This window comes from Carassius auratus, chromosome 45, assembly GCF_003368295.1.
Source record: "Carassius auratus strain Wakin chromosome 45, ASM336829v1, whole genome shotgun sequence".
In the NCBI taxonomy this organism is placed as follows: domain Eukaryota; kingdom Metazoa; phylum Chordata; class Actinopteri; order Cypriniformes; family Cyprinidae; genus Carassius; species Carassius auratus.
The window spans coordinates 2,890,623-2,962,711 of NC_039287.1; the positions used below are offsets into that span (position 1 = coordinate 2,890,623).

Genomic DNA, 72,089 nt, shown 5'->3' on the forward strand with positions numbered 1-72,089 from the left:
CAGCTTCATACACATGCTGACATGGTATGTCTGGTGCATATAAAGAATTTTTGGTAGTTTGGAGTTAAAAATGATGTGTGTAACTTTGTCAATGCTAAAACAGTTTTCAAATATCAAATCTAACTATGATGAATTGCAAATGGGTGTTTGGAAAACCTGCCGTTCTTTTTCCAATTCCATTCAAGTGGTGCATAAATGACACACTCTACCTTTGTATTTTTGTTAATACATTGCAAAGACAGAACTAAATAATTGTATTTCTCTGCTTCACACACACTCCAGAAGGAAATGTCTTTCCTAACTAATGGGCATCTAAATAAAGAAGTTACATAAGCTGAGTTGGATGGGGTTTTGAATGGTCAGACAGCTATTTGTTCATGTAAACTCGCCAGTCAGTAGAGGTTTTGAGAAAGGCCGAATGTTTCTGTGAAGAAATTGCCGTGCCTCGCACAGCACAGTGTACCAAGGAAATGACTGTGCTGACTGAACTTGTCACAGACAGCTGAAAGCTCTTTTAATAAACACACACACAAACCTTTATGCAGGTCTCACCTCCAATGAGTCATCCTGCAGCAATGTGATTAGCTCTTTGTGTATGTAATGCACATTTGGGCCCAGCAATTTGACCACCTAATGCAGAGGGATTAGAACAGATGGTATTGTACATTCTAAACTATGGCACTGCTACCTGTCAAAATGTGAGTCACTTTGTGTACTATGACAAAAAAATAAATGTTTAAATGAGTTTCTGAGTTTGTACCTCATGGAAACCACCAGCTGCTGTCCTCCGAACTGAAATCTCAGGATCATGACAAAGACTTGAGAAGGTACGATATAATTCAGACAGAAAGTGGTTTGGATCGGCAAATAACACTATGGCCTGCAAATTAATACAGAGAAGAAAATCTACAGACAAGACTCCAGACACACATCAATATGCTCATAAATAATTCAGGAAAGTCACTTTAAAAATACTGTTTATACTACTGAATATTTCAAATAAAAGCTGTTCTTTTGAACTTTCTATTCATCAAAGAATCCTGAAAACAATATCACCAAAAATATAAGGCAACACAACCGTTTTCATCACAAATTATAAGAAGAAATGTTTCTTAATCAAAATCAGTATATAAGAATGATTTCTGAAGGATCATGTGACACTGAAGACTGGAATAATGACTGCTTTGTCATCACAGGAATAAAATACATTTTAAAATATATTAAAATAGAAAACAATTGTAATTAATTGTTTAAATTGTAATAATATTTTACAGTACCACTGTTTTTACTGTATTTTTATTAAATCAATGCAGCCTTGATAATTATTATTATTTTAATCTTACAAACTTTGGTAGAATAAAATTAATTTTGTAATTTAAAAAAATATTGATATTAAAAAAGTTACTAAAAGAAAAGCCCACTGGAAGGACACATTATCAGTCAATAACCACTTATATATAACCTACAAGTAGTGAAGACTTTTATTGCTTTTATGATACTTTCATCATGCTTTTGTGTCCCTCTTAAAAAGCGACTGGTTTCTTAGACATAACTTTAAGCCACCTACATCTCAGACTGTTCACTAGACTGTAGCTATATATAATCACACTAAATACAAAGGACCACTTCAGACAGTGATGATGGACAAGTCAGAGTCAAAATATTGATTGGCCAAAAGGCCTTCAAATCATAAAAAATTAAGACTTAAAAAAAAAAAAAAAGTATCTTTAGAGCTTTTAACAAGCAATGCTTAAACAAAAAATATTTATTAAGACTTACAATAAACTGCATCCTGGATTGAATATTTGAAAAATGTAAACCACATTGCATGTCTCCTTGGTCTTTCGGAGCAAGTGCAAAACACCAAGTGAAACTGCATTCTGATTCATGTTTACATGCTGACTGAAGACCAAGCTATGGCTGTATTATCTACAGTAGGTCTACTAGTCAGTCTTTGCGAAAATCTGACTGGTATGATTGGATCACCTGCTGTACATTACATTTTTTATGTACATTACATGTAGTGTAATGTTTTAGTACCACTGAGCAACAGTGTTTACACTCTTGAAATGGCTCTGTATATTAAACTGGAATAAAACAAAGTGCCTTAACACTGCAAAATACACATTTAAACTTTATAGACAACAGAATGAAACAGTTATGGATGTAAGGCAAGAAAACTCACAGGAAAGTTGTAGGCACAGTTCCTGCGCACTAGGGCATATTTGTTCTCCAGCTCTAGTGGATAGGGCTGGCTCTCGCAATGCCCATTTTCATGCTGCAAACCCAGACAGCACAACTTCTTATAAAACTCCAGAAACCAGAGGTGCTGCTCGTCAGTAAAAGACTCTGCTCAAATAAAAGATACAAAAATCCATGTCATGATTGTAATCTTAAAACATTGCAGAAAGCCATAAAAAGGAAGCGGACAGTCACCTGAGAGCCCGTGACAAAGCCTTCCATACTGGAAGGACAAGGAGGCCAGCACTGCCTCATCCCCTTTGAAGCATTTTTCACAGAATGCCTTCACCAAGGGAAATATGACACAAGTTCTGTCATCTATGAAAAATGGTGACAGAAAAGAAGGGAGGGTGAGAGGATGACAGAGAAAGAGTGTGAGACAATTTCAACATCTTTTTCACAAAGGAGCCACATGCCACTATCCGAATCTGATGTCCCAGCATGCAAAAAAAAAAAAAGAAACTGTGTATGATGATATGAGCAGGTACGCAGCGTGTTTCAAAAAGTACTCTGTGAAATAATAGGTAGTTCTAATGTTTTTACACCACACTGCTTCTCTGTTATTTAACTACATTCCAAATTGTCTGATTTCCACAGCAGAATGGCTGATATTAACAATGGTAATATCCCTTAAAGCAAGACACTACAGGTAAAAAAGGTAAACATTTTAACTTTAACAATTTATATATACACCATGCGTCCCAAGTTGTTTTGTATTATGAGTTTTCTGAAATATTATGTTTAAATATGAAAAAAGGCATTATCTAATGAAAAACACACTAATTTGCATACAATATCAGAGCAGAAATATGAACATGGGACAAAACCAGGTTTAAAGGGGTCATATGATGTTTCTGAAAAGAACATTATTTGATGTAATGAAATGTGTTTATGCGGTTTAAGGTTTAAGATACACATTACTTTCCACATACTGTACATCATTGTTTCTCTTCTATGCCCGACCTTCTGAAACGTATCGATTTTTACAGAGCTCATCGCTCTGAAAAGCGAGGTGTGCTCTGATTGGCCAGCTATCCAGTGCGTTGAGATTGGGCCGAACACATCAAGCGCATGACAGAAATGTTACATCTCTTGTGATCCCCTGTCTGGCCGGAACGACGAGACATAGGGGGAGTGGACGAGTCTTAACTTTTATAAAGAATATCTCTTTGGATTTCAGACTTTAGTCTTTTGCAACTTTGCAGATCTTCTTCATGCACCAAGAGCTTGTAACACTCCAAAGAGAAAGGAAACATTGAAATCGCATCATATGACCCCTTTAAAATTGATGTTTCATGTTGTCATTCATTAAATTTGTCTTATTATCACACCATATATCAGAAAATCTGAAAAAAAATCTGAAAATACGGTCAGTAGCCTGCCTTTAAAATATATGTATTGTAATTAAAATCTACTGACATATAGATAAAGTTAAATAAAATAAACACTTAAATGTCTTTATTGGATGTTTCCTTTCCATTAGTCTTAAAGAAGAAAAGCTAAATTTACCAGTGCATTAAAAGAAAAAGAAAATTGTTTTACAATTTTCTTGCATTAAAATGAGCATTGTTTTTGTTAAAGATACTCAAAGAAAGAATATGAACTACATATTTATCCACATATGAAAAATATTTTTATTATATTTATAATACATGGTTGTCTTTTCAGTAAAAAAAAATAAATTAAAAAAACTAGCGTGACAAATGATTTCAATGAACACTGTGAGTGGCTTACCACTGTCAAACATTTCCAACAGGTTGATGATGGTGTCGAAAGCTGCCAGTCTCACAGTACTGGCTTCATCTTGGGCCAGCTCAACCAGTTCAGGGAGCACTTCAACCTTAGTGTGGTCCAGCCTGGGACAGAGCAAATATAGACAAACTAGTCTTATGATCCATGTTGATGCTGTACACAAAAATGTTCACCACAGACATTATTGCTAACAGAATGTCCCAAAGCGCTTAAGTTTAAGCATCAGTCTGTCACATTGTGGAAAAACTCGCATCCCTTGGTTTAAATATGTGAGAAAATGTCTCGCATTCAAAAGAAGAGACAAAAACACTGAAAACTGAAAAACACTGATATATACTGTATATAAAAAATTATATACACTATACCTGTTATTTAAAATTTAAATTATACAATATACTTTGTTTTCCTATCGAATTCCTATTATTCCATATAGAAATAACAGGAATTAGATTTGGCAGCGTTAGATATTCTAATAACAAAATGTTCTTTTTAATGTCTTTCTGCTTCATATCTTTTACCCAATTCCCCTGGTGATGTTCTCCAGCTGGCGGCACATGCAGGCGCGCACTTCGTACTCTACATCCTGGCATAACGACCTGATCAGTGGCAAAAGGTCTTTCTTCACTCTGCAGAGAAAAACCACGGTAGACATTTTAAGTCAGCAAATAACCAACAAAAGGTGTATTTTAACTTAAGCTTTTCAACTGTAACATCAATAAAAAGAAAATTACTTTATATTAAAAATATCATAAGCTGTTCTTGTCCTCTTATTTGATTGGTCATTATTGGTCTTATTTGAACTCACATTGATGACTCAAATTTGCCAACAACCTTTCCTAAGATGCGACAGCTGGCCAGACGTGCCGGAACAGACTGGGAGAGCTGATGTTTCGATAATAGAGGACTCAGAATCTGTGCAATCAAGCAATCAAAGCAAACTGGAATTTAATTCACACTGATAGCTGATTTCTCTGGCATATCCCATGGGTATAGAAATGACAGACAAGAGAAACACCGCAGCTGTCATTACCTCTTGCCTGATAGTTTCCTTTGGTAAAGCATCAATTGCTGACAGCAACGTCTCCAACCAAGCATTGCTGACCACTATTAAAAATAAAGATATAGTAGCTTATTGTGTCCTTGACATGCCGAAATTCATATTTCATCCTGGCATACACTACAGTTCAATAGATTGGGGTCTGCAAAATAAAACAAAATTTATTTGATCAAAAGTAAAACAATAGTATTGTAAAATGTTATTACAATTTAAATTTTTTTAGTTAAAAATTACAATTTCCTTACATTTTTTAAGGATTCTTTAATAAACAGAAATAAAAGAATAACATTTAAGATAGAAATCTTATGTAACATTATTAATGTTTTTACTGTCACATTTAATCGATTTAATGCATCCTTGCGGAATAAAAACAAATGAAAAAGTGACCATACTGACCCCATATTTTTGAATGGTAGTGTTTGTTAAACAAGACTACAAATAATAAGGACTCGTGCATTCAATCAGTCATTTCAAAGAGGATGTAAAAAAGTTCATCACATTTATTGTATATCCTTTATAGTTTATACAGTACAGGTACTTTTCAAGCATTCTCAAATAAAAGGCAACCTGTGTCCCTGTGGTCGAGATTCAGGAGAACTATCTGCAAGATTGAGTGGGTGTGTGTCTGGATGAGGACAATGTCATCTTGGAGGACGGTCAGGAAAGATCCTGCAGCGGCAAGCTGCATATCTGCCCCAGCTACATGGAGCACTTCCTGTTGGGGTAAAAGAAGGAGCTCTGTATGATCATTCACAAACATCACAGAAGGATCGTAACAACAAAAAGCAATAAATTCAATACTGTTAGGCCTACCCTGACTTTTGGCACCACCCTGCGAAAGGTCTCTGCTGGGTTCTGGCGCACCAGGTTTGACAGGTTGATGATCACGCTGGCCCTTTGGACATCCTCGCCAGAACTGAACAACACAGAAATGTGGCTGGTGATATAAATAACATGGCTGTAGTTCTGCTGTGTTTCAGAAGTTACTGTCTAAACCTTTTGGAAAGTTTATGTTTTCAAAAAATTGTCAAATCTATAAGATATTTTCCCCATTAGAACATCAGGTAACTATGGTAACCGCAAACTGTTTTTCTTCACAGGTGAGTGAAGACTCCTTGCTGACTGTATGAAAGGTGAAATTAGAGAACATTAATTAGATATAAAGGACAATGCCAATCTTCAGATGCAGGGTCAAGACTCACCTCTTTCAACAATACTTGGATTAATTAACAAAACATCTTGGTGTTGTACTTTATATTTCAGTAGATTTCTTTGTACTAGTTCATACTTTTTTTGCATTTGTTCAGGAAGCACTTCTTTCCTACTGTAGCAGATGATGCTTGATAGCAAGTTGCTAAGTTGCATGCTAGCCATCTGTTGATCACAATGGTCTCTTATGTGAAGCCAAAGCACGTTTTGTAAGAGGCTCTCTGAATAGGAGAATCAAATAAATGTAATCCATGTAAATTGTTTAAATGACAGTGAACTACTGCTGTGCCCAAATTGAATTTTTCAAATTCCACTAATAAACAAAACTTTTGCGCCCACACGTCAGTCTGAAGTCCAAGTCCAAGAACATGAAAAGAGAGCAGAAGTCAATTGTGTTCTTTAATTACTCCCTTTAATTTTTGTTTTTAAACATTTTAGTGCAAGTAGCCATAAAAGTGAAGGAAACGCCTACATGTTCAGATTATTTATAGAACCATTGTGCTGTAGTTGTTTTTACCATTCAAGCAGAACCCTCTGAAACTTGGTGCAGCTAAACCTCCTAGTCGTTCTCTCCGAGAACACTCTCATGTCTATCAGTCTCTCATGTGTGCTGTTGCTCTAAATAATGGACTATAAACAGGTATTCATTACTTTTTCAGGGATAGGCTGTGCTTTTTAACATAAACGTCCTTTGTTGGCAGACAGTTATTTAATAACTAAGAAACAGCCTGACCTGCTGCCAAGTTTGTCTAAGAAGAGAGTAATGCGGTCATGCTTTGTGCATTTCTTGAAAAAGGTCAATAATGTGCAGCACCTTAGCAAAGCCTGTGTTTATACTCTAAATGACAGAGGTACCATGCAAAGAGAAGAACAGCTGACATCTATACGAAGACGAAAGACATAATCAGCTAAAGACCAGGTACTGAATGGTTTGGAAACACAATCCCACAGTTGTGAGACTTGAGTCTCTTGTTTGCTCCGGCCAGGTCTTTGTTGGAAAGTGGTCAGAAAGTAAAAAGAGCTATGGTCGCATTTGTAATTAGATTTCCCTGGTGAGTGAATGATACACAATGGCCTCAGTCTAGTAGAACATTTTGTTGCATTTTGAAATTGTTGTTTCATATAGCAGCTCAAGAGAATTCATGTTGTGGAGACACTGTGTTTTGTCTTGAAAGCGTAGCTACTTTGTTTAGCCTTCCAAAAAAGGACACAACTAGAAATCAGTGGTTAAGTTGTATTTACAACGCTGTTCCAAAACAGTCCCAAATATTCATATGTGCAAATGTGCAGCACATTTTGCGGAGGACAAGGACGGTTTCCTGTGAGAGTAGCCTACAGTGCCACTGTCTGTTTCTATAAAGTGGGGCAATTCCAACTTTGCAAGGAGAGTCTGTAAGTACATTTTCATATTTAAAGGATTTGCCACTGATGATTCAAATGCGAGTTTTGAGCAGTGTACTGCTGTTAGAGCTTGTTGTTTGTCCAATCAAAAATGCAGACATGGTTTTATGTTTATGCAGCGCAATATGCAACGCGTACAAAGACAGTATAAATTAGAGATGTTCCGATACCCTTTTTCTCTTCCCGATACCGATTCCGATACCTGGGCTCAGGGTATCGGCCGATACCGAGTACTGATCCGATACCTGGGTGTATATCTGTATATACAGCTGTATATACTACTAGCCCTGTGTAAATTGCTAGAATTTTTTTATGGTGTGCTTCAGACAGATCCCTCAATAAAACATGAACAAATACATGGTGAACTACTGTATTTATTACAGTATTTTTATTATCTAACATGAATTTGACAGTATTATTTATTTTCTTATGCAAAAAAGAACTTCAAATGCAGCCAAAAATCTAACACCGCAAACTAAAAAAGGTATTTAAGTTTTACAATATAACTGTATAAAAAAACTGCAACAAATAAGTCTAGGAATATAAAAAAAGATCTATTAATCAGATAATCTCTAACAAGTAAAAAACAAGTAAAAAACAAGCAACCATCTAGGCATAATTATTATTATTATAGAGATGTATTATTATTACTGTAGGCTACAACAGTAGCTTTATATATTGTCAATTTACTCATGTAAACCAAACATTTATTTTAATGGGCTGCCATGAAGATCTTTGAGTGTCTGTGTTTATGATATGACAGTATTCTCAAATGAAACGGTAAATTCTCATGAAGTGACGGTTTATGCGTTCGTGTCCTCATGACACACAGCAGAGACTACAAAACAGCGAGCTCTCGCGCATCTGTGCCAGTCACCCACAGAGATGTAGATTTTGCGGGAGTAATATTTAAATAGTATTTTGCAGTTTAATATTCACAGACACTAGTATATATTCGGCTACTGTCTGGAGCCCTGCGCTTTGACTAACACGGAAGCGACTGAACGCAGTTGCCGGTACTGAATATACTCGAGAGTCTGTAACTACCGGTACTACAGAGACATACTGCTAACCACTGATCTATAATATAGTAGCGGCTTCACTGTCTTTTGGCAGTTTAGAATGTGATGAGTGATCCAGTCATATATATAGATAAGGGCTGCTAACGCGTTTTCATTTCTTCTTCGCTGCTCTAAACAGGGGTTGCTTGTGGCAACACAGCACAACTTCCTGTGTTTTCAATGCATTTTGAGCAGCGAAGAAGAACCGTGCAGCGGTTAGGCAAAGCTTGCGGTCATAACTAGGTCTTTTTTAAGAAAATGGTATCGGATCGGTATATGGGTTCATGTACTCGCCGATGCCGATGCCAGAATTTGTTGTGGTATCGGAGATATTTCCGATACTAGTATCGGAATCGGAACAATTCTAGTATAAATCATTATAATAAGTAATTATGACCCCTCTGGATGCAACAAATGCCTCATTTGTAATGGGTTTTATTGGTTTTGTCTGATCGCGCTGGTGTCCTGACATTTTATCCTACCCGTCAGGCACACACAGGATCAAAGTGTTGAGGGGCGTAACATTTCCGTCACACGCTAGAGGCATTCAGCCAATCACAACACACTGGATATCTAGCCAATCAGAGCACACCTCGCTTTTCAGAATGATGAGCTTTGTAAAAATTTACTCGTTTTAGAAAGGCGGGGCATAGAGGAGAAACCATGATATACATTATGTGGAAAATAATGTTGTTGTTTTTTACTTTAAACCACATAAACACATTGCTTTACACGAAATACACAAAATAATGTTATTTTAAGCAACATACTAAATGGAGCTATAAAATTAAATGAATAGAGCAAAAACATGAAAGTGGGTTACACTGGTTTAGATCATTTGATTTAGGAAGAATCTGATGAAGAATGTTCAAATTCTTATTGAAATCTCTGACTTCTGATTGCAGACTTTGTCAAATCTGAATAAAGAGCGAAGTAATGTGGTTTATTAGTTGGTCTACACTGGTCTATTTCTCAGAAATAATCTGAAAAAAAAAATGGAAAGCAAAAGTCTCTGTTTATCTCATTGCTGTCTGAGGAAAAACATTAGCTTCCTTTATATGTCAAATGTTTAGATGTTTAGAAAGACCCACTTTGGAAAGATGTTACTGTACCTTGTGTTCAGAATCTTTGAAAAGGGACCAGTAAAACAATTCACATCGAACCCTATCTGAGCTCAAGAGCTCAACACAAAGTTGAGAAGAGAGAGTGGAAGAAGGCAACACGGAGTGGCAAAAAATTGACACAGATAACAACTGTTTGAATTCTCCCCCTCCAGAAGAAATGAGTCAGCAATTGATTGTTGAGCCAGCAGAACTGTAATGAAACCTAAACAATGCCCACTTAGTAATTAGTTTTATACATTTGGCAGCGTCTCTAATCCTTCCAACCCCAACAGGGCCAATGATGATGCTGGGAAGAAAGTGAAGAGCACAGGCTGTTTGGAGTCTGTCCGTGAACAAATATTTCATACCCTGAATTTCACATCCCCACAAATGATACTTTCTTATTGTGCACATCCCTCATTCCATAATGCTCTTAAAGGAAGACCAGTGTTTTGTAAGATTGACAAATTAATGTAAATGGTATGTGAAAAGTGTTGTTTGCCAAAAAAACATCCAGATAATATATGGCTATGTTTTAATAAACCATGCTTTTTTTAGAACCAGATTATGTTGTTAGACATCTACCAGCAAGGGCTACTGAGGCCATGCTAACCAAACACCTGAAGTGTATAGTCATTCCAACAAACAAGTCCTGACACAAACAACAAAAAGCATGTCTTAAAATCCTGCAGCCTCATCAGTATGACTCTCAGCAAAAGCAGTGACGCACTCAGTCCTGTTCCTGACATCAGCACACCAGAATGGAAAAATCTCTCACTGAGCCGCATCTAAACTCACAGTACCTAAAAGCTAGTCAGCAACAACTTCTCTGGCTAAGTCTTACTACTGTATATCAGAGGCAGTGGGGGTTTACCTGCTACTCAAACTGTAACTGAAACATACTGTTCTAGAGTTACAGTATATATAATCTTTATGTAGCATAGTGTAGCATATTTATGAATTAAGCCCAGTGCCACATGCAAACTTCAACTACATAGAATCTCAGGGTAATCGCTGAAATAAAATTTTGCAAATGTGTCTCTTATAAATGAAAATTACCTCAAAATTCAATTACATTTTTGGAATTAATCAGCCTAAACCTGAACTCAATAGGAATCTGCATGTTTAAGAGTTTTGCTGAAATATCACTTATGTTGCAAGTCATACAAAAAGCATTTGAAATGTAAAAAGCATTGTGTATGACAATGAGATAACTAAATCATGACATTAGGCCTCATACAACCTTATGCAAGTCTGAGAATTGGGCATTCTAAACGGTTACTTGATATCAATGCAGATTATTTAGGTTTTATAATTGAGAAGAATTACAAAGTTGTCACAGATGACAAACAACTAGATACACTGAAATATGATATTGGTTTATACAATACAAAATGAACAGATGTGCAAAATGCTAAAAATATCTCACTAAGATGGCATCACCATAATCTATGATGTGACCACACATCAGAAACCCCTCCTCTTTTTTAACCATTCATCCATTTCTTAACAAGCACTCTCTTTCCTGTCATTTTACAGATGCTCTGGCAGCTTGCTTTTACATGCAAAATGACATCGAACGGGGGCAATTAAATTGTTCTCAGAACTAGTTTGCCACCCGAGGGAGTCAGGCTGTGGACCGACTCTGGCACTAAATTAGTACAAGCAAGGAGCAATATAGTGTTTTATAGGTTAAAAAGGGACAAAATCAGACCTTCAAAAAAATTGTTTTGGGTCAAAAAGTATAAAAAGAAATAGTTTTGGATATCTGGTCCAAGCATTTTCATCTCTGCGTAGCATGGAAGCATAAATCATGTAACCAGATAACAGATCAGCTGCTAGTATGCTTTTCTAGAACCAAGAAACCTTGACGCTGACTCCATAAATCCACGTTAAAAACAATGGTGCTCCAACTACACTGTTAATAGGAAAATATGTCTATATACCAACTGACTATTCATGCAGCACAAACAGTGGAGTATCACGGTAACAACAGCAAGGTTGTGGGTTTAATTCTCAGAGAATGCAAGGACTGAAAGAACATTCGCTTTGGATAAAAATGTCTGCAAATGCACAAATGAAAATCAACAAAAATATCAATATCAAGATTACAATATGCACTCAAAAAGTACTTAATGTATAATTTACGTATTTTAACAGCATTTTAAATTTCCATTCATTTAGATTGCACTGTTTTAATATAAACAAACTAATACACTTAATCTTATGCATACTTGTCAGTCATATACAATATACAGGTGCATATCAATAAATCAAAATGTCGTGGGAAAGTTCATTTATTTCAGTAATTCAACTCAAATTGTGAAACTTGTGTATTAAATAAATTCAGTGCACACAAACTGAAGTAGTTCAAGTCTTTGTTTCTTTTAATTGTGAATATTTTGGCTCACATTTAACAAAAACCCATCGATTCACTATCTCAACAAATTAGAATACAGTACTTCATAAGATCAATAACAATAACATTTTTAGTGAATTGTTGACCTTCTGGAAAGTATATTCATCTACTTTACATGTACTCAATACTTGGTAGGGGCTCCTTTTGCTTTAATTACTGCCTCAATTCGGCGTGGCATGGAGGTGTTCAGTTTGTGGCACTGCTGAGGTGTTATGAAAGCCCAGGTTTCTTTGACAGTGGCCTTCAGCTCATCTGCATTTTTTGGTCTCTTGTTTCCCATTTTCCTCTTGACAGTACAGAGAATCTATGGGGTTCAGGTCTGATGAGTTTGCTGGCCATTCAAGCACAACAACACCATGGTCATTTAACCAACTTTTGGTGCTCTTGGCAGTGTGGGCAGGTGCCAAATCCTGCTGGAAAATGAAATCAGCATCTTCATAAAGCTGGTCAGCAGTAGGAATCATGAAGTGCTCCAAAGTTTCTTGGTAAATGGGTGCAGTTACTTTGGTTCTCAAAAAACACAATGGACCACCACCAGCAGATGACACTGCAACCCAAATCATCACAGACTGTGGAAACTTAACACTGGACTTCAAGCAACTTGGGCTATGAACTTCTCCACCCTTCGTCCAGACTCTACAACCTTGGTTTCCAAATGAAAAACAAAACTTGCTCTCATCTGAAGCTACAGTCCAGTTCTTCTTCTCCTTAGCCCAGGTAAGACGCCTCTGACATTGTCTATGGTTCAGAAGTGGCTTAACAAGAGGAATATGACATCTGTAGCCAAATTCCTTGACACATCTGTATGCCTTGACCCCAGCCTCAATACATGACTGCAATTTATTTTGCTTTACAATCCTCATAAGGCTGCGGTTCTCTCGGTTGGTTGTGCATCTTTTTCTTCCACACTTTTTCCTTCTACTCAACTTTCTGTTAACATGCTTGGATACAGCACTCTGTGAACAGTCAGCTTCTTTGGCAATGAATGTTTGTGGCTTACTCTCCTTGTGAAGGGTGTCAGTGATTGTCTTCTGGACAACAGTCAGATCAGCAGTCTTCCCCATGATTGTGTAGCCTAGTGAACCAAATTGAGAAACCATTTTGAAGGCTCAGGAAACCTTTGCAGGTGTTTTGAGTTGATTAGCTTATTGTCATTTCACCATATTCTAATTTGTTTAGATTTGGATGAATTTGGATAAATTTGTTGGATTTCTGTTAAATGTGAGCCAAAATCATCACAATTAAAAGAACCAAAGACTTAAACTACTTCAGTCTGTGTGCATTTAATTTATTTAATAGACAAGTTTCACAATTTGAGTTGAATTATTGAATTTAATAAAGTTTTCCATGACACTCAAATTTATTGAGATGCACCTGTAAATGAAACAGGTAAGTAATAGTACTATTAAACTGAATGTGTTTTAAATTCACAACAACCAGGTTAATATATTTTTCTTAAATAAATCCAATTTGTTTCAATCTTTCTTGTTTCAAACTATGCTTTTTGTTTTGGTGCAGAATTATTTTATTTTTTTTGTATATTTTATTTATATATGACTGACAAACATGCATCACATTAAGTTTTTTAGTTGGTTTATGTTAAAACGGCATAATCAAAAAGGATGGTAATCATTAATTAATCATTAATTTAAGTCAAAATATTGGATCTCTAAACATGATATTTTACTTTTTAAAGATGTGCCTGAAGTATCCTTTTGTATTGGTTTATGTTCTCTTAACACTATAAGACCAATATAAACTATACAATTTAAATTAAATCATTAAAATTTGTCCCTTTTAATATAACATTTCTAAACAGCTTGGAATGTTCTTAATCTTGTCTAAAACAAGACTAAAACATAGTTTAACTAAGAATATAATGTGCATTTGCTAACTATAAATTCATAATATGGCAGATGTGCAGATTCTAGGGAAATCTGATCAAATGTTAACTCTGTCTCCCCAGTAATCAGCACCATATCCATTCAAGTTTAATGATCAGATAACACTATATCACTGCTAAACCTGCATCTGAGCGACAGTAACATTGAAACTTAAGAGTGAAATCCTTCGAGATGAGCATGCAATCAGCTCTCTACCTAGCTATCAATGAGAGACCATTCAAGAGATCCATTATTCATAAGAATAGTACAGCAGCGATGACACCACCTGCCCTGACCCACTGAGCTGGATGTTCTGTGCCAGTTAGCAAGCATTGAGAAGTTGTTGTGCGGTCAGCTTACTCCGGATACACATTTGGCTGAACAGCTGCAGCCAACAATTGCTGGCATGGGTAAACAGTTTCCAGAGTGTCAAGTGGAAAGAAAAAACAATGAACATTACTGATTTCAACAATCTGGAACCCATAAAATTTATGAAAAACATGGCACAGTTTTAAACAGAAACAAAGCTGTCAACCCTAAAGGCCTCAGCCTCCTACCTGAGAATGAGTTGATGTGGCTTGAGAGGTTTATTTTCAGATCTTGCTCAAATGATAACCTTTTTAACATAAATAAAAATGGTAACTAAATGTATATTTCAAATAATATAAAATAATATATGTTTTTATAATCCATCCACAAATCAACAAATGATAGATGGAACCAAGTCCCTGCTGTGCATATATATATATATATATATTTTTTTTTTTTTTTTTTTTTTTTTTTTTTTTATATATATATAATCTTTTAACTCTGATGTCTGTCAAGTCAAATTATGGAAGAAATGATATGATTTCCATCACATCACAGTTTTAAAGATTTTTTTTCAAGCTGATGTACAATAAACATATTGTCAGCCAATCCGAATCCACTCAACCTTAAAGAACTCGAGCATTTAAAAAGACAGAAGACAAAACAGCAGCTCGAGCTTATAATAAACAGTTGTTTGCTGATATGGATGCTAATATAGTTACTATTAGTTATCCTAATTGTTTGTCTCTTGATTTAAACCAGCCTTTAATCTAGCAAACTTGGACCTAACAATTTAAAAACTAACAATCCTAGCCCTAAAAGCATTATAGAAAAGATCAGTTATAGTGGCAGTGCCACAAATGGGTCCTATTTTACCTCAGAAGGTAGACTGCTCGCTCTATGTCATTCAGATCTTCATCCACAGTGAGCTTGTCAATCTCTTCTGCAGTCTGCAAATGGTGGAAACAAGATGAACAGCTATGAAGCCTGGCCTTGCTATAGGCACTATACAAAACACTAAGTGCTAAAATAAAGGAAGCAAAAATCATTATCATAAAATGTTGAGCGTCTCCATAGAAAACACAAAAATCTGCAAAAGTAGAGCATCTTAAAAAAAGAATGGCCAGTAATTGGGCAAGATTCCATTACAGATGACTCAGCCAAATATGTGAGGAGGCTGCAGGGAGGCAGGATGCGAGGCAAGAGGGACTGCGTGGGAAGAGATAGTGTGGGGGACGTAAGCCATGTGTGGGTGCCTAGCCTATTACCTTAGGACTCTGAGAGCCACGATGTTTTTCTTTGGAACCTCCCCATTAAAAAATAATAGATAAGATAAGATAAGATAAGATAAGATAAGATAAGATAAGATAAGATAAGATAAGATAAGAGGAAGAAAACACCCGCCCCCTCTGTAGGAGTTGCATTATTCCCGCATACGCGATGCTGAGAGATGAGCGAGTATCCCTGCCTAACTTCACTGCTGCCAGGTACATGATTACAGAGACGCCCAAAACGACGTTCACACAACTACAAGTGACCACAACCGATTTATGTGAAGCAATTAGCGGTAGTGATAGGAATAACGTAATGGTTTGAAGTGGAAATCCTCTATTCCGCAGTGGTGAGGCGCCAAAACGAGGAGGCGAAGCAGTGATGCGGACAGCTGACAGAAACTGCGTCACTCAGCAGGCTGAAGTGGGCAACCCCCTTCCTTCCCTAAGGATGCTAGTACAGTTACTACTTCAAATAATGATAATAGAGTTTACGACGCGATAATGTATTAGAATAAATGGTCGTGGCGCGCCTAACAAAATAAGCGGAAGCGTCAAAACGCGTGAATGTTTTGTGTTTTAGTCTCTCCCTAAAGAAATCACCTGCAGCGTCCAAAAAATTCCTCCACTCTTAAGATATATTAAGTATTGAATCATTACATGTCTCGTTACAATATTGTTTGGTAAGCAGCTAACGAATACTATACGAAACAAAGAGTTTGACATTTATAGGGGAGGTTATATTATACATACCTTCAGACACCTGCGTATGGGTCTCTCGATGAAAGTAAGATCCTGCAGGTCATCTATCTCTCCAAACAAACTGGACTGGCTCGGCGTCATTTTCCTGACAAACATCTGTCCTAAGTGTGATAGTCAATGTGTCAGACGCGGGTGTCAGAGTCCTGCCATTATTGTGGCTTCTTGACAGTGAATGACGGATGTGATGTTTTTGATGAAGAGAGGATGGTGCTCCCACGATAAACGCGTCCCACTGGTTGCAAAGCTTGATCTTCCACTAATTTATTTGCGTGGTTTCAATTGTTTGTGCAGTTTCTACACGCGCTTTCAGCTGACGCGCGTGCGCTGACGAACATAGTAAGGGATTCCTGTGATAAATGTTGCTTACTTTCTGAGAAAAAGATGGAGTTGGTTCGCGTTTTCCCAATGGAGCAGGTCGAGATGTCGAGTGCTTGTGATCAGCGCGTGCTGGTGATCAAAAATGAAATCATTGCCCAGCTTATGATAAAACCATCCAGATATGGCTGTTGACAAATGAAGAAAAGATCCGTAATATTCCTGATGAGTGCTGAATGTCAGATTGCGGCTGGCGTAAACTACATTTGCAGTTTAACATGGTCACACATACCTGTTCACCTGCTTCGGTTGAGGTTAGCTTGCTAATTATACGACAACAAAGTTGAAAAAAATGGCCTGTCGAAAAAACTCCTCTCGAGAACACCGTGCATTTCGTCTAGTTAATGCTCACCTCAAGCAATCCTCTGTAAATCTAGCTCAAATGGCAACATGGATCGCTTCATAAAAGCTACGTCTTTTATATTGTGGATGTGCTAGCAAACAGGAATATTCAAACCACGCAAACGCACTGCACCAACTAAGCTGGTTTCCATGGAGACAGCATGCCATAGCAGCTCTGAACGGCTGGAACGTCAGAGCGTTCAGTCGACGTTCGTCATAGAAATGGACTTCAGAACACAGAACAACTACTGAATGGTTCTGACTGTCCTGTTGTAATTGATTACGTTTACTTACGGCATAAAATTCTAAATATGGCTAAAACCGCGGTAAACATTCGACAGTTTGCTCGTTGTGCAAACCTGTAAACCAGTGCCTAAGGTAATTCAGGCTAACACATTTACACAATTCAGAATAATAAAAGTAACTTAAAGGGGTCATGAACTGCCGTTTTTGGTTATTATTTTGTACTGTTCTTTGAGGGCCCCTTATAATGTTATCAAGATTTCCACATAAAAAAAGAACAATAACTTAGAATGAATAGGCTATTTTATGCTCTGTTTTGACCTCATCAAAACACTCCCTTTGAATGTGCTGTGGAGGATCAACTCGGAAGCATAGACAGTAAATGAAATGGACACAGTGACCCCATTGGATTCAACAGAGACAAGTGAAGTCAGTTAGAAGCATAGACAGTAAAAGAAATAGACACAGCGGATTCAATGGAGAAAAATGAAGTCGATTAGAAACATGCACTTCCTGGGGGTCAAGCATACTTTTTTTATTGCAGAACTTAGACATAATTACAAGCTCAGGGAAGTGAAGCAAGGTTGTATCTCTTACAATGAATAAGCAAAGAAACATATATATACAGTATATATATATATATATATATATATATATACACACACATATATATATATATATATATATATATATATATATATATATATATTGGATTTGCATACAGCACATTATGTAATTATACATACAAAAAAGAAAAGAAAAGCATAACAACGTTAAGTCATATCTTTGAATAAATCATCATAATGCATAAAAAAACTTGCACTTTTTTGTTATTTATAAGTCTAAGGGATGAAATAAAAAATGAAGGTCAGCAAGAAAAAAAGAGGGAAACTCAAAGGAGACTTAAGCCATTTTTGCTTGTGAATGAAGAATTTTGCATACAAGATAAAGAAGTTAACAACATGTTCAAGGGACATCAGCTTTGATGATTCAAATGCAAGTTTTGAGCAGTGTAGAGTAGAGCTTGTTTTTTGTAGTTTCTCCGACCACAAATGCAGATATGTTTTTATATTTACGTGCGATATTCAATGCAACATGTAATAAGACAATGTAAGTCATTATAATCAGTATTTATGTCCCCACTGGATGCAACAAATGCCTGGTTTGTAATGAGTTTTACAATCAGAGCGCACCTCGCTTTTCACCTCAGGGCATAGAGGATGAACAATAATGTACAGTATGTGGAAAATAATGTTTTTTGAACCTTAAACCACATAAACACATTTAATTACACCAAATTCACAAAATAATGTTCTTGTAAGCAACATCATATGACCTTTAAAAACATGATGCTTGTAGCTTCTTATTCACACTTAACTTAGGGACCATGTGGTTTTTCTGATTTTTGCAGTTTTTCACATTAAATATATATAGGCATATACAATATAATTAAAGTATTATTTAATTACAGAACATGTCATCAGCTCATCTTAGGGACCATGTGTTTTTCTCTTACTCATCCTTTTTAGGCACCCTTTTACTATTGTGTCTGTTTTACGTAAAAAAAAAAAATATTATTAAGGCAAAAATTGTAATGTAAATAATTGCATCATTCTTCAATTAGTGCATGTCATCCTTTGAGTAATGAATCAACCACATTAATGAATCAACTGAATTATTGTTTAAAAGATGACACCTACCCCTACAAGAACTACAGAACAAGCGCAAGGTTGTGGGTTTGAGTCCCCAGGAACACATGATATGTAAAAATTGATAGCCCGAATGCACTGTAAGTTGCTTTGGATAAAAGCGTCTGCTAAATGCATAAATTTAATTTAATTTTAATTTAAAACTATAGACATTTTCACTGTAGCATCCACTGATGCCTCATTCCTACGGTTCTTGATTGTTACCATGAACATTTTCAGACATTTTTACTGTAGCATTTTTAAGTTATGGACCCATCACTTTTTACAGATATGAGAATACAGTAACAGGCAAAATTGCATTATTGGCCCAACTGGAGGCAATATATCTCAGCTGCCATTCAGGGTTTGTTAAATTTTCCAATAGGGTCTTATTCCCAAGCCATTTGACTGTTGCCGTGCAAACTGTAAGACACTTTTACTGAAGCATTTGTAAATTATGGACCCATGAATTGACAGATATGACAATACAGTAACAGGAGAAATTGCATCATTGGCCCAATTGGAGGCGCTATATCTCAGCTGCCTTTGAGGGTTTGTTAAAAGTTCCACTGGAACCTAATTTCCAAGACACGTGGTTGCCACCATGCAAAATTTCAGACATTTTTACCGTAGCATTTTAATGTTATGGACCCCTAAATCTGGCAGATATGGCAATACAATGAGACAAAATCACATTATTTGCCCAATTGAAGGTGCTATATATCAGCTTACTGTGATTGTGCAATAAAAGTTCCACTGGGACTTTTTTCCCAAGACACGTGGCTGTCACCATGCAAACTGTCAGACATATTTGCTGTAGCATTTTTAAGTTAAGGACCCATCAATTTTAAAGATATGAGAATACAGTAACAGCCGAAATTGCATTATTGGCCCAATTGAAGGCACTATATCTCACCTGCCTTTGAGGGTTTTTTAAAAGTTCCACTGGAATCTAATTCCCAAGGCATGTGGCTGTCAACATGCAAAAGTTCAGACATTTTTACTGTAGCATTTTTAAGTTATGGACCCATCAATTTGACAGATATGAGAATACAGTAACAGGCGAAATTGCATTATTGGCCCAATTGGAGGCACTATATATCAGCTGCCTTTGAGTGTGCATAAAAAGTTCCACTGGGACCTTATTCCCAAGACACTTGACTGTCGCCTTCCAAACTATCAGACACTTTTACTGAAGCATTTTTAATTTATGGACCCATGAATTGGACAGACATGACAATACAATAAAAGGAGAAATCAGATTTTTTGCCCAACTGGAGGCACTATATTTCAGCTGACTTGAGGGTGCAATAAAAGTTCCACTGGGACCTTATTCCCAAGGAATTTTACTGTCACCATGTAAACTGTCAGACATTTTTCCTGAAGCTTTTTGAGTTATGGACCCATAAATTTGGCAGATAGGACAACAATCATAAGATACATTGCATTATTGGCCCAACTGGAGGCACTATATCTCAGCTGACTTTGAGGATGCATTAAAAGTTCCACTGGGGTCTTATTCCCAGGGCACTTCACTGCTACTATGAATATTTTCAGATATTTGTAATATAGCATTTTGAAGTTATGGACCCATGAATTTGATTAGAACAGTAATGAGAGAAATTGCATTATTGGCCCAATTACAGACACTATATCTCAACTGCCTTTGAGGGTGCATTAAAAAGCATAATAGAGCCTTCTTGCCAAGGCATTTGTCAGTCACAATGCAAAATTTCAGACATTTTTACATTAGTATTTTGAAGTTATGGACTCATAAATTTGACAGATATGACAATACAGTACTGAGAAATTGCATTATTGGCCCACACGGAGACGCTATAGCTCAGCTGCCCTTAAAGGTTTCATTAAAAGTCTGACTGGAGCCTAATTTCCAGGGCACTTGAGAGATGGCAATATCTCCATTGGAGGCGCTATCTCAACTGCCTTTGAGGGTGTGTTAAAAGTTTCACTGGGGCCTTGGAAATAAGACACCAATGGAACTTTTAATGTGTCATCGAAATCAGCTGAGATACAGCGCCTCCAATTGGAATGTTCTTCTGTTCTTCTGTCGCCATCTCTCAAATTTGTGGGTCCATATATTAAAAATAATACAGTAAAAATGTCTGAAAATGTGCATGGTAACAGCCAAGTAACCTAGCAATAAGTCTCCAGTGGGACTTTTAATGCACCTTCAAAAGCAGCTGAGATATAGCGCCTCCATGTGAACCAATAATGCAATTTCTCAGTACTGCTTTGTCATATCTGTCAAATTTATGACTTCATAACTTCAAAATGCTACAGTAAAAATGTCTGAAACTTTGCATTGTGACAGTCAAATGCATTGGCAACAAGCCTCTCATATAATTTTTTAAAGTACCCTCAAAGGCTGCTGAGATACAATGCCTCTAATTAGGCCAATAATGCAATTTCTTCTATTACCGTTGTCATATTTGTCAAATTCATGGGTCCACAACTTCAAAATGCTTGAGTAAAAATGTCTGAAGTTTTGCATGGTGACAGCCACATGCCTTTGGAATAGGGTTCCAGTGGAACTTTTTATACAGCCTCAAGGTAGCTGAGATATAGTGCCTCCAATAGGGCAAATAATGCAATTTCCCATTACTGTAGTGTCATATCCGTCAAATTTATGGGTCCATAACTTAAAAATGCTACAGTACAAATGTCTTAAAATTTCCATGGTGGCAGTCAAATACCTTGGAAATAAGACCCCAGTAGAAATTTTAACACATCTTAAAAGGCAGCTGAGTTATACTGCCTTCAATTGGGCCAATAATGCAATTCATGTCACTGTATTGTCATATCTCTCATATTTATGGGTTCATAACTTAAAAATCCTACAGTAAATGTTTCTTTAAAATTGCATAGTAACAATCAAGTGCCCTGGGAATAAGGCCCCAGTGGAACTTTTAACGTATCCTCAAAGGCAGCTGAGATATAGTGCCTGCGATCGGGCCAATAATGCAATTTCACCTGTTACAGATATAAATGGTGTCAAAGCAACTATACAGCATTATTTAGGAAAACATTGTGTCAATAATGCAAAATGACAATATGAAACACTACATTTTCAGTTAAAAGCAGTTCATCTTTGAATTTCGTGACGTCATCATCGTGCTCAGTTCGGTTTAAATAGTATCTGTCCAATCAAGTCGATAATATCATTGGAAATTAAGTGTTCCCAACTAAGCAAGCCATAAGCAACTGCGGCAAGAAACCAAAACTCCAACAGTGATAGAACAGAGAAAAAAACTTGGAAGAAACCAGTTCAGTTGGGGAACCAGTTCTCCTCAAACCAGATGAAGCCAGCAGCTCAATTCCAAGCTGCAGTAAAGTCACATTGTCTGTTTATGGGTCCATAACTTACAAAATGCCTATAATTTTGCTTGGTGACAGTCAAGTGCCTATGGGAATAAGGCCACAGTGAAACTTTTAAGGCACCCTCAAAAGCAGCTGAGATAGAGTGCCTCCAATAGTGCCAATAATGGAAACTCTTCTGTTATTGTATTACCATATCTCTCAAATGTATGGGTCCATAACTTAAAAATGCTACAGGAAAAATGTTTATAATTTTACATGGTAAAAGTAAAGGGCCTTGGGATTAAGACCCACTATGACCTTTAACACACTCTGAGTGTCACCTGAGATATAACACCTCAAATTGGGCCAATACTGCAGTGGCTCTTCTAACTGTATTTTCAGTGTCCATGACTTCAAAACAGTACAATAACCAACAATGCAATGGCTCTTTCAATTCAGTTCAGTTCACATTTATTAACATAATGCATTACACGTTGTTTCAAAGCAGCTTTAAAGAAAATGCATGTTTCAATGCAAAACACCACAATAGTCTTTTATGAGATGATTTCAGATATGACGTGGAAAATACTATAAGTTAAAGTATTTACAAATATCATATATGCATTTAAGCAAAATAAATGTGCATTTTAAAGCAATGACAACTTGATCATTTTGTATAATCATCCAGAGTTGATGTTCTGGAGTCTTTGGAGGGTAGGTGTCATCTATTTAAAGGTGTTGGGTCATGTGAAGTCTTCTAAAGACGATCCAAGCTGGAACTAGCATTATCTCTAATTCAGTTGATTCAATAATACAGTTGATTCATTACTCTAAGGATGACATATGCAATAATTAAAGAATTATGATATTTTATGTGCCTTAATATTCCTACAGTCAATATCACTGATATATTGGTGTTATTTACATTTTAAAATAGTTTATTATTCTTTTCTAAAAACAGACACAATAGTAACAGGATGCCTAAAAGCGTGAAAAAAAAAAAAACTGTGGTCCCTAAGTTGTGCGGATGGCACGTTCTGTAATTAAGTAATACTGTAATGTGCCTTAACATCTTTAATGTCCAATTTTGCTGATTTATCCATGTTATTTGCATTTTAAAATAATGTTTTATTCTTTTATTCCAAAAACAGCCACAAAAGCAACACAGTGTCAGGATCTGGGTCTCGTTCTCTCTCGCTCTCGCTCTCTCACTTCAGTGCGCGCACACCTGTTTGCGCTCTGTCTTCACCTGTTGCTCATCGCAATCAGCGCTCTCGCTGCTTTGCGCTTTCACCTGTGTCTTGTCTTGTCTAATTACTCCAGTCTATTTCTGGCGTTTGTTCTCTCTGTTCTGGGTCGGATTATTGTGTGAGCTATGCCGTTGTGTGATTGTCTACCATAACCTTGTCTTGTCCTGTCTTGTGTAGCAGCATTCGCCTTAGTGTGCCCTGTCTCCTGTCCCCAGCCGGGAAGAGCCATCTGGAGTTTCTCTCCCCTCGAGTAGTCCTTCTCCTTTTCGAGTCCTGTTAGAGAGTTTTTGTTCTGCGCTGCCCCGCCTGGCAGAGGCTCTTCAGTCGAGTTTAAGGAGAGTGTTTTTTGTTCTATTTTTATGCCATCTACCTTCGGCTGTTTTTGTTATAATAAAGGACTGTAATTATTGAAGGCTTCCTTTTGCGTTTGGATCTTCTGTACTTGCACCTGACAAAATAATCAGACCATAATGGATCCAGTGAAGGGGGAGTCTTTTTTCTGCTGTCGAGATCCAGGGAGTTACGCTGGGTCGTCACGAAGAGGAATTATCTGCTGCCAGGGGCGCAGTGGAGAGTTTGGCTGCACAGGTTAATGATCTGTCGTCTCGCCTTCTTCATACTCACCCAGTATCACCAGCCGCTCCGAGTCGCTCATCTCTTCCTGAACCCCGTGTGAACAATCCCCCATGTTATGCCGGTGAGCCGACCGAATGTAGAGCCTTTCTAACACAGTGCGAGGTTGCTTTGTCCCTGCAGCCTCAGACTTATGCGGAGGACCGTGCCCGCATCGCCTATGTAATTTCCCTGCTGACAGGGCGCGCTCGGGAGTGGGGGACCTCCGTCTGGGAGGCTGGGTCTCCTTGTTGCCACCGCTTCGAACTATTTAAGGAGGAGATGATTAAGGTCTTCGACCAGTCAGTTTTCGGACGCGAAGCTTCACGCCTTCTCACCACTATCCGCCAGGGGAGGAGAACGGTGGCCGACTTCGCCATAGAGTTTCGCACCCTTTCCACCACATGAAGGTGGAACGAGCCTGCCTTGGTCGCACGTTTTCTGGGAGGGTTTGAATGTGGATCTGAGGGAGGAAATTTACGCCCGCGGCGCACCGATTCAACTCGACCAACTGATTGAGCTGGCGATTCGTCTGGATAGATGCTTTGAGTAACGGCGACGGGCTCGTGCAGCTCCTGCCCCTTTTCGTGAGCCGCCTGCTGTTATGACTAGACCTGAGCCAGAACCCATGCAGCTGGGTAGCATTCGTCTCCTGCCAGATGAGAGACAATGTCGCATTTCCAACAGACTGTGCCTTTACTGTGGGGCGGCGGGTCACTTCGCAGCATCGTGTCCAGTAAAAGCCAGAGCTCGCCAGTAGACAGGGGAGTACTGGCGAGCGCTGCTGTAACATCCTCTCCACCCAAGTTCCGGACCACTCTGCCAGCGGTTCTTCGTTGGAAGGGCTCCTCTGTGGAGTGTTCCGCGTTGATTGACTCGGGGTCTGAGGGGAACTTTATTGATGAGAGATTGGCACAGGAACACAACATCCCCCTAGCGGACCTGAGGGGTAACACCACCGTCTTTGCCCTGGATGGTAGTGTACTGTCTAGAGTTCATCGTGTCACCGGTCCGGTGAGTCTCACTATCTCAGGAAACCATCAAGAGACTATTTCTTTTTTAATTTTCAGTCCCCCTATACCCCCATTATGTTAGGACATCCCTGGTTAGTCCAGCATAATCCTCATATTGACTGGGTCAAGGGAACAGTCTTGTCTTGGAGTCTTTCTTGTCATGTTAATTGTTTAATGTCTGCCATCCCTGTCCCCTCCTCTGTTTCTGTTTTTCAGGAGGAGTCAGGTGATCTGACTGGAGTCCCGGAGGAGTACCATGATCTGCGGGCAGTTTTCAGTCGCTCCCGGGCCGTTTCCCTCCCGCCTCACCAGCCTTATGACTGTAGCATAGACCTCCTTCCCAGTACTACGCCTCCTCGCGGTAGATTGTATTCCCTCTCGGCACCCGAACGAGAAGCTTTAGAGCGATACCTCTCCGAATCTCTCGACTCTGGGATTATTGTTCCCTCCTCCTCTCCTGCTGGTGCAGGTTTTTTCTTTGTGTAAAAGAGGGTCGGGTCCTTGCGCCCTTGTATTGATTATCGAGGGTTGATCTTGTCCGCATTAAGCAGGGGGACGAATGGAAGACCGCGTTTAACACCCCCCTTGGTCACTTTGAATACCGTGTTCTCCCGTTCGGGCTGGTCAACGCTCCCGCTGTATTTCAGGCTTTGGTCAATGACGTCCTGCGGGACATGTTAAATATCTTTGTATTCAGGTATCTGGATGATATCCTCATTTTCTCACCCTCACTCGAGGTTCATGTTCAACGCGTTCGCTGGGTTTTACAACGATTACTAGAGAACCGTCTTTTTGTCAAGTCTGAAAAATGCGTGTACCACTCTCGATCGGTCACTTTCCTGGGATCGGTGGTCTCGGCTGAGGGCATCAGCATGGATCCCGAGAAGGTTTGGGCAGTTCTCGATTGGCCCATTCCAGAGTCCCGAGTTGCGCTCCAGCGTTTTTTAGGTTTCGCTAATTTTTACAGACGGTTCATATGCAACTTTAGTCAAGTAGCCGCTCCGCTATCAGCCCTCACCTCGACTAAATCTCAGTTTGTTTGGTCTGAGGTGGCGCAAGTGGCTTATGATCGACTCAAAAGATTATTCACCTCCGCGCCTATTTTAGTCACCCCGGACCCTGAAAGACAATTTATAGTCGAGGTTGACGCTTCCGACGTGGGAGTTGGGGCTATTCTTTTGCAACATTCTTCCCTTGATGACAAGGTTCACCCGTGTGCCTTTTTTTCTCGTCTTTCTCCGGCTGAGCGCAATTATGATGTGGGTAATCGGGAGCTAGCTTTGGGGAGTGGCGACACTGGTTAGAGAGAGCCTATGTCCCATTTATCGTTTGGACTGACCACCGTAATCTTGAGTACATCCGTTCCGCCAAGAGACTTAACACTCGTCAGGCCCGTTGGGCATTATTTTTTGGTCGTTTTAATTTTTCAATTTCGTTTAGACCCGGGTCTAAGAACCTTAAAGCCGATGCCCTCTCACGGCAGTTTGGTTCCTCAAAGGAGACTTCGACCAGGGAGGTGATTATTCCTCCGCACTGTGTTGCTTTAGATTTCGTCACCGGTCTTCCATCATCCGCCGGCAACACGGTTATTCTTACTGTGGTCGATCGTTTTTCTAAGGCCGCGCATTTCATTCCGCTTCCTAAACTACCGTCTGCCCGAGAGACTGCCCAGATAATGGTTGATCATGTATTTAAGATTCACGGTCTACCCTCGGACATTGTGTCGGACAGAGGACCGCAATTCGCCTCTTTGTTCTGGAGGGAATTCTGCCGGCTGATTGGGGCTTCCCCCAGTCTGTCGTCAGGATTCCATCCCCAAACCAACGGGCAGGCTGAGCGAACCAATCAGATCCTCGGACGTAAGTTACGTAGCTTCCTGGCTTCCTGGTGCGATCAGCTGTCCTGGGCCGAATATGCCCATAATTCCCTACCCTCGTCGGCCACTGGGTTATCCCCTTTTGAAGGCTGCCTCGGGTACCAACCTCCGCTCTTTACTTCCCAGGAGCCTGAGACTTCCGTACCTTCCATACAGGCTTTTATATCAAGGTGTAGGCGCACTTGGAGGAGGGTGAGATCTGCGTTATGTTCTACTAGAGCGCGCACTTGTAGGGCAGCTAATCGTCGCCGGGTTAAAGCCCCTCGTTATGTATGTGGGCAAAAGGTGTGGCTTTCCACCCGGAATCTGCCTATTCGCGAGGGCTCTAAGAAGCTTATGCCCTGTTTTGTCGGTCCCTTTACTATTTTGAAGATTCTTAGTCCGGTGGCAATCAAACTACGGTTATCTCGCCAGTTACGTCGGGTACATACTGTATTTCACGTGTCCTGTGTCAAACCTGTCATTCACGCCCCCACCCGCCCCACCCTTCCCCCTCCTCCTCTTGACGAAGTGGAGTCCCTTTACAGAGTTCGCAGGTTACTTGATGTTCATCCTCGGGGGCGTGGCCATCAGTTCTTGGTTGACTGGGAGGGTTACAGTCCTGAGGAGAGGCAGTGGATTCCGGCTCAGGACATCCTGGACCACTCGCTCATCGAGGACTTCTACCGGGCTCGCCGGGCCCATCCCTTGGGAACGCTGGGTGGCGCTCCTTGAGGGAGGGGTACTGTCAGGATCTGGGTCTCGTTCTCTCTCGCTCTCGCTCTCGCTCTCGCTCTCACTTCAGTGCGCGCACACCTGTTTGCGCTCTGTCTTCACCTGTTGCTCATCGCAATCAGCGCTCTCGCTGCTTTGCGCTCTCACCTGTGTCTTGTCTTGTCTAATTACTCCAGTCTATTTCTGGCGTTTGGTCTTTCTGTTCTTTCTGCCATCTGGAGTTTCTCTCCACTCGAGTAGTCCTTCTCCTTTTCGAGTCCTGTTAGAGAGTTTTTGTTCTGCGCTGCCCCGCCTGGCAGAGGCTCTTCAGTCAAGTTTAAGGCGAGTGTTTTTTGTTCTATTTTTATGCCATCTACCTTCGGCTGTTTTTGTTATAATAAAGGACTGTAATTATTGAAGGCTACCTTTTGCGTTTGGATTTTCTGTACTTGCACCTGACACACAGACCATAAAAAAAGAAAAACCACATAGCCCCTAAACTGAGCATGAATAAGAAGCTACAAACACCTAAGCATGACATTATTTAAGGTGGAAAAGATAGTTTCAATAAGAAGCTGCGAATAAGTTACAGGCAAATTCCAAACTGCTTTTTGGCACCCTCGAAGGGCACTTTTGGAAGGGTAACATTTGTAGGGACGTTGCAAACAAAAGTGAACAACTGAATCCCTTCATGAAGGGCCCTCCGGAAGTCCGTTAGTGAAGGGAACATGCAATTGTCACTTCACGGAAGTGATTTGTGATCATGTGATCTTGCAATGGTTTTTTTAAGTAAAGTTGGGGTTGATTTCTAGTTCACATACAAACATAAATAGAACAGGCTAATTAAATTAGTATATTTTAATGTAAGACAAAATATTTTTCATCAGTGATAGAAATGTTTTAAGATGGCAGTGTATGCAAGATCAGTTTTAAAATGTTTAATTAGTAAATAAGACACAATTAGACAATATTTGAATGAAATAATATTAGTAATAAATATTTATTTGCAACAAATGATGGAGTGCTGAATGCTGTACGCACACACAGCATAGTAAGGTAACATTTAGTCAGTGATTCTCTTCGCCAAGTGAGTTCCGAATGCTTATACAAGACATAAATGCCATATACCCTACACAACACACACACTTCAAGGTCTCCAACTTTCAAAGGGAGTAGGGTATAGGGATGCTTACTTCCATCTGGAATTCACCCTATGTAAATGACCAGTGAACAAAAGAAGAAGAAAGAAGCAGCATGACCCACTTTTTCTTAGTATTGGTTTCCATGGTGACTTGTCTATACATTGCTCTGTTGAGTATGTCTTGTGTGATAACCGTGAATATACTCTGAGTTGACTAAACTTATTCCTTATACCTGCATTTCTGGAACCAGCACACTTCAAGTTAAAACTGTTAAGTCATATAGATAGAGCGAGTTTCTTCTGAGGACTTGGAAGAAACCACTCAATTCATATGGATTACTTTTGCAATGTTTTTGTCTGTGACTAACTTTTTGAAACATGAACATGTTTTCTGACTTTCAGCGGAGATGCCATACATCTGTAAAATTTCTTTAAATATCTCTTTAAAGGTCTTTAAAGGTTTGGAAAAACTTTAGGCTACTTGATTACAGATTTTGTTTTGTTTTTACTGTTCACTGTGTGAACTGTTGAATTAAATAGAATATTCACTGTTATATATTAATATATATGTTGTATTTTCCCCAGCTTCTTGAGTCTACAGTAGGGATGTAACGGTATGAAAATTTCTTATCACGGTTATAGCAACCAGAATTATCACGGTTATCAGTATTATCACAGTACTGTTAAAATGTGCTGGGGATGTTCAAAAAGTACCGACACATAAATCACTTAAACAGCAAATAAATTGACTTCTGTTTGCATAATCACTAAAACAATAACATTACTGTAATGCTACCAACGTTTGTAGTACGGTAAGAAGAAGGCGGGAACCGGCGGACATTTAAATAAAACTTTAATTACAAAATAAACATAAAACAGCACGATAGCCCCTCGCCGACGACTGCCGCACACAAACAAAACCAAAACACAAAATAAAATTTAGGCCTGGTCCTCTGTCGTAACTCCTCTTTTTATCCTTCCGGAGCTCCTCCGTGGGACTCAAGACTGGTGAGTGGCACAGGTGTCGCTCATTTCCAATTACTCCACTGGCCTCGATCTGTTCCCACAGCTCTCGGCCCGCCCCACTCGTCACAATTACCAATGATGTTTGGATTTTAAAGGACAACTTGACTAACAACAATTGAATAGCATGTTCAAATATCTAATGTAAATGTTCAAATAAAGCTTTGAAAACAGACAGAAACTACACACAGACTGAATGTAAATATAAGTCTCTGTAAATCGACTCACTGACAGCAGGTGGCACTTATAGAAAAGCAGCTGTTTCCTGTAACCTTCGTGGACAAAGCAGTATTGCTATTAAGAATGCTGCGTTTGGGTATAACATGGAGCAAAGATGGAAACAAAATTCCATCAAATCTTTTCTGAAGACAGCCAGAACCTTCAGAGGTACATTCATATAATTAATTAATTAATATATTAATTTGTATAATTTCCTTAGTACTCTTTTAAAACCTCCCAGCTTTTCCGCCATGTTTTCACTCAAAACAAAACTGCTCTGCGGTTGTGTGCACGTGAGACTGTTATTGAAAACTGTGCTTTATGACTGTATGTATTTATCGCGAGTTGTTCAAATCACGGTAATCTAATACAATTTTAATGATAATTAAAAGATGAAAAGTAATAATAACTGTGGGGAATTTTATCATGATTTATCATCAAACAGCTCTCGCCTCCCATGAACAACTTATTATTTGCTTCAAGGGTTTGTCTGCTAAGTTGAAGCAGACATGGACAGATGAAGATACTGCCCAAAGAAACTCCCACAGTGGTAAGTTCCATTTGTCCAAACCAACTTTGAGCTCACTTCTGAGTTTTTCATAGGTGGATATAGTGATGGGGTGCATTTGCTAAATGCCAATGTTAACCACTGTAACATGACACTGACACTTACTAGTTAGTTATCTAGCACCGGATACATGATCGATTAAAGTCTAGGTTGTGCTATACTAGTACTATACCTAAATTGTACCAGTACTATAGTTTTAACCTATTTATCTGAACTTGTTTTGCACTGAACTACAAAATATAGTACCCTATCCTACAGTTGCACTACAATAAACTTTATGTGCAATGCATTTAGTTAAATTATAGGGAAGTCAAAGTGTACTGCAGTTACACTACAGTGTACTTCAAGTATTCAAAGTTTGTGTAGCAGAGAAACATATTACTACACAAAACTACATGTTTTCCTGTTTAGATTAAAATAATACTGCAATTATACTGCAGTTCATTTTTGTAAAGGATGGGCAGTTTGCTGCAGGGCTCATTATACTGAATATCATTTATGTATTTCTGTAAAACAGCCTCAGTTGGGCTCTTCCAATTTCTAAAAAAAAAAAAAAAATGGCACAAGGGCCAAGTACTAAAACGTGGTCTTCAAAAGCCAAAATTGAGTCTGTAAAATGTCTACTGAATTATCATTAACTCCGATTTATAGAAGTCATGCAGGAATCAGGTTATTTCCACATAAAACAGACCTATTTATAAGCACATGTGGCTACAAGCCTGTGTGAAGGAACTAGATGCTAGTGTGGCCTCCAGAGACCTTCACTATCCTTGTCTATCCCTCTTGGATAACAGGTTATATCAGGCCAACTGGAACACTTTAGCCTCCTTACCACTGGGATCTCACAGAATCCAAGCTTAGCCCCCTGATGTAAGTTCCTCATATCACTGCTAGACTGACAACGGTCAACTGTACATATCCAAATCTCAACATGTGCAGTCTCAGATATCTGAAAATATCTGTATGCCACTCTAAATATATCAAACTTAATGTCCGGTCATGACTTCACACATGTGTGAACTACTCTTCCATCTAACTGAGTAGGTCCTCACTAATAATCAGGCTCAAAGTTATCCAACACTGATAAAATGTTACTATAACAGAAAGATATAGCTGCAAGCTGCGATTATTGGGGTTCAAGCAATTTAAGGCATTTAAGCACATATGAAAAAAGACCTTACATATTATTTAGCAAGCCCGTAACCACCTAAATCAATCATTTCATAATATAATAAATATAAACTTGCCATACAACTTGCCATACAAATATTATGATTTTTAATGCTTATGACTGTTATAGCGCCACCCTTGGTCCGAGCTACATAAAACTTAGCATGCTTGTTTAGAATCACTTATTGCTTAGGATCAAGTTTCGTAAAGTTGAGTTTTTTTTTAGGCTTTCAAGAGTTTTGTGAATATTATAAGTTTTTTTTTTTATAATTATTGACCTAGAGAGTCAAGAGAATTGTACTGCAGTGTTTTTTTTTTTCAAGATTGAGCGAAAAACCTAGTACTAGTTTGCAAAAGTGTTTTTTTTTTTTTTTTTTTTTTTTTTACATATTTTAAATTATGTAAAAAATTATTTGATTGACAGTAGTGGTTCTAGAAGAAAAGTTGTTCAGAACAAGAAGGTAAGTCAGATTATACAAACATTACATGTATGTGTGAAAAACCACTGCAATAAACACTTGTTTACACCCTTGAAAATTTGTTATTGCCACCAAAGGTCAAACAGGCCCACTGAGTTTCTTTCCGATCGACCTTCGTTAACCTTGTTTTAAGCCAGAAACATTGTGAAACAGTTGTGTCATTGATACGACATCATCGTACAGTCTTCATACATGTCATACCCAAGTTTATTAGACCCATGTCGTACAGTGTGATTTGAAATGACCTTTTAAGATTGCTAAAATCGTGCATAAGTAGAAAGCTTAACACATGCTCAAAATTCATTGGCCATTAACAGTCATGTTTTTTTAGATGCGCAAATATCCTTATAAAATCTTGTGGTACATTGGACATAGACACTTCATACCAATTTTAATGTTTATCGGAGTAATGGTTGCGTATTTATAACCATTTTTATGGTTTTTCCAACTTATAGTGCTACCAAGTGGTCAAGCTAAATGTGATCTCAGATCGAGCTCTTACATGAGTGTTCTGAGTTTCGCGACGATATCTCAATCCATTCAAAAGTTATAGCTATTTTAGTAAAAGTGGCCCTGCCTCTTTCAAATGTTTTGGCGTCCCTTTGCGATGGTGAGATGAAAGTTAAACTTTTTTTGATAATCGTTGATAATCACTTTTCACAGAATCTTCTTGCACTGGTTCAGTTCCGATCAGGCGAAAAACCCAAGAGTACTTTGCAAAAATATTTAAAAAATTAATCCAAAATACGTGAAAATTTTGCAAAGGTGACAAACAAAACAATTACAATAGTGATGATGTGAATCAAAATATCTTACAGGGAAATATTTGTATATGACATATTTTAACTAGATGGTGGTAGGGACCAGTGGGAGTCTGTACAATTCATTTCATGCATTGAAGCTTAAAATTTCACACTTCTTTCAGCCGGAGTGAGAAAAAAATAAATAAAACAAGACACAAACTGCTTATGGTATAAGTGAATGACTATTTAGATTTTATTAATTACTGAAATAAATGAATCAATAAATAATACATCATTCTGCCCATAATGCAGTAAACAATGTGATAATTTGGTCAATGAGAGGTATGAAAGCTGTAATGTTCTGAATGTGTTAAACTTAGGGTGTGTTAAAGGATAAAACGTTCAGCTCCTAAGCACAGACAAAACCAAAGAACTTGTCTACATAGAATGCCACCAATATACAGACAGAACTGCATGTTTGGATCAAACATGCATTATTAACATATCTAGATTATATACCTTTAGATTTAATTTTTACTTGCATTATTTTGAAGCTCCAGACCTTCATTGCCACACTGCTACAGATGAAAACACATAAGTCATTTAATAGAACAAGATGTATGAAATGTAAACATCTGAGATGTTGACTGTGTCACAGAGAGGTTTCTAGCACACGCCAGCATTCAGAGACAGCTGTCTCTTAATATCAGGTCACAAGCATCAGACCACATAATGATATTTACTTATGTAAATAATGCATGATATAGCAAAAAACAGTGTGTAGTAAGCTCTATTTATCATTATAGGACAGAATGTAAATCATTACAGAATAGTGTATTTTAGCAAGTTTAATGTTCCATACCAGATACAAGAAAGAATACAGAATAGTGCAGCAAGATTTATACCTTCATTATAATTTACACATTATTTTTTATAGAAATTCAGGGTTAAATGTGGTTTTCTAGTTTCAGGGGAAAAGTGATTTGACCAATTTTACAACAGATCCCCTGCTCTTCCTGTTTCTTAAACCATTTGCAAGGAAGGTCATGTCACATCTTAGACATGTTCTAATGAATATTATGCAACCTAAGCAAATATATTTATAAGGCAGTCAGTTTGTTTACACCGTGATATATAATCAAGACCTCTCAGAGACTCTTCATAAAGCACACAGCATCAACTGCTTTACAGAGAAAGGAGAAGATCCAAATGAACCACATTCAACATACAATTATTGAATACTGTAGAAAGGTAGGTGTGAACTACTCAATGACAGCAGTTATGAATTATAGTGATGATGTTAAGACTTGTAAGGGAACTTTTTTACAATTGAAATCTGAATTTTTAATGTTTACTGATCAATGGCAGAAACAAGAAAATTACCTGATATTTTAAATAACTACTTTAATTATTATTATTTATTTTTTTTAATTAATGTGTTGTTTTGGCAGTTTGTGTAATTGATAAGAACTATGTTATTTGAATGTTTATTAGTTTTCTAATTTGTGAGCATTTTACAATCAGGTGCAAAATGGCAGTAGCCAGGGTCACAATGGCTGCTTCAAGGACAACCGAAGAAGAACTTGAGGACTTCAGTGCCTATGCACACTTGTCTCAAGAACAGCTGTTGCAGATAGCTATTGAACGAAGTCTAGCTGATACAAATTTAACTCCATGGCGGAATCAACAAGTGCATGCCCACATGCAGCCAGCTGACCCCATAGCTACACAAGGACCGCCATCCAACCCTAACCCAGCAAACCCTCCCAGGTGATTTTTTTTCCCCCTGTTACAACTACACTCTTAAAAATAAAGGTTTGAACAAGGTGTTTTCACAGCAATGCCATATAATATTGCTGTCCAGTTCTGTTCCTTGAGGGTTAACATCCTGCAGAGTTTAGCTCAAACCTTGCCTAGATGTCTGTAGTGAATCTGAAGACCCTGATTAGCTGCTTCAGCTGTGTTCAGTTAGGGTTGGAGCTTAACTCTGCCGGACAGGGGCCCTCCAGGAACAGTTTGGACACCCCTGCCATAGAAGAACCAAAAGAAACAGTTCTTGAACAGTTCTTAAATTGATTTATTTATTAGTGTGGAGAAGTTTTTAAAATCTTAAGAATCTTTTTCCACTATAAACAGTGGTTGAATTGGGATGGTGGGGAGGGTGGTCCTGTGATAATAGATCACTACAACATTTGTCAAATTTTTTTTTACATTTTATTTAACAACAACAAAAACAAAAAACAGCTATGAACTATGGTTTATGAGCTGTTTTCCTTGTGTGGCCTGAAATAGCCCCACAATGTCTAAAGTTTTTTTGTAGGTTGAACCAAAGCATCCACACACACACACACATACATATACACACACAATCAATGTGTCTGTATGCTAGATTACCTAATTTATGCCCCTTATTTATGAGTGTGCGATATTGACAAAAATTATCTTATATTTAAGGGGGTATTTTTGTCAGTAACAATTATTAATATTTTGCTTAATGTGTTTTTGTGCTGGTTTAGGCTTGTCATGGACAAATAAAAATGACACTAAAACCCCCAGTAAGTGTCTGTTTTACTGAATGATTCACTGAATCCTTCAATCAAACGATTCTTTCGAAGCAAGTTGAATGTCTTTCAAAAACAGATTCATTCAAGAAAGATACACTGCAGTATTGTTCTGAAATGCACAACAGCTCAGCTCCTTGTTTGGAACTATTGCATTTGCAAAACAGGAAAAGTTTAACTCATTCAATTAATTTCTTGTCTGTTGAGCTGCTGTATAAAATGTATTAAACATTTGCAATTACGCACACATATTGATTCTTGTGTGATATTAATTATATCCTATCCTAAAGGTATAAAAATATATTTAAAAAAAAACTCACACGGGGTGTTTTCTTTCATTATTTAAATTATAGAGGCATTCTAACTGTATTCAAATAGGCTTTGTCATGCAATTAATGCTTTTGGTCTCTAAAAACGTGTTTTTTTTTTTTTGCAAAGTCACAGACATTCTCTCTCCGTATCGTCCCTCCTCTCAATCACATCAAGTAGATATCATACCTTATTACGCAGTCTTCTTTTAAAAGAATGTCAGAAGTTTCACTTTAAACTTTTTCTGTGCGGAAAAATTACGAAAACATACGTGACTATAAAGAACCTTTTGTGGGAAGGGAGGGTTCCATGGATGTTAAAGGTTCTTCATGGAACCATAGATGCCAAAGAACCTTTATTTTAACTTTTGTTGCTGCCTTCCTTTCAGTGAGAAAAAGAGTGCAAACGTTTACAGAAATGTTCATAATCGTATCTTCAGTAAGGACCAAGACAAGGTGATTGCTTGGACAAGGCACAATGGAAACCTGCAGGTCACAGTGGAGTATATGAAGTGAGTGGCATGACAAATTTGACTCAATTTGTGTGTGAGTACTGTTTTTGTGAATATCAACGACTGATTAGTCACAGCCGTATTGATATGCTGACCAAAAGAACGATTGTGTGACAGTCCTATTGCTTTTGTACAGTTCAGTGAACAGGGTGCATTACTCAAAAGCATTGTGACCTAAGTTGAACGCAGAGACCACTGGTGGCAATGGTCCTGAGGCTTATGATGCTTTCTGAAAATACAGCCCAGGTTAATATTGATTAACTTACAGTTCAGACCATAGCCATAATATTCCCTCCACGTTTCTGAATGACACAACATATGGTTCCCTTCCTGAATGGAATTGATGTTTTTGAACAAATGAGTCAAAGTGACTTGTTCATAACTCATCACTTATCGCCACCTACTGGCATAAGAATGTAACTCTTCAGATTCTTGCTCTTAAGATTTGTTTGCATATTTGTTCTTCCAGTGATTTAGACCCTGTTCTCTCTGCCATTTGGAAAGGGGATGTAAAAGCGCTACAAGACATCATTCATTCCGAATCGAAAAATCTCAATGAACCGAATAAAGATGGCTGGTTACCACTTCACGAGTCTGCATACTATGGCAGTGTCAAGTGCCTTAAGATTTTGCTCAAAGGTAATGAATGAATGAATTTCTTATTATGTCCAGTCCAGAATCCCATTCATCAAAATCACAGCTGTATCTCATCTCTCCCACAGCCAAACCAGAAACAGTCAACAAACAAACAAACAAAAGTCAGACGCCGCTCATGCTGGCTGTGTGTCGCAAGCATTTTTCTTGTGTCGAGCACCTCTTGGAGCAAGGAGCTGATCCTAACCTTGCAAATAACCAGTGGGAGACGCCATTGTACAAAGGTAAACATTTTAGCATGATATATCTCTCAATAACTAAGGTTGGAAGAGTTCTGAACAATCCCTCTTGATTTTTACAGCATGCGAGAAAGCTAATGAAGCTATAGTGGAGCTTCTTTTGAGATTTGGCGCTTCACCAACCAAAGCCTGTGTTCAAGGTGGGACTCCACTACATGAAGCAGTGAGGAACAAAAAGTTAAAAATCACTAAGATGTTGATAAAAGCAGGGGCAAAGCTGTGCGCCAGAAATATTTATGGCATTGACTCTCTGTTTATGGCTGCTCAGTGTAATTCTGTTGAAGTGCTTAACTACCTCATATATAAAGGTAAGAATTTTTTTAACGAATTAAGTACTTAAGTTTATTCTAATAGCATTAATCTAGTGATCTATTCTTTAGGGGGTAATGTAAATACCCAGGCAAATGATGATGCATCCGCATTGTTTGAGGCCTGTAAGAATGGTCATGCTAAAGCTGTTGAGATCCTCTTGTCAAAAAGCGCTGATGTTAACGTAACCAATAAAACTGGATTACTTCCTATTCATGTTGCAGCAAAGAATGGCCATGACAGGTTAGTAGGCCTACTACAGTAAATAACAGTTAATTTCATATGATTCCTTATTACACAGCTCTTTGAAATACTTAATCACAGAATTCAGTGGTCTTAAAGTCAGAGTAGACCATAGAGCAAAAAATAACAGCTATAGGGTGAAGCACAACATTACAAACTTTTAAATATTTACTAAGACACAAACACAAAGTCTGTGTACTTAATTAGGGGAAAGAACTACAATCCCATGAAGCATTGCAAATTACATAAAATATAATATGATGATTTTATATACAGAAACAAAATATTTTTATTACAAAATATGCATATATATTCACGTATTTTGAGAACAAAAGGAGATTTGCAGTCATTCATGGGAGAGTTCTAGCGCAAAATTGTTCTTTTGACTCGCTTTTAGTGATTCTCTGATTGTTGAAGCTTTCTTTGCAGTATCATGGGAAATGTAGTTTTTCACTAGAAATTCTACTGTTAACAGTGATTATTAGAAGAAATATAATGTTGAAATATTGTGAACTGATGGATTCAACAAACATTATCATGTTTTGTACATTGTAATGGACTAGTTTTTCTTAGCAGATACATAATACAACCTATAGGTAAAATTATAAAATAATTGCATATCAAATTAGTATCCCATGTCCAAGTATTTATTTATTTGGTGTGTAGCCGTGTAATCAGTAGAAAGATACAGTCAACCAGTCATTGTCACTAGATTTATCCTTTACAGTACATATGTGTTTAGTAAGGTTCATCTGCATGGTTTTATCCTTTCTTTTTTTAATGAATTATTGATTTATTCATGAAGAAATAAATCTCTCCCTTTCTTATCCTCCTCAGAATTGTCGCCATGCTAATCCCTAGAACTAGCATGGTCAAAGTGAGGTCCTCCGGAATCAGTTCTCTTCATTTTGCTGCAGAAAATAACAGAGATAGCGTCCTAGAAATATTAATTGATGCTGGATATGATGTCAACTCGAAGATGTCCGATGATTGGTCAAAAATGTATGAAGATCATCGCAGCACAGCTCTGTACTCAGCTGTGGCAAACAGCAACATTGAGGCAGCTACTATGCTGTTAGAAGCCGGTGCTGATCCAAACCTGGATATTTTCAACCCCTTGTTAGTGGCTGTAAGGATAGGAAGTATGGAAATGGTGGCCTTACTATTGAAGCACGGTGCTAATGTTAATGCCATGCTGCCAACTCATCCTACCAGCTTCCCAGCAGCTTTGGTTTTTTGTTTGAGGTTCATGTTGATGATGAAGTGCCTACTGGACAATGGCTGCGATGCACAATCATGTTTTACCTGTCAATATGGAAGTAATCCTCATCCCCCCATTAAACAAGGACAATGGACAAGAAATGGGCGAGAAACAATGTATTATTTAAATGATGAAGCATCAGAATACTGTGTTGAGGTATAGATTTTGTTTTCCAGTCAAAATAACTTAAATAAAAATAATATTACATAATATTATATTAAAATGTGGAAAGTATAATATATATATATATATATATATATATATATATATATATATATATATATTATACTTTCCACATTTTAATATAATATTATAATATATATATAATATATTGCATATATTTTTGTATGCAATCATTATTATACTATTCATTTGTACATTTACTATTTGCTTTCAAATAAAATTAATTCTTTTTTTTTTTCTTTTTTTTTTACAGTTTTGTGAGATCATCTCTACTCCCTCAGTCAGCTGCTGGGTGGGACCCATCATAAACACGTTACTTGACTATGTGGGTCACGTTAAACTCTGCTTTAGAATAAATGAACATCTAGACAGCAACAAAGATTGGGCCCATATTAAAGAAAGATCAGGTAATATATTCTTTATAAACTCTTCATTTGGCTGATTATTGACATCTGAAAACTGAATAGATTTTTACATGTTAATGGAACTACAAATGAAAACCTGAAACCCAAGCACTCTCTATTTCAGTTCTTCCTTGCACACTGATGCATCTGTGCAGACTCAAGATTCGTCAACGACTGGGCGTCCAAAGACTATGTCACATCAGTGCTCTTCCTCTACCAGAAAGACTAATCATGTTTTTGAGTTATGAACGAGAATCATTTGAAGATATTCCGTGATGAATGGCATGCCATTCTTAAATGTTTACAGAACATGCTGCTTTGAATTCTTTTGTTACAAACATAATTTAATGAATTGTAGATTAAAAAGCTTTAGATCTGAAAGTAATTTAGCAGAATTGATTTCTGTTTGTATGGGTAATTATTCTCAATTCATGTAAATAAAATAATATTCAAATGTACATAGTATACATAGAGCATAAAAGGTGCATAACTAGATTGCACACTAAAGCTTTTTATAATGTGAATCAATCTTTCTAGTCTTTAAACTGTGCATTAAACGATTAAATATGTTTAGTGTAATGTTCTGTAATTCTGCTATAATGTCATGAAGACAAACTGTATTGTTCTTGTAAATTAGTTAACAGTGATGCAACTTGTCCGATTCTAAGCAGAATTTGAGCTTAGGGTTTTTGTGTAACTCATGTAGAATTAAATGTGTGGGGTTTTCTGTTTGCTTGAGACAGTCTCTGATCTTGAGGTAAAATAAAAGTCTTGCATCTCCACAGTTTTATTCAAGCCTGTTGAAAGTCTATTGGTCTTGCTGTATGACAGAGAAGTTTGAGCTGGTCATCAGAATCGCAGCTTTTCTAAACCTCAAATAAGCAACAGGGTAAAGTGCAACAGCTGCAGGAAAAACAAAGGCCAATTCACACACTGTGCCAACAAGTACAAGTACAATATGTCACTTCTCAGACATTCAACTCCCAACAAACATGGATTCAACATGTTCAGTCGTTGAAAACAAGGGGCGACCAACACCAGCTAATGGCGTCAGGGGGTCACACACTAATCAGACAAAATCTGATAAACATGTCTGTTGATGATTTTCAGCATCTGTGGGTGCAGTGTGAATTGGCCTTTAGAGGTAAAAGGTGAAACTTAATTGGGGACCACCGTAAGTCTTATGATCAGTGTACATTTACATCCCTTAAGAAGACCTCTTATATCATTCTGAATCAAGCTAACTGCAGTTTACATAAGCACTATAATTAGACAATAAGCAAAACATTTAAATATAACTTCTGCCACCAGTCTAGCTCAGAACTTTTAATCCTGTTAAGAAAAAAGAGAGAGATAGATCAAATTAAGTAAGAAATAAATTAACCATATTTTGTTCGTAAATTAATTTTAAAACTATATATTTAACCAAACTTGTTTAAAAATGTCAAGCAGAATTGAGATATTTTCTTTTTTTCTCTTTTCAGAACATTAAAACTCCACTGGTGTCTGTACAAACACAGAGGTGTCTTCTTTCTGACCCCTGGAAGACCTTACAATGAGCCAAGGTCTCACAAATGCAAAAGTCTGTTACGCAACCCTCTTGTTTATTTGGTTATGTTTGTCAAATTATTCAGCCATTATACACATTGGCAAGTAAAAGGGGCTCATATCAGCCCAAACAAAGAGTATTAAACAAGTTTATAACCTTGCTCTTAACTCCACTTGACCTTAACTTAATAGCTTTATCTATAAATAAAGAATAAGGTATTCACAGAGTGCTATTCTGTGTACTGTTTGTCTCGTAGCCTTGACCCACTTGTAACATGACACAGCAAAAACAGCATAATAATTTAACCCTGTTACATGCAAACTGTTTCAATTAACAAAGCCAGTGTATGAAGAGAAGTCCAACCATTATTCACAATCACATACTACACTCTTAAATTATTTTTTATTATCTTTATAATTACACTTCAGTAAAGAAATCTTCTGTAGTGGGTATTTTCAGCAAATATATTTCTGGAATCACAATTCACTGCACTAGCTCAAAGATATTTTTCGTAATCTACACCAGGTCTGCAACCCCTCAAGAACAGCAACAGCTAAGAGGGTGATCTTGGCACACTGTATATCACGTGTACCTAGAGTCGGTGTGGGGTGACAGTTAAAGACCTCTCTTAGCAGAGAGCTAAACAGGTCCCAGTGCAAGCAAGTCTCCAGTGTGCCACTCGACATTGGGATAAACAAAACAACCTTTTCTGTTTGGAAATCTGACACGTTGTTAAGGAAGAGAAAAAGAAAAGAAAAACATTTTGAAGTGGTAAGTAGTTTTTTTTTGTTTTTGTTTTTTTTGGTTAGTGTGTATTGGATGAAGGTCAAGTATACACTGGTCCATTAATATTGTAAAAATGTTGAGAGATTAATATAATTTTGTTCAGCATTGGTACTGACTCATACTCTTTGGTTTTATTAAAATTATGCTTTATATTTATTTATTTTATGCACCTTTACCTGCTATTTACAAAAGTTGTAATTGTACTATCTTTTTTAGATGCTAAATCAGAGGCATGAATGAATACTTAAAGGGATCATTCACCAAAAAAATTGCAATTCTGTCATTATTTACTAACCCCCATGTCATTCCAAACCAGTATGACTTTCTTCTATAAAAAATTATTTTGAGAAATGTCTTACATGTTTGTTTGTTTTTCTATCCATACAGTCAGTGATTACCAACACTCTTTGACAGATCTTGGTGCAATCATACCGGTATAAAACTACATGAAGTGAATGACAGTTTTCAGTTTTGGATGAGCTATCCCTTTAAGACTAAACAACTGAAAAACATAGAAAGGATAAATTCCTTGTCCTTTGTGACAGACTCTTCATTTTTATTTTATTTTTTCATGAAACCTTTTCCCAATGAGGCTTGGGGGGGAAAGCAGCACACACACACACACACACACACACAAAGCATTAAAAAATATATATTTTTACAATATATTTATATGTGGTATTAATTTTACAACCATCGAAAGTGTATCATGTCTTACACTAATGTGTAACGCATGCAATTATTATTATTATTATTTTGTCAGTTTAACTGCATTAAAAATATTTAACACAATTAATGCAGGGGTGGAGCTAGGGTTTTCCATCGCCCTCGCAACTACTGCTTCTGTTTCTTTTTTTTGACAATAATTGAGGTTATTTAGACACAGAACGTCTTAACCACCACATCAAACGGGAAACTTTTCAGATGCACACTCCAACTTCTCCTCAGTGCCAGGCGCTGTTAATGAGCACGGAGAAGCTGCAGGTGACAAGGAAGCTTCAATAGACCAACAGTGAACTGCGGTCAGATGAGATGTTGTCAGGCCATATCAGTAAAAACCTAAAAACCTTTTCCTGTCCTGTCAGCCGTTATTCTGTGTTCATCATAGCGCGTGCTCTTTAAATGCATACACGAATACGGCGGTGCACACTGAATTATATTAAAGAGCTATATCATAATAACATAAAGAAACTACGAGCATGCCGTAGTTATGTCGTCAATTAAGTCATGGAGTTACCAATGAGTTACCATAATTCAGTTCTTCGAATGCACCTGTAGTTGATGATTGTTATGGCTGGACTGAGTTATCTTGGGGATAGCCTAGAGGTTAACAGTCCTTTCCCCCTCATTGGAAAAGCATGGTCTAGACTCAGAATGGCCTACATATAATAATTACTGCTGCTCGACAGAGTAACATATGTATAAAAACTGATCCATATTGGGTCGGACTGTCCGTACGGTATCTGTGACTGGACAAACGACCCAACGGAGTGGACAAAGGTGTCGTTTCCCGACATTTTTTGTTACCTAATAGAGCAAGAGACAGCTTACAACAAGCCTATGCGAGAACGATACGGATTGTGAAAGCAATCATTTGACGTTTTGTTTTGCTTTGCTTAATTTTAATAGAGTGATAAAGACTTGAGTAAAAGTCAAGTCGTATTTTATTATTGATATATTAAAAATATTAGTAACATTGACAAAACAGGTCCACTGATTCTATGTGGTGTGTGCAGCAGCTCCCTAATCATTTTCACAAATACATTCCGTAAAATAAATATATAACATGAAAATTTGTATCTAATATACGAAAGAAAAAAAAAATATCTGTGTTACCCGCTCAGTGCTACCTCCGGTAGTCCATCTGTTTATCAGTCATATACATCTTCAGATCAGGTTTTTTTACTTATTAGAGGTACAGAACGACACACAGCAACTTTTCGGTACTGCACCAAGCAGAAATCAGTCGAAATCTTCACAAAAAGTAAAGATCAAGCACCTAATAAGGTCTCTGCACGTTAATTCAAATGTTTTTTTTTTTCCCCCATGGCATAAACAAATGTGACGTTTTTGTGGGCGTTCCCACCAATGGCGAATAAGTCAATACTGAATCCGACAGTAATGTTGCACGACACAATGTTGAGTAATTGTTTTATTACATGGTCACTTTTGCTTTGTCTCTTATTACAGATATTTTTGCTGATATGTACAAGTATTTATGCGTTTTAATCTAAATCACACATTGTCCGTCCATGAAGGATGTAGCCTGTCAAACATACACAACTGTGAGTCAATCAAAGCAGTGGGAGTTTACTTCCGAGTCTACAACCCACCACACCTATTCAAACGTTGCATTAAGATTACAAAACAAACAAAAAAAGCAGTTCATGACCCCTTTAAATTGTAATAATATTTCATGATATTATAATTTTCTTTTTTTTACTGTATTTATCACATAAATGCAGTCTAAGCGACCATAAATCAAAAACCTTAAATCAGAAATCTGTCAGATTAGCTGTCTGTCCTAATCAAGTAAGCTAATGAATTTTGCAATAACAGTTTTCTGTGATAAGTATGCCAAGCAAACAGATGTTAGTCCAGTAGGTTCATTAAGTAGGCCTGATGATTGTTTTGATTGTCTCAGGATCGCACATGGCAGCCGCCCATGTGTCCATGCCAGGTACAACAGACACCAACATGGACTTTGCTGACTACAGTCTCTACAGCGAGCTGTCTGATGATGAGCTCATGGAGCTGGCAATTGAGCGGAGCATTGCTGATGCTCACAACTCTGCATCAGACACTGAAAGCTCAAAGACCCCCACTTCTCCAAACAGGCCAGCAGCCCGATGGCAAGCTCCACCATCACATCCTCCCCAGCTGCAACCAGAACTGACTGCGTGTCCCGCCAATCCACCCAGGTAAAGTTTGCTGTGCATCATTCAAAATGAAATGAGGTGCCGTCATAAAACAAACTCTCCCTGTGAGTATTAAAATAACCAGTGCTTAGCACATCATACTCACACTAACCTTAACTAAGTACATACTTACTTTAAAATAGTGTTTTTTGTTCAAATTTATGTAGGAAAGGTAATAGATTAATTTATGACAAGAGTGCACCATCATAACAGGAGTTCTGACCTTGGGTCAATTTGGGTTGTGCACTTTCAAGTCTATGTTCAAAAATGTGAGTGACAGTTAATATCTGCATAGATTTGCAACATGTTTATTGCCAAATTTACACCAAGCTTAAACTTTACTTTTAAATATATATTGATTTTATTTTATTTATGCAAAATTATCAAGACTGCATGTAGAAAATAGGATCAAAACATTAACATCAGTGTATTGCCACAAAAAGAATTCTCACAGAGAGAGTAACAATATCACTTTTAGATGCCTACCACAGCTTCTCTGATGGCTGACACAACAGCTTCACATCTGTTCCTCTTCTTTTAAAGGTCAAGATTAGAAAGAGGAGCAACCTGAGTTGTTCAAGTTTACATGCCTCCATGCATAAAAATAGAAACACTATCCTCTGCTGTGCCCCAATCCACTTGTTTAAATTTCCCCTGTAATCTTACATTGTCAACTCTGCAACTAGTGTTACAGTAGTAGATTTATGTTTAATTGCAATGATAACATGTAGGTAATTTAATAAAAAAATAGGTAAGAAATAAAAAAAATGATCCCATCCCCTTTCAGTGGAAGTCCAAGAATTGTGCAATAGTTAGAGATCTGAGGCAGCATTAAATAGACTTATATGAATCTTTTTTTTTTTCCAAAGAGAAACAATATGTCCACAGGATGTAAATTCAGTAAGTCACTTTGTTACTGGTAATGGCAAGCGAATGATGGAATACCGAAAATATGACGGAAGTTTGCAAGTTGCCCATGTGCCTGAAGAGTGAGTGATTGCACAATTACATGACAATACAATATAATGTGCTCATTAGTATGTAAGAAAAGTGTGGTTCTTTCTATGCTTGAAAAGACTAAAATACATAAAATATATATATATACTTTAGTAGTAAAATGTAATAAAAAAATGTATGATATAAAATACTAATTATTAATAAATGATTCTAGAGCTATGCATAAGTAGATGTGGTCAGTATGACCATACTGTATGTTTCAGTGCCAGTGAGCAGTATATTAATCCTACTGCACAAAATATGCACTACCATTTAAAATGTTGGAGTCAGTAAGAATTTTTAATGTCTTTGGAAAAAATGTCATTCTCACTAAGGCTGCATTTATTATAAACAATTCAGTAAAACATTAATATTGAGAAATAATATTACAATTTAAAATAACTGTTTGTGTATTCAAATTTAATTTATTCCTGTGATGGTAAAGATGACATTTCAGCATCATTACTCCACAGTCTTCAGTGTGACATGATCCTTCAGAAATCATTCTAATATGCTTTTCAGTAAACATTTCTTATTATCAATGCTGAAAACAGTAGTGATGCGAAAGAGCCCAAACTAAGAATAATAATATATGTAATCGTCTCACCTGCAACACTTAATGCATCAAAATAAAATGTAAAACAATTTCTTCCTTAGGGAGTTTGATCCTATTGCTAAGGCCATTTTGGAAGGAGATGTAGGATCAGTGAAACTGTTGGTTAAGCAACCTGGGTGCAACCTTCTTAAACCAAATAAAGATGGATGGATGCCTTTGCACGAGGCGGCATATTATGGACAAGATCAATGTATTAAAATTCTCCTGAGAGGTAGTGCACACTCATTTGAAAATGAATCCATTGAACTTTATTTAGCCCAGCTCTAACAGATTGTTCTGGCTTTGTTCATGAATACTATTTTCATAGCTCAACCTGGGATGATCAACCAGTGCACTTTGAATGAGCAGACTGCTTTAATGATAGCTGTGGTAATGGAACATCTTGCATGCATGGAGTGTCTTCTAGAGAAAGGAGCTGATCCTGATATTACCAATAAGGATAGGGAGACTCCCCTTTACAAAGGTAATATTCTGACAATCTACCTATCTGGCCTGGATTACCAGCCTCGACCCACATCATTTCATTTAAAAACATCAATTCTTAAAATATATGTATTTTGTTCCACCCTTGATTTAATGTGGCTTTTAGTGGTGTGATGGAAATTTGATCATTTCTATACATATCTGTAGCATGTGAGAAGGAAAACCCAACAATGGTTGCCATGTTACTGAATTATGGCGCCTCTGTGAATAAGAGCTGTATTCAAGGCTGGACCGCTCTCCATGAGAGTGTGTGCAGGAACAATGTGGAAATCTGTGAGATGCTGTTGAAAGCTGGAGCCAAAGTCAGCATACCCAACATGTACGGAATCACTCCTATCTTTGTGGCCGCCCAAAGTGGAAAAGTGGATGCACTTCGCATGCTTTTAAAAAATGGTAAAATCGTTCACTGTCATTTGGTCTGTTATTTCCCTTTCTGTTCCACTGTTGCTTTGTGATGTATTGCATCTGACGTAATGCATCCCACCTTAATCAGGTGCAGATCTTAACAGCGAGGCTGCAGATGGAGCCACAGCACTGTATGAGGCCTGTAAAAATGGTCATGAGGGAACTGTACAGTTTCTTCTATCTCAAAATGCAGATGCCAACAAGCCAGGCAAAACTGGACTGTTGCCAATTCATATAGCTGCCCAGCATGGTAATGATAGGTATGCATTATGAATTCTTATGAATGAATGAATTTGCTTGGGAAGGAATTTCCTCAGGTCACAGTTTATACGTAACTTGTTTATATGCAAAGGCCATTGGTTCTTAAGAGTTTAGGCTTAGTAGTACATCTCATGCTCTTGCATTGATTTTCAGCAAAGACCTCCTCACTTTCGGGTGTACCCACAAAATTGTCAGGGCAACTAAGTAAGTCTCAATGGGTGATTAAGAGCAGTGCTGTTGCTACTGTAGATGGTGCTAATCCTGTAACCTTAACTCAAGCTAACTCAAGTAGGAGCAAATGGGTACTTTTTTGTTTTATTTTAAAAATACCATTTCTGATAAGTGCTCTTTCTTCTGACATTCGTGTTATGTCTTGTTAACTCTTCTAGTTTATTGTGTGCAGGGTCTTTTACTCACCTAACAGTAAAACTAATCATCCCATAGCATAATTCTGTAACACTTTAGAATAATGGTCCATTAGTTAATGTTAGATAATTCATTAATTAGCATGAACAAACAATGAAAAATACATTTATTACTGTATTTATTCATCTTTGTTAATGTTAATGAAAATACAGTTATTCATTGTTAGTTCATGGTAATTCACAGTGCATTAACTAATATTAACAAGCACAACTTTTGATTTGAATATTGCATTAGTAAATGTTGAAATTAACATCAACTAAGATTAATAAATGCTGTAGAAGGATTTTTTCTTGCTTAGTTCATTTTAACTAAAGTAGTTAACTAACATTAACTAATGGACCATTATTCTAAAGTGTTACCCATAATTCTTTATAGCATGACATGTTTAGGGGTGGGAATCGTAAATAAGTAGATGATCCCAGCTTCTGGTTCCTCTTAACTATTTCAATTACTTAACAGCTCCAATGACAGTTATTTTAATATGTTAAAGTAAAAAGTAAAAAATAAAAATTAAAACGGCATCAAAGAATCAGAATAAAGGGAATCAGGCTATACACAATGTGTTGTTTTTTGATTTTCAAAAAAAAATAAATTAATGAGTCATTTGTTTAAAAAAGTGGACTACATTACACTGTATGTTTTTGATTGACTAGAAAGAAATGAATTATTTGTTTGGAAATCGAAATACTCTATTCGCATTGTAGTCTTTTGCGCATTGTAGATTCTGTAGAGGTGATGTGGCACGTTCAAAACACCTTTGTTTAACATGAGCACAGCATTTTTAGAATGCAGTGTTATGCGCAAGATGCTGCAAAAAAACACACACAAAAAAAACACGCTGCAATAGTCAAACATGCTTATATAGAAAAAATAAACAAAATATGCTGTGCAGCAATATATAAAATCTTGTTCTGCGTCAATGTCCCCTAACAAGCATGTCCTCTTCCGTACTTTTCGGTTCCCAACCCTAGAACTGTTTCTCTATCATTGCATCATTGCTAATCACTACATACAAGCTTTTCTTCTTATCAAATCATTTTTCCATCTTATAACATCATTTCACCCTAATGGTCCCATTCTAATATGACATTTAAGAGTATTTTAGTGTACACAAGCAAGCACACTAGCACTCAAGAACACAAAACTTCTCATTTTCAGTATCATATCCATGCTGATCCCAGCCACAAGCAAGGCCAGAGTGAAGCGTTCAGGTATCAGCCCCCTCCATTTAGCAGCGGAGCGCAACAGAAACGATATTCTTGAGTTACTGATCGAGGCCGGCTTTGATGTCAATGCCACGTTGTCCGAGGGTCGTTCTATGATGTATGAAGATCGTCGCAGCACAGCTCTATACTTTGCTGTCATGAACAACAACATCAATGCTACCACCATGCTCCTGAAGGCTGGTGCTAATCCAAACCTGGACACATTCAACCCAGTCCTAGTGGCCCTGAGGCAGGGTTGCATCCAGACAGTGACTTTGCTGGTTGAACATGGTGCTAATGTCAATTCCTACATCCCAACTCACCCAACTACCTTTCCAGCCAGTGTTATGTTCTGCATGAAGTATCTGACTTTACTGAAGTATCTAATGGATAATGGCTGCGATGCCTTGTCATGTTTCAATTGTGTTTATGGCAGCAATCCTCATCCACCTATAAAAACTAGGTGTAATCCAAGATATGATTCTGATGAAGCAGTAGAAAAGACTTGTATTCAGGTAAGTGGCCTGAAGCCACATATAACTAGTGTAATATTTTTTCTCAAATGTAAATTTGTATAATGCTTGCAGTACCACATTTTACACAATTTTTTACTAGTTCTGTGAGGTGATCTCTAGCGAACACGTCTCCCGTTGGGCAGGACCGATTATAGACGTGCTTCTTGATTATGTTGGGCATGTGAAACTGTGTGCACGACTCATTGAACATCTGGACAGTTTCCATGAGTGGCAGTGCATCAAAGAGAGAGCAAGTATGTGCACCTATACCCTTTGCTTAAATTATTCACATATGCAAATGCTTTCAGTCACCTGTGTATCGTTTGCTGGTTCTGATTGCAGTGCCTCCACGCCCACTCATGCAGCTCTGCAGACTGAAAATCCGCAAACTGCTCGGGACCAAGAGACTGAAGAAAATTCACAAGCTTCCGGTTGCTCCAAGGTTGATCAAATTCCTAAATCATCAAGAACGAAAGCAAGACTTTTAAGCCTGCTTTTGAATGTTGACTCTTAGTAAACACAGAGAGAACAATTCCATTAGAAAATCATATACTTCTGTTTGCAGAGCTTGCATTGAGCTAAAATTATGGAATACATTTCTTTTTGTCTGGGTCAATTTTTTGCACAAATGTACTGCTTTATATTATAATAAAAATGCCTTTACCTGAAATTAACACAGTTTTTGTTTTATCCAACTGTATTTAATGTGTGCAACTTATAACATCCAAGTGAAAGATATACCACACCGACATGTTATAAAAAAAAATAAACAACCAGAATCATTGAGCTGGAAAATTATCACCCCCTTGTGTCAGTATTTTGTTGAACAACCATTTGCATTAATTACAGACTTTAGTCTGTTGAGATTTGTCTCTATTAACTTTGCACATCTAGACTTTGCAATATTTGCCCACTCTTCTTTGCAGAACTGCTCAAATTCAGTTAAATTGGATGATGACCGTTCGTGGACTGCAGTCTTCAAGCATTCCACAGATTTTCATTGGTGTTTAAGTCTGGGCTCTGAGTAGGCCATGCAAAGACATTCACCTTCTCCTCTTTTAACCTTTTCCTCTTTGGGTCATTGTCCTGTTGGAAGGTAAACCTCCTTCCCACTGACAACTTTCTGGCAGAGGGCAGCAGATTTTCCTCAAGAATTTGACAATATTTTGCCACATCCATTTTTCCTTCTATCTTACATTTACATTTATTCATTTAGCTGACACCTTTATCCAAAGCGACTTACAATTGCTATATATGTCAGAGGTCGCACGCCTCTGGAGCAACTAGAGCTTAAGTGTCTTGCTCAGGGACACATTGGTGTCAACCAGTGGATTCGAACCCAGGTCTCTCCGACCAATGGCATGCATCTTATCCACTGCGCCAACACCACCCCTTCACATCTTCACAAATGCTCCAATCCCTGCTGCAGAGAAACACCCCAAAAACGGAAAAGGATATTACAACTTGCTTTACTGGAGGAATGCTGTTATATGGATGGTGAGCTGAATCGGATTTCCACAGGATATATTGTTTGGTGTTGAGGCCAAATAATTACATTTTAGTCTCATCTGCCTCAGAATCTTTAAAGTGGGTTTTGGCAAAGCTCAGTCGTTACTGCGTGTGGCCTTCATTGAGTGTTTTTTTCTTGCAACTCTCTCATACAAGCCACATTTGTGGAGAATGCACACAATGACCACTCTTTGTCCTTAATTCCTGCAGCTGCTTCAGAGTTGCTGTAAAACTCTTGGTCGCCTCTCTGAGCAAGTTCCTCCTGGCTCTTTCATCCAGTTTGGAGTGACATCCTGATCCAGGGAGGGTCTGTGTTTTGCCAAAAACCTTCCACTTCTCAATAATAGACTTCACCGTGCTTCTGATCTAGGCATTGATAAATCCTTTGAATGTTTTTTTTCTTTAAATCAATCTCCTGACTTGTGCCTGTCCAAAACTTTATCCCAGAGATCTTTTGACAGTGCCTTGCCACCCACCGTTTATTGTTTGCTTCAGTTGCACTACCAAGGACTGAAATGCTCCAGGAAAGCTCTTTTCATGCTGAGCTCATCAAAAAGACAACATCTGATCAATGCTGCTGCTTTGCGTGCCTTTGAGAAGGTGATTAGCTCCCTCTGATTGAGTTTACAAGTCATTTTTAGGAGGGGGTGATCCTTTTTCCAACTCAGAGAATCTGTTTTTATATACATATAAAAAAAAAATGACATATTAGTGTTATATATTTCACTTGGATATTATAAGTTGCACTTAGTAAATACAGCTGGATAAAATAAAAACTGTGTCCATCTTCATTTCAGGTTGCAACGCAACAAAATGTGAATATTAAATAAATGAAAAATAAATGCTGTAGGGGCCAAAAATGAAACGGGTTACAGAAAATAGTATTTTTTTAGTTTTTGCAATGTAGTAGACATGTGTTAAAAGTATTAAGAAATTTACTTGATGCTTATGTGTACAGTTTCTTTTATACAATTGATTTTGTATTTTTACTTTTGACATTTTTTTTGCCAGGTGTACATTTTCTTCTATTATTTTGATCATTTTACTCACAAACCAAACCAAACTCAAGAAGTTACATCACATTCTTCAGACTATAAATTATATTCTATATAATTTTTAATTTAAATTAATTTTCCTGATTCAGTCAGTGCTTTATGTGACAATGCTTATGTTTGGAATAATTTCCAACGAATGTCTTTTCAGTATCAGTCTACCAATAAAGTGTAAAATATGAACTATTTGAGTTTCATTCGTTGTCTTTTAGATCCAAATTTTTTGTGTCTAGGGTTTTGACATCTAGTATTGTTGATCTTATGATTTATGTATGTTGCCTCATGTGCAGATAGAGAGATGGGAGGCAAAAAATAATGAAGTATGCAACAGTAAACAATTAGTTAAAACATTATAGTTACAAGTTAAAGCAATTCATGCTACATTCATAACTGATTTCACTTTGTTGACCAATCATCAATGGTTCTCATGTCATGTGCATAAATAATGACTGTCCTTTTAAAAATATTTGCCATTATTACTGGAATTCACAGAATTATTACACTTTACTCATCTCAAATTTTAGGCTATTTGAACATGTAGGTTTTTAAATTAAAGCTTTTCCTCCCCATTCTTCAACAAAAACTATATATTTAAATAACTCTGCATTTTAATTACAACAGTCATTTAAATAAAATTAGTTGTTATTAAACTTAGTATGAAAAATTAGCATAACTCGAGCTGCAAACTGGGTCATTGTGAAAAATAACAGAAAAATATAACATATTTTTCAAAGACTAAAAAGTATTTACCAACATAATTGTTCTCCATTATCACCTGCACATAAATGTTTGCAACTAATGTACATTCAGTGATAAGTTTTTATGAACTGGTGTAGCAGGTCTACTTTAATATTTTAAAGATAACATCTTTTATCATTACACCTTATCTTACAATAAAATTTGATTTAGATTTCAATAGATTAGATTTCAAATATGAAATTTAATTGTAAGCTTGGCAAACAGTTTTGGAGAATTTATGTTTCCCCACTCAAAGAGACAGGACAAAAAGGCGTTTTAAAGATGGCCGCCAAGTGACATGACTTGCCTTATTAAAGGGACTTTGATCAAATGCACCTGATCAAGTGATGACTTCCTGATCTTCTCATCTGTTGAAAAGCTATTTTTTAATTTTAGATTTGTATAGTTACAGGAACCACTGTGTATGTTGTAGCCTAATGTTTACATTTTATGAAAAATTTACTTTTTAAAACATTTGCTTAAAGTGCATTCTGAGCTCTTTACACCAGTGCATTACTCTCTGACCCACCCCACTGCAGATGCGGAATAACAGTCCAACGAGATGAAGTTACCACGACACAAGTTTTTTCTCACAGTTTAATGGCTTTTTTCATGACACATAACTTTATACATTTCTGGCAAATTGCACCTACACTCATGCCCTCTTTCAAAGAGTTTCATTATTTGAATAAATATAAATTGTGATCGTTTTTGTTCCAGTTGATGGATTACAAAAGGGGTATCCAATCCTGCTCCTGAATTGCAAATGTCCTGCAAAGTTTAAAGTGTTACTCCACTCCACCAATTGAAAAATGTAAGATATTTTAAGATAATTTGGATGAAAACCTGGAGGCTTGAGACTGTCCCATAGACTGCCAAGTGAATAACAGTGTCAAGGTCCATTAATGGCATGAAAAGTCGTCTCCAGAATTGTCCGTCTGCTATCAGACATGCCATGTGGGTTATATTAAGCCACAGAAACACTTTTTGTAGGTGAAGAAAACATAAATAACAGCTTTATTCAATAATTATTTTGTCAATGGTCTCCTTTTTGTCACTCCATATCACCGTGTTGCTTATGCTCTTCTGTGTCTTCCCCGCCACAAGAATGCACTGTATTATTTCACTGATTATTTAAGTGATTAATGACAAAATTTTCATTTTGGGGTGGAGTAACCCTTTAACTTCAACCCCAATGAAACACCTGAACCAGCTAAACGAGGTCTTCCTAGACATACTATGACAGGGGTTACCAAACTTGGCCCTGGAGGGCTGGTGTACTGCAGAGTTTATGCCATGTCATAATTACTGTGATTTCAAGATGACAACACATGACGTTCTACTTGGAGCTGTTCATACACTTGGACTTGGACTTGAACTATCACTCTATCAATTCCTAAACATAGTGCCTAATGAACCTGAGGTGGTTATGTGGTACAAGTTGTACCTCTCAGAAAACTCTTAGTTCACAAGTTGTAAATACGAAATCTACGAAGATGTGCAAGCCTTTTACAAGTTGGTATCTCATAAAGTGGGTAATTACAAATATGGCTTGAATGCACCTTTAGCTCCAACCATAATCAAACACACCTGAACCAGTTAATCAAGGTCTTACTACCCACGTGTAACATTCAGAATTGCTGAATTTTTTTTTTATTGTATTGCATCTTAAGAGAAGATCAAGGAGGTGCCTTCGCTGCACATTGTGTTTGCTAGTTGACTCCCAATCATCTTTTACATTAAATTAGGGCCGGGACTCGATTAAAAAAAATTAATCTAATTAATTAGAGGCTTTGTAATTAATTAATCGAAATTAATCGCATTTTAATCGCATATAAATATTTGACCTGAAAACAGTGAGAAGTAAATTTTTTTGACTGAATACATAAGCTTAAGCAACAAAATATTGTTTATTTTTGTTCAACCAAGTCTAGCAGACCAGTGCAATTTTTGCCATGAAGTGTAGCAATAGCATATTTAGAAACAATTTAGAAATAGTACATTTCAGAAATTCAGGAAGCTTATAGGTGCTGGAACCTTCTGTAAAGAGTTTTTTTAAGTAAAACACAATACTGTCAATTACATTCAGAACATTGGAAACACTGACTATTAGAAAACCTCTCTCTGTTGCTGTAGAGGCCATAACATACTAAGTCCAACTCTCAATAACCTTGGCCAAAACAATAAAGAGTTCAACATAAACTGTTGCACCAACAAAATAATATATAGTTCAACATAAAGTGTAAAGTCCACGCTAGCTGCTATATGTTTTGCGTTGAGGTGATACTTGAGGCTCGATGTGCTGCAGGCTGCAGTGATATGCGGAGCGAACGCTAGTTGGTGCTTCAGTATAATCGGTCCGCCGAAACAAATCCAGTGAGAAACGTTCCGCGGTGCAAAAATAAGTTATTAAAAATGCGGGAATTTCTTTTTTCTGTAATTAATTAATCTTAGTTAACGCGTTATTTTTTGTGTAATTAATTAATCTCAATTAACGCGTTAAAGTCCCGGCCCTACATTAAATATAATGCAAACTTGTATAAGTAATGTAATATGTATGTGTTATTTATGTATTGGAAACATTTGCATGGACTGATAAAGGTAGCCATAAAGTATTTTTGTTGAAGTACAATGTCATTTTGACCATAACAATGTACCAAATCTAACTGGTATAAATATTACAGTAGCATAGAAAAATGTTATACATACATTTATAGGTCAAACCTGTGAGGCCAAACTTCCCAGTACGAAGCATCATGGGGACCCAAAGTGTCCATCGGTTGACCCTTCGAAATCATTCATTTTGATGGGCCCTCTGAAGTGGCCAGTACTGAGCACTTCGGTGTGGAACGACCCTTCAATATGGCGGCCATTATTGTTTTTACTCCTAAGTGCCCTTCGGAGGGAGATATATCTTATTTGGAACGCACCGTAGGTATAACTTACTTGAAACTTCCAGACACGCAGGTGTGTTGTTGAAGCTAAACTCTGCATGACATGAAATGTTTGGATTTCAACCTATAAGACTAATTTGCGGAGTTTCATCTTGACAGATAAGTTAAACTTCAAGTTTTAAAACTTAAAAAAGTAGACCACTTTTACCTGTTGAGACATGCCTTCACTTCTTTAGAACATAAGAGATGTGTTCGAGTTGGGAGAGGCGTGAAACGCGAATGATGCGTTTAGAAAGGTTGCTTGAAAACATGCTTTATTTTTGTAGTTCCGCTAGGTGGCACTAGTAGCATAGAAACCCCCTACGACTAGACTGTTTTTAATTCATTTACCATGGCACAAAAAAAAAACAAAAAAACAGTTATGCTACATAATTCTTAATGTTTTGTAAGGTGCTGCATAAGTTTTACAGCACAAAAAAATGTTAGTAGGGAAAATGTCACAAAAGGTTCTAATCGTTTAAATTGTCTATTTTAGATATTCCAGATTAGCCTCAAAAGCTAAAGTGATATTTGCTGGCAGATGTGGTTTCTTTGCAGGTTATAAAAATTATTGGGGTTAGCAATAAATAGGCCTACACATCGCTGACAAGGAAGGACCCGTTGTGTGACTGAGTTCTCACCAGCAGGGGGCAGAGCGGAAAGAGAAACTCTGAGGGACTGTTCCTGTGTTAGCTGCTTTGGCTCACGTTTTCTTCCTCAGGCAAATCCTTTTAAAAAAAGAACAAATTCCTAAATGAAATAAAAGAAAAAAAATCAGTTTAAGTCACCTATGCGGATTAGGCCTAATAACTATGTCTATTTTAATAATATACTTAGGCCTGTTCAGTTTTCTGAGTCGTCTATATTTTAGCAGGATCAGGAATAGATTACAGAACGCATATCCTCTGTTTTTATGTATTTGTTTGTCCTACTGGCCCCACGTTTTTGCTCAGGTAATTATTTGAGACAATAACCACAGGGTGGCAATGCAACTCCACAGCTAATAAATTGAAGAAACTACAAGGTACAGATAAAACACAGTTGGTGTTGATTATTCATATTCAGTAGAAATACACCTTTTGTTTAGCTCAGTATCAAAACAAAACATAAAAAGATAAATCATAACCATCATGACACTGATTTATGAGATTACATTTTCAGAACATTTGTTTTGTATTATACGCTTATACTTCAGATGTGTGAATATTTTATAAAGTGTTACAGTAATATTTTGTATATTAATAAGAATCCATATGTATTTTAATATAGAGGACAATTTGTAACACAAAGCACAGATGATTGGGTCATTGGTTTGGAAGATTTTCCCAGAGCCTGGGAACCTGCTATCACTTGATCCCACAACTGTACACTATCATTGCAATTTGTGAGATGGGCCAAACCACATCAATTTTGTCTTACTTTTTCCCCCCTCTCCATCAGTTTTCCATTGCAGCATTTATATGGATGAATGGCCTTAGAAAGATCAACACTGACATTGATTACACACCATGCTGTCTGGGGGAGAGGGGTAAGTGCAAACTCTTGAGTGTCTAGAAATCTTCAAAAAACAGGAAAAAAGGCTGGAGCATCGTAGGGCTCTCTGTCATACTCTGGCACTGACTGCTCCCCAGACATCATTTTGTGAAATGCATTGCTATTAAAATAAAAGCTAAACCTCCTTCCATTGTCCTCATTTGTAAGTTTGTTTGGATAAAAGCGTCTGCTAAATTCGTTCTTAAATGAAACTGTGTCAATGAACCAATCAGTTAAGTGACCTGATTGTTTGACTTAGTTGTTTAGTTTCTGAATGAATCTGTTTTATTAACAAATCGTTTGAGCATTTTTATATTTAAAAAATCAATGCAAAAACTGCGCGGTGGAGTGCTAAAATACATTTTGCGTCAGCGTCCCCTTATACTGTTATTTCAGACCCCTAGGAGTGCTGTTCGTTCAATCAAATTTGAGGATTAGAACTAACTGTAATGTAAAATGTAATGCAAAATGTAGTTTAGTTGCATTATATGTCTGGTTGGATTAAGACTGAACTGAATCCAAAAACTGCTAGTAACCATATCAGGCTTTCTCACTTATGAACCAATTCTGAAACATCTCTACAACGAACAGTCTGTACAACAGAAAGGAGCATTTTTCACAGATGTTGTTGTTGTTGTTGTTGATTCTGAGGCTTGGACCGATGAGATGCAAATGGGTGCAGCCACATTAGCGGTGGTGCATTGGTTTTGTTTATAGGGGACAGCAGAAGGATTATCCCCTCCAGTCCATTTCATTTGATCCATATAGCCCAAAAGGCCTTAGCTTCAGCTGTGCCACAGCTTGGGAGCCACGGCTGAGTTTGTTATTGTCCCAACTCATACTGAATGCAGAGCTACAAATCCTGACAGTATAATATGCACAGTCAGAGCTCTTGCTTTCTCTCTCGACAATGACACAGATAGAGATGCAAAGCTTCTTTAGTGTTTTGTTTACTTATTTAACCTTCATATGCAAATATTGCACATACACGTTTAGCAAAGCTTCAATTGATCTATCATTTCCATAGGATGTCTCAGTGGTCCCATTGATTACAGGGCTGTCACGATGAAGTCACATATCTATAAATTTGTGTCATCATCTAAAAGTGGACCCCCTCCCCTCCCTCTCTCTCCTCCCACGAGCAGGAGCTGAGCAGAGCGATTTACAGGCTGTCGGGTTGGCTTTGTTCCCATGTAAGTCAAGTCTCGGTGGAGAGGAGACGCATCAGTGCTCCAAATGGCCCCAGCCGTCTCATTGCATTATCTTCAAATGGCACGTCTGATGGAGAAGTTCGAAAACAGCTCTACTGGCTCCTTTCATTTAGATATGCCTCCCTTATTTAACATGTAATACAACTAGGTAACCCTGTATATCTTTGTGGTAACCAGAAGACCTTGGTCTTGGGGATTTGTGGTTATTCGTGGTTTTGTGCTATATGATGTCTTCTGAAGCAATCTTCATAAGGTTCTGGGTGCCTTATCGTAGATAAAACAACATCAACCCTGCATTAATACTGTCACCTATTATAGAGGGTGATTATGAAGAGGCTTTCGAGCAGAAGAGGTGAGAGTATCAACTCCTTATTCTGCTAGAGGCCAGTGTGTGGCTGCCTGGAGGGAAGAGAGCTCTCTGCACATGAAAGCTTGTTGATAATTTCATGAATGCCTGCACTGGAACATACACACACACATTTGTTTTTGTGAAAGTGGGTTCATCCCATAGGCGTAATGGTCTTTATACTGTACAAACTGTATATTCTATGGCCCTACACCAACCCTACACCTAAACCTAACCCTCTCAGGAAACTGTGCATTTTAACTTTCACAAAAAAACTGTATGATTTATAAGTGTTTTGAAAAATGGGGACATGGGTTATGTCCTCATAAGTCGCCCTCTCCTTGTTATACCGGTGTCATACCCATGTCATTATACAGAGCTGTGTCCTGATATGTCACAAAAACAAGAGCACACACACACACAAACACACACACACACTTGTATATGCATTTATTTGTTAGAAAAAAAATCTGCAATATTGTTGAAAAAAATATTACATTTAAAGAATTGTTTTCTATTTTCTATAATTTCAAAAGTAATTTATTCTTGAGATGCCAAAGCTGAATTTTCAGCTGCCATTAATCCAGACTTTAGTGTAACATGATCCTTCTGTAATTATTCTAATATTGTGCTCAACACTAAAAACCTGAACACTGATATCTTAATTGTGAGCTTTTTCAGAAAATTTTTAAATGATTAAAGTATCTATATAAAGTTTAACTAGCAACTTGCAATGTTGTAATTGTAATTTACGTATAATGAGAGCACTGTGTCTGAATGATATGAAGCCATGGACAAATAACTTCACCTCACATGTGACTGAATAATTGATAGTGTTAATAATGTAAAGCATCAAGTTTTTCATGTGAAAGTGACTGAATGACAGCCTACTCGGCCTTCATGTTCTCCAAGCAATTTATAATCCTTTTCCACACATGGGTAATTTATCTAACAGAACAGAGAAAATATGTTTGCACTGTTTTTCTTACAGGAAAGACAACTTGATATCCCACTTTTCTAGATGACTTGTCAAGCAAGGAGTGTCAGCAGATGGAGGTGAAATTACAAAATTTTCTCCCCACAATTTCTCCCAGTTTAACTCTTTCACAATGTTCTTACTTCCCCACAGAGGTTTTACTGTCTGCTAAAATTTTATTTAAATAAAAATGAAAAATAAATATTATACATCTAATTATTATATTAAAAGTAAACAACAGTTTTATATGCGACAGAATGAGAGTATTCTAATACTAGTCTTATGAGTCTTGTTGTTGTTGCTAGGAACAATATTTTTAGTGCAATAATTATATAGAGATAATTATATCTCAGATAGCAATTAATGGAATATAATCATCCACCACATACAACCACAAAACATTCCAAGGCTGACAGATACCAGGTGTCAACAATGTAATGAAATTGTATTAAAAAAAGATTTATAAACATATACTGTTTAAATATTATAGCCTATCATAAACCATATTTTCTGACCAGAATCCTGCACATGTACAGTACATATCACAGCTGTGCACTATTTATAAAACGTAAATGATGACAGACCAATTATTTTTGCACACACACAGACAAAAACGTCAGATACGATTCAGTAGTACATTTTTATTTAAAACTAAAAAAAGTCAGCAAGTTGCAATTAAATTAGTTCAATGCACAAATTATAATAGTTTTACATTTTGGTATGTGATGCATACATTGTGCAACAACCTCTGATTACTCAAATATACATTAATGGCTTGTTCCAGACAAACAATAACACTTATTCTGTTTTGACGACACATCCCTATAAACATTTTCTCATACTCTGTACACACAATAGACTGTCAAGAAGGCAAATATTGATATGTACATTCATGCAATACAATTCTGAGTACCTTATACAGTATAGTATGTACAGTATAATACACATATATATATTTAATATATCTTGTTGAACGGGTGAATGACTGTACAGTAGATTGTGAGAATTTTTTTTAAGAATATGAAGAGGGATTGCTCAGTTGTATATTCAGTGTTACTATGCATAAACATTGCATCGCGGTTTTAATTACAGGTTCGATAAAAGTTCAATATATAGTTCCAATGAAAAACAAATTAAACAGTGGAGAGAATCTGTTTAACAGTGATATTACAAGCTAAATTTAGAGGCTAAGCTTGTTTGATGAATCACTTGATACATCTTTAAAGCGTCCACTAACCCACATGAAATCACAGTATTATCAACTTTAAAAAAAGCTTTAAACCATCTTAGTAAAAGCTTGTAACATCCTAGTTTTGAAGAGTTGCCAAAAAAGGTCAAGAAGAGACTTGTTGTGAAACTAGAATGATTTGCAAACATTCTAAAGAGCTGGACCACAAATGATGGCGTGATAATCAAATCCAGTTACACAAGTGTACGGTTTTCTATTAACCATAATAAAATGACTGATTAATGTAAAGTCAATATATTTCCCAATGCATTACGTTTTCAACTTATATTTCAACTTCAAAATGTAATTTTATGTAACCATTTTATTTCTTTTCCAGCTTGTAATATCTCTTCTATATACTTTGAGGAAAATTATGGACCACTCTGATGAACAAATCCTGACTAATTGTGAATTGTTTCAGTTGTAATTATCAGTTGAACAGGGTTGTGCAGTTACTGAAAGGTAAACGGATACAGGACATCCATCGGATTGTGTATGTTCCATCTACTTTAAATGCAATACCAAAAGCCAAACTAGTTAGAGGTGCATCATATGTTAGGACCATATCTGTTATAAGACAACATTAGTCAATTTTTAATCAGTATTTGTCCATATTGGATATTTATTTTATAGATAATAGATATTTAATTGTGGATACTTGCTTTGAAATGTCTTGTCTAGAGCTAATTTAAATACATTACGGCAAAGATTTTACACTTTAAGAGTTATTTCCTAAAGAGTGTCTTCCTATAGCCATTATTTTTCAAATCTCAAATACCCAATCAATTGTTCATCTGAAAATAAAGAGTTATCCATATTTCATACTGTACACTATGTTGTCTATGCATCCAAACATACATTTACAAAAACTTACAATTTTAGTTTGTAGTGCCTTTTATTTTTGGACAAAACAGTACAGATTTTAGTATCAGACATAGCATGAAATTATTCATCAATCAATCCCTAAAACTAATCCATCATACATGTTGTTGTTGTTTCCATGTATTTATAATTGAATATCTTTCACATGAAGGCTACACCATCAGACAAATTTGAATATCATGTATAGAACCGTCAGACTACAATCTGTTAACTATTAGCGATGCTAATGCTAGCCTCGTTTTTTGTATTCTAAATATGCACCTCAAGAACTCAATCCTTTCCAATTGCATAGTAACACAAATTGCAAAAAACCATTAAGGAAACCATTTCTTATTCTCCCTTGTATATTTGGTACACAAAATCTAGGACCACCCAATCCCATTTGGAATTTTGGCCAATTTCAGTCAATTATCCATCAAACACTCACACAATCTACATGACATATAAGAACCCTTAACGCTTAATGAGGAACACTGCAAAAACAGAGTTAAAGACAAGAGAAGACAGGAATTTTAAAACATCATTGCATTCAACAGAAAGTGCATGCTTTTATTTTGTTGATGTTGTATATATTCCTCAAAGGGGCTCTGGGGGGCCGCCAGGTTGAGTCTCATGATATTCGTGCAGCTGCCAGCATTGGTAAGAGTTTCCGTGTCTCCTCGAAACTTGCTTATACTTGTACCTGTACACATCACTCAATACATATTCACCTTAGTCTTTTCTTTAAACATCATTTTATGTCCCAAGAAGAGCAGCCATGAGGTTTACCATTCCTAAATTCATAATATGCCTTGCGTCCATCTCATAAACCCCAGCAGAGATGGTGGTGCTGTAGAGTACAGAATGTTCAGCTATAGCATGGCCACTATACTCCAGTGTTATTGGTTTCCACTACCTGCTGTTTACAGTGTGAGCTCATGGCATACTCCCCTCGGCTTGTGCCATTCTCTTCTTTTCGAAGGGGTTTCCTGGAAAAGAAAACAAAAAGATTAAGCTTCAAACGACAATTTTTGCTCATATTGAGGATGCTATTGATCGGGTTTTAGAGGCTTGAGCTTTGTGCAACAAAATACAATGTCCCAAAATCAAACAGAAAAGCTAGGAAAGGAAAACCCAAATAGTACTCATGGTAGGTTAAATTTAAATCACAATGTTTTCTGTGTGCTGTATTTGCTCTATTTTACAGTCAGTGTTTCAGGAAGCCGGAGCACACACTTTTAGACGCTGCTTGAGACACTAACAAAGTCTAGTTGACGAACAGCAGCACAGGTCATCAAAGTGAGTTATTCTGGAGTTTAAATTACTTCCCGCAAGCCATAATGGCTGCTGGACTTGAAAAGCAGTTGTATGCGCCCTAGCCTGTCCGTTCTTTATTACGATTTTAAATATGCAACCTGCCTGCAGCCAATTGCCTTCATAACTGCATTACAATCCATAGCTGGCCAAACAGTGGAGCACGCACATCCAATCTGTTGATATTTTGTTAAATCATGTCAGGCACATATTGACTTAATGGTAGAGAGGGCCTGAGGCAACAGCTTGTTATGTAGAGAGATGGATTCTGAGGATTCACATTTTATAAGATGCCAAAATTAATATCGTTAAAGGTTTGAATCAGTTGGGGCATATTTAATGCTTCAGATTTTGCAAAGTAAGGCTGCACAAAAAGCTGCCTCATGAAAGCAGCTATCTACAATGTTCAATAAGCGAATGGAGTAGCCTGATGCCAAGAAACCATGTCACTGCTAAAACAACGCATTCATACAATAGGGATAATCCGAAAGGCTTGTGTATGTAAAAATGAATCTCCATAGTGAAATTTATATTCATAAATATATTAAGACACCCTTAATACATCTTAGAGGCTAAGTGTTGAAGTATGCCCCTGTAGAAACCATTTGCCTGCTTCTTTCTTGCTGGCACTGAGACTGTTACCATCAAAAAGACACTTAAGTTGACTGTACACCTCATAAAATTTACAAACTAGAGAAATTTCTATAAAACTGATGACTAGAGAATTACTCAACAGCACAACAATATAATATAAAACTACAATATATACACTACCATTAAAAAATATGGGTGATCCCATGTTATGGGGACCCCAAATAGTTTGAACAGTAGTTACAACAATGTAACAAAATACTAAGTATACAAAATACTCAAATGTACACAATTGACTACAGACATTTACTGCAGCTGAAATCATACATTATTCAAAGACCCTTTTATTTATTTGAGTGTTTTTAAACAAACACAATATCCACAAGGAACAACTTTATTAGTACTTAAAATGAACTTAAAATAAGCACTCAAACCTGCAAATACAGGTGCTGGTCATAATATTAGAATATCAATGGTCTTCTTTTGGACAACTGTCAAGTCAGCTGTCTTCCCCATGATTGTGTAGCCTACAGAACTAGACTGAGAGACCTTTTAGTGGCCTTTGCAGGTGTTTTGAGTTAATTAGCTGATTAGAGTGTAGCACCAGGTGTCTTCAATATTGAACCTTTTCACAATATTCACATTTTCTGAGATACTGAATTTGGGATTTTCCTTAGTTGTCATTTATTGATAAACATCAAAATTAAAAGAAATAAACATTTGAAATATATCAGTCTGTGTGTAATGAATGAATGTAATATACAAGTTTCACTTTTTGAATGGAATTAGTGAAATAAATTAACTTTTTGATGATATTATAATTATATGACCATTCTAATTATATGACTATGTGACTCACAATTTTTATTCGCCACCATTATAAAAAAAAAAGATATTTTATCTATCTTTATAATTATCTATCTGCTTTGTATCAAATGTTGAAATTATTCAACTCAGAGTTCTCTGGGTTTCAAGGCTTAGAACTGTGTGTGATAATAATAAATGTGATTTTGATTAAAATACACCATAAAAAGTATTTGGTCATTGAGTTTGAACAATAATGAACAATAACAGTAAATACCAAAACAAGAGATTACACATCACATTAGGTTAGGTCAGGATAAATAAAAATTGTCATGAGAAAGAAAACAACCTGACCTTTACAGAGCCCATCTTCAGTGTCTGCAGCTCTCTGGGGTCTGTCTAGAGGATAAGTCTAATTTCATAAACAGGGCTTGAGCTCATTAAAATTGACCCGTTTCTTCCAGAGAAATACACACGAGTTAGCAACTTGTTGAATCAAGGCTGCTTTTGCAGACAGGATAAGATAAAGACCATTTGTTTCAGCTGACCCCTTAAATGTCATCTGTGTTTGGAGCTTTGCTACAGTTGTCATTTAAATGTTGTAAAAATGTCATGTTTTTGAACTTCAATATATATAAAAGAATTCTGAAATAAATAAATAATAATAATAATATATATATATATATATACAATATTCGCAATATTACTTTATATGTACCGTAATTTTTATCAAATAAATGCAGCTTGGCTGAGCAAAAGGAACTTAAACAAAACAAAACAAATCTTGCCAATCTCTAACTTTTTAATGGCAATATATAACTTTCATAGTATGGGGAAAGAAAAACAGTCGAGACATTCAGCAAAATATCTTAATTTTTGTTCTGCAGCCAGAAGGGCGAGTAAATGACAGGATTTTCATCTTTGTGTGCATTATCCCTCTAAATTACCATTACTTTTTCTGCTGTTTGATTAGACAGAATATTATTATCATCATGGCCTTTGTTTCCTCCTCTTCAGCTTCTAAAAAAGGCCTAATATTTCAAACCTTGAGCAACAAATAAAGTGATCCCTTCAACTGAAGTCAACTATAAGTCCTTGTCGAGATTGATTAAATGTTCAGAGGTAGCTAGCGCTCATCTGCTGTGATAAACACACAGTCTCTGTCTCTTGGGCAGGACTGATGAGACCATCCCATAGCTCTGCAGGGGCCATCTGTCACAAGATGCCCCAGGCTGCAGGGCTTTCCTATAAAGACATCCTCTCACTTTGCATGATTTACACATGGGAAAAACTCTGCCTCATCTGATTTTGGAGGGGTGGAGTGAGGAAGGAGGAGGATAACAAGAATAAAAATGTGTAGAAAACAAAGTCTTGCTATCCTCCTTCCTTTCAAAAATAAACACTTGTGGAGAAATAAAATATAGTCACATAATCCTCAGGTTGACATCACAATGACAAGAACATAATTAGCTTAAGTAAATACAAAGATTATAAAAGTATGTTGTAAATAAAAGAAGAGCTGTAGAGCTGCTGCACGGGGTCACTTAAGGACTGCCCTTCATTTATTTGACACGCTTGAATGCTGGAGACAAATGAAGAACAATTCTCCATAATGAATAGTCAGATTCTTTAGGCGGAGAAGGCTCTTTGGATTGATCACATTATCCATGTCTTCTCAATTCACGTACACAATGTCTGGAAGTCCAATGCATAAAACTACCATTTATGCTTTTTCAGCTAAACAGTAATTTTCCACTGAGAGCTTGTTTCTGTCCCCCCTCCAACCTGCTAAAGGCTCATGGACTCCAGCAGTCGTGCAGATGTTGCTGGAGTAGTGTTACTCTACTGCATTGTGTGCAGATGCCCTGACAGTCGCCCAATTTCTCTGTTTACCACTCAGCTTATGTAACGTGCCAGGACGGGAAGCCAAAAGCTCCTTTATCTTTTCCCTGAATCAGCACTGAGGCTGCTCACAAACACACTCTCTCTCTCACTCACTCAGTTTCTGTCTCTTTACCACCATTTTTCACTGATGGACAATAGCACCTGAGATGTCCTTGTGGCAATTCCCCAGATATTTCAAACACTGTTTGTTTTCCTGGGTATTACAGTATGTGACCTCTCCTCTGAGGTCGAAACACAAATCCTGTGGGAAAATGTGGGCCAAAAAAATGTCTCTCGGACCAAAATAAATGCTGATCTGGAAGGATACTTTCTGAAGCATAGCTGATGTTAGAAAAACAAGTGATTTGTAAAAGCTATTCTCTTCCTGTGAAGATGCCTAAAAACTGCAGTGACAAAGATTTAAAAAATGAATGATTCTGCTTATCCTATCTGATTTTGAATATGTTAAAGTTTTGGTTTTAGAGACATGCTATAACGGGGTAAAACTATGAAATTATTTATTTATAAAAGAGTTGAGTGCACCTTTAAAATTCAAAGCTCTTTGGAATCTACATAAACACTCTACATGTATACATACTCTACACTCATATGACACTTGTAGTTCTTGTTCGGTGAACACCAGGTTGGATGCTCAGTGGTTCAGTTTGTCCTTTCTCATTGAAATTAAGGCCAGGAATATCACCTAAAACAGCCATATCCTCACTTCCAAATGTGGGCCTGGGCCCTTAATAATACATGGCATGTAGTACACACATGGCAGGGAGCTACACAAAACATTACAGGTAGAGGTAAATATTTTATAACCTGGCTCTTTGAAATAGGCACCAGAATGTCTTTACTTCCTCTGAAAATAAACAGAGTGGGCTTAGATTGTTTCCACAGGACTGTAGGTTCAGTGGATGGTTCAAAGGTAAATGATGCTGTATAACTTTTTTGCAGCATAATGTCATGTGCAATCTTAATAAACAAAACAGAATATTTAAAAAAAAATTTCCCCCCAAGATGTCATTTATCATAATAATCAACTGTTTTATCACAATAGAAAAAACTGTGACGAAGAGTGCTTATCAAGGATCAACTAAATGCTGGGTTTTCAAAAGTATGTGAAATATTTAAAGTTCGCAGCATAGAATATTTAAAATACATCCAAGAGTTTTACACACTGGTCTGTTATTGTGGCGACATTTCCACTCCTCAAAACGTGACGATGAATGAACTGAACTGTGATTGGATGTTGGACATCCAGGTCAAACGGCCTCATGGGCGGCCTTGGCCAATGAAAGCTGCCATGAAATCCAGACATTCAGTGTGAAGGTCTGGCTATGTGAGAATACTTCCTTGTTGGCTTCACGAGAGAGAGCGGGAGGTTGCCACTTGGACATGACATGCTCATTTTTCCAGGCACGTCTGCGTCGCATCGAGATAAAAACATTTATACTTTTCAGAATGCTGCAAGCGCACAGCTGGTCATGTGACAAGAACCAACCAATCAGTTTCATCCTTTCCCATAACAACATCATTTTGAAAATATATTTTACAGATAATTACAACGCTATTGTTATTAACGTTAACATCTCAGAGACAATTTAGCATTTTTAGTCTCAGTGTCTCATAGAGCACTTTAAACACAAGCCTAATTCGAATTAGTATTTCAAATTTTAGATGTGTTGACTGTAACTATGCATGACAGCATTTAAAGTGATCGTTCTCATTGAATTGCTGGTTCTTGTGTTGCTTTTTTCATACTATGAAACAATGAGGACCAGCAACTAAAGGTGAACTATCCCTTTAACAGTGCTGCATGTTCAGCAGAGCTAAGGGGGGAAAAAGATGAACTAAAGCTATGTTGCTCATCTTACCCTGAGAGTCTTTGTTATCATAATTACACTACTGCTCAATGACCGGGATGCTTTATCATTTGTTTACAGTGGTCAAAAATCACAAAGCACAGCATTTCTTTCCACTAGGATCCATTCTTCACAATATGCACTGAGCAAGTTTTCAACAAAACTGCTATAGCTTTCCTCTTCAGTGCCTCCAATTCCATCAAACTCATTACAATAAGTAAGCCACACCAGGCTTCAGCATGCAGATACCATAAAACACTGATTGGGGTAATAATCTGAGTCTTCACTAGGACACTTTAGCAACTGTTTGAAGAAGCACCATTTGCAGTGCATCGGTCATTGGGCAAAGCTAAATGATATGTTCGCATGCATATAAAGGAAGGCATTAAACATGTCTCTCTCTTCATTTTGGCAGACTGGGCAAGCTAATTAGTGGGGAAATAGCTGCCAGCTGGGTTTTCCTTTGGGAGTCAGCTTCCTTATACAAAGTTCTCAGGCAAAAAAGAGGCAATATGTGAGAAATGAATTCACTAAGTGAAATTATTTCAAAACAGAGCTCATAACAAGTCCTTGTGTAATAGCTAAGGGATGTTCCACAGCTTCCATAAATAAAAGATTAATTTCCAGAAGACTGGAATCTTTTAACATTAACAAATTGGATTTACCTCCACTAGTTTCACTGGGAAATCTGAATAGTTTCAAGGTAACGAGAGTAGCTTCAGGATGACATGAACCAGGCCAAATATAGTCAACTGATGGTTATCAGATGGAATCAGATTTGTTATTTTTTTTGTGGGGGGGGGGGGGGTGAAGCAATTAGTTCTGGTCCTGCATTCCAATTTGTCAATAAAGCCGTGCAACCAGCCATTAGATGTTTTTTTTTACAGTAGATGATACCTGCTGGTAGCATCCTATGTTGACCCACTAAGTTAGGAGTGTTGTGGTTAAAGGTCAAAATGCATGAGGATGGTGGGACACCCACTGATAATACCAACTCTAACAGCCCACAAGGATGAGACATCTAATGATTTAACATAATACTGAGCCATGTGTGAATTCACTTTTGTAAAGAGGAAGAGAAATATTCAGCTTCTGTAACACCTGCAGTGATAAATCCTCGAGATACAGTAAATAGTCAAAAGTTCCAGTGACATGCTGTACTAATGCAGATAAAAGTGGTATTTCAGTTACTCTATTTTGAATAAGGGTGTATTCACACCAGGAAAGTCCGCTAGTTCACATGCTTTGGTCTGGACCAAATTCAATGTTGATTTATTTTTTTATTTTTTTGGTGTGGTACACTTTCACACTGCTCTTTTTGCATGTGAACCAGGAATTGTAAACAAAACCACACGTGTGCTAAGGTCATCCATTCATTGGACAAAAATTCTCAATTCTCAAGCGTTTGGAAACATACTGAGACCACCTCTTCAGCAGGTGTGAATACATCCTAAAACTCTGTTCTCTTTATGGCCAGTCTTGACTATACGTGGGATTGTAATACATGGTCACGATTTCACAAAATGTTATCAAAAATGTTTGAGTTAACACTATAGCTCACAAGTTAAAACAACATTATAAGCTACTACAGAAAATTATATAGTGATGCATGTATTAAAGGTCAATGTTTGCTCCTTAAATAAAAAAAAGCTGAGTGACTTCGACCTGAAAGCTGAGAGCTTTTATGATTACCTAGAATAGAAATAAAAATAAATATGATGCAGCACAGTGCACAATAGCAATACATCTGCTAAATTTAAGTGATCTTCTGCTAACTGAATTTTTGTAGTTTAGCCCTGGATGTATCAAAGATAGTCTGGGAGCCTCTTTTCTTTGTCGCTGGACTGTCTGAGGCCATTTCCCTGTCTGCAGCTGATTTGACAGAACTCTCAGTTGTTCTCTTGACAGCATGTCACTGGTACCAAACGAAAAAAGCAGCTTAAGGCTGACACACCATGCAATGTGTACGCCTTCTACTGCACCATCAGTGCAAAACACATTCCTTTTCCTAACCATAAATCAGAGTCATTGTCTTTCCTAAAGTAGGAAGGTGACAGCTTCATGTCATTTCAACTAAGATAACATTCACAATTCATGTTTCAGACAAGAAGTGGAGATATCATCTCTTTGCCTTGTTATCTTGTTAAATTAAGATAGCTTGAAGCTGACACAGACAAAACGCTAATGGAATTTGCTCTGTTTACATTCATTTACTCAACCTTATGTCGCTCCAAACCTGCATGATTTCTTTTCTTTTCTGGAACATAAAATATGATTTAGATTTTTTTTCCTCTAGTAAGAAAGAAATTAATTACAATAACAGGCAATGACCAAAACATACCTGTTGGCCAAAACACTGTGCATTCAGTATTAAATGCCCAATATTATATCAAATGTTTACATTACACAATTCTCAAATTTTACTACCGTCTATATTTGCTTTTATTTACAAATATTTTAAAGATATGGTTCTGAAAATGAAGATAAGTAAAACTATTGAGGCTTACAGTCTTACCTCTTGATGGCCTTGTAGCAGATGATGGCAGTCAGGAGAAGGAAGACCACAGATGCACAGCTTACTGTCCCCAGTACTAAGATCTCCATCTCTCTCCTCCATGGCGTTATGGGGGATACAGTGGAGGGAGCCACTGGAAGAGAAACAAAGTATTAAAAAGAATGCAGAGCACAGAAAAATTAATATGCAGAACAGGGATGTGCAAAACTACATCAGCTAGTGGGTCTTGAGGAAGCCCTGAAACTGCTAGAAGAACAACAGAATGCAGGGTTCATAGTCCAACATTTATGAAGTATTTCTGGAGCTCAGTTATAATGCATGGCAAGATCATGGGTGATGAATTTGTTATAAAAACAATGCTTTGATGTCTTTACTGTACTACGGAGCATGTTATAGCATGAAGTCACTTAGAAAAGACAGCTTCAGTAGTTAATTAGTCAGTTGTTGGAAAAGTAGTCAACCATCCCACCTGTCCCTAATGTAGAGATTAGAGAACTGTACTTTTACAATTATCACTCTCATAATGGTCTCTCACACCAATGCAGTCTGATTGCCCAATCATAAGGCTGCAACATTCTGCTCTACTCCATCTATCATTCCATATCCGAGAGGTGCTTTATTTGGACCATTACACAGCAATCTCATCCAGAAACATATTAGTGCTTCAGGCT

At 37.1% G+C, this 72,089-nt stretch overlaps 4 protein-coding genes across 6 annotated transcripts in view; 2 read left to right on the forward strand and 2 right to left on the reverse strand.

Moving 5' to 3' along the window:
• LOC113062898 (serine/threonine-protein phosphatase 4 regulatory subunit 4-like) overlaps window positions 1–17,360 on the reverse strand; it is a 21,316-nt gene extending 3,956 nt beyond the window's left edge. The window contains exons 1-13 of the mRNA XM_026232960.1: window positions 17,076–17,360; window positions 16,460–16,971; window positions 15,312–15,385; window positions 5,864–5,966; window positions 5,618–5,765; window positions 5,024–5,097; window positions 4,799–4,905; window positions 4,512–4,619; window positions 3,976–4,097; window positions 2,437–2,559; window positions 2,186–2,349; window positions 761–880; window positions 553–630 (exon numbers count right to left, since the gene is read on the reverse strand). Coding sequence (XP_026088745.1) covers window positions 553–630; window positions 761–880; window positions 2,186–2,349; window positions 2,437–2,559; window positions 3,976–4,097; window positions 4,512–4,619; window positions 4,799–4,905; window positions 5,024–5,097; window positions 5,618–5,765; window positions 5,864–5,966; window positions 15,312–15,385; window positions 16,460–16,564 — 1,326 coding nt within the window. The 5' untranslated portion in view covers window positions 16,565–16,971; window positions 17,076–17,360. The remainder of the gene's footprint in view (window positions 1–552; window positions 631–760; window positions 881–2,185; window positions 2,350–2,436; window positions 2,560–3,975; window positions 4,098–4,511; window positions 4,620–4,798; window positions 4,906–5,023; window positions 5,098–5,617; window positions 5,766–5,863; window positions 5,967–15,311; window positions 15,386–16,459; window positions 16,972–17,075) is intronic.
• A 16,997-nt stretch (window positions 17,361–34,357) lies between these two features.
• Window positions 34,358–40,673, forward strand: LOC113062899 (ankyrin repeat and SOCS box protein 2-like). The gene is made up of 10 exons (XM_026232961.1): window positions 34,358–34,472; window positions 34,746–34,991; window positions 36,480–36,602; window positions 37,072–37,241; window positions 37,325–37,480; window positions 37,558–37,803; window positions 37,876–38,047; window positions 38,885–39,464; window positions 39,745–39,898; window positions 40,020–40,673. Exons 2-10 carry the CDS (start codon window positions 34,753–34,755, stop codon window positions 40,169–40,171), a joined length of 1,992 nt encoding a protein of 663 aa, XP_026088746.1. The 5' UTR covers window positions 34,358–34,472; window positions 34,746–34,752; the 3' UTR covers window positions 40,172–40,673.
• Window positions 40,674–42,074: 1,401 nt separating this feature from the next.
• Window positions 42,075–50,858, forward strand: LOC113062900 (ankyrin repeat and SOCS box protein 2-like). 2 transcript variants are annotated; one of them, XM_026232962.1, is made up of 11 exons: window positions 42,075–42,215; window positions 44,875–45,151; window positions 46,018–46,137; window positions 46,802–46,971; window positions 47,068–47,223; window positions 47,391–47,636; window positions 47,737–47,908; window positions 48,063–48,113; window positions 49,494–50,055; window positions 50,156–50,309; window positions 50,398–50,858. In XM_026232962.1, exons 2-11 carry the CDS (start codon window positions 44,883–44,885, stop codon window positions 50,541–50,543), a joined length of 2,046 nt encoding a protein of 681 aa, XP_026088747.1. In that variant the 5' UTR covers window positions 42,075–42,215; window positions 44,875–44,882; the 3' UTR covers window positions 50,544–50,858. The 2 variants fall into 2 exon arrangements, with proteins under 2 accessions (XP_026088747.1, XP_026088748.1); XM_026232963.1 differs by lacking the exon at window positions 46,018–46,137.
• Window positions 50,859–60,999: 10,141 nt separating this feature from the next.
• Window positions 61,000–72,089, reverse strand: part of LOC113062901 (proline-rich membrane anchor 1-like) — a 22,773-nt gene continuing 11,683 nt past the window's right edge. For both annotated transcript variants that reach the window (XM_026232965.1, XM_026232964.1), the window contains exons 3-4: window positions 71,419–71,551; window positions 61,000–63,431 (exon numbers count right to left, since the gene is read on the reverse strand). In XM_026232965.1, coding sequence (XP_026088750.1) covers window positions 63,329–63,431; window positions 71,419–71,551 — 236 coding nt within the window. In that variant the 3' untranslated portion in view covers window positions 61,000–63,328. The remainder of the gene's footprint in view (window positions 63,432–71,418; window positions 71,552–72,089) is intronic.

Coding starts and splice junctions, on each gene's coding strand:
- LOC113062899 (XM_026232961.1), top strand. CDS start 34,753: ATGGCAGTAGCCAGGGTCACAATGGCTGCTTCAAGGACAACCGAAGAA. Junction 37,242..37,324: donor CCTTAAGATTTTGCTCAAAG/GTAATGAATGAA, acceptor TCTCTCCCACAG/CCAAACCAGAAACAGTCAAC. Junction 37,481..37,557: donor GGAGACGCCATTGTACAAAG/GTAAACATTTTA, acceptor TGATTTTTACAG/CATGCGAGAAAGCTAATGAA.
- LOC113062900 (XM_026232962.1), top strand. CDS start 44,883: ATGGCAGCCGCCCATGTGTCCATGCCAGGTACAACAGACACCAACATG. Junction 47,224..47,390: donor GGAGACTCCCCTTTACAAAG/GTAATATTCTGA, acceptor ACATATCTGTAG/CATGTGAGAAGGAAAACCCA. Junction 50,310..50,397: donor GTGCATCAAAGAGAGAGCAA/GTATGTGCACCT, acceptor TTCTGATTGCAG/TGCCTCCACGCCCACTCATG.